The sequence below is a fragment of the Eucalyptus grandis genome, chromosome 2 (genome assembly GCF_016545825.1).
Source record: "Eucalyptus grandis isolate ANBG69807.140 chromosome 2, ASM1654582v1, whole genome shotgun sequence".
Classification (NCBI taxonomy): Eukaryota; Viridiplantae; Streptophyta; class Magnoliopsida; order Myrtales; family Myrtaceae; genus Eucalyptus; species Eucalyptus grandis.
Window position 1 is genome coordinate 48,619,850 of NC_052613.1, and position 52,472 is coordinate 48,672,321.

At 38.4% G+C, this 52,472-nt stretch overlaps 2 protein-coding genes and 2 long non-coding RNA genes across 6 annotated transcripts; all 4 read right to left on the reverse strand.

The window, feature by feature from the left end:
- Window positions 1–10,044: 10,044 nt before the first annotated feature.
- Window positions 10,045–12,458, reverse strand: LOC104433303. Of its 2 annotated transcripts, none has more exons than XR_005548235.1 (3): window positions 11,756–12,458; window positions 11,032–11,096; window positions 10,045–10,527 (listed from the first exon to the last, which is right to left on the reverse strand). It is a non-coding gene; the product is annotated as an uncharacterized LOC104433303 (long non-coding RNA). The 2 variants fall into 2 exon arrangements; XR_723490.3 differs by having other exon boundaries at window positions 10,894–11,096; window positions 11,734–11,795.
- A 9,614-nt stretch (window positions 12,459–22,072) lies between these two features.
- On the reverse strand, window positions 22,073–23,151 carry LOC104435570 (AP2/ERF and B3 domain-containing transcription repressor TEM1-like). Its single transcript, XM_010048295.3, has one exon. The coding sequence runs from the start codon at window positions 23,103–23,105 to the stop codon at window positions 22,098–22,100; it is 1,008 nt and encodes a 335-aa protein (XP_010046597.3). The 5' UTR covers window positions 23,106–23,151; the 3' UTR covers window positions 22,073–22,097.
- Window positions 23,152–34,088: 10,937 nt separating this feature from the next.
- LOC120286170 lies at window positions 34,089–36,423 on the reverse strand. 2 transcript variants are annotated; one of them, XR_723491.3, is made up of 3 exons: window positions 35,799–36,423; window positions 34,936–35,138; window positions 34,089–34,570 (listed from the first exon to the last, which is right to left on the reverse strand). It is a non-coding gene; the product is annotated as an uncharacterized LOC120286170 (long non-coding RNA). The 2 variants fall into 2 exon arrangements; XR_005548155.1 differs by having other exon boundaries at window positions 35,777–36,423.
- Window positions 36,424–44,498: 8,075 nt separating this feature from the next.
- LOC104435571 (AP2/ERF and B3 domain-containing transcription repressor RAV2) lies at window positions 44,499–51,243 on the reverse strand. Its single transcript, XM_039307173.1, is given in 6 exon segments — window positions 44,499–44,758; window positions 44,761–45,089; window positions 47,416–47,428; window positions 50,705–50,888; window positions 50,890–51,071; window positions 51,074–51,243. Coding segments are annotated over 6 exon segments (1,092 nt in total). The 5' UTR covers window positions 51,198–51,243.
- Between the last annotated feature and the right edge of the window lie 1,229 nt (window positions 51,244–52,472).

The following is a 52,472-nucleotide window of genomic DNA, read 5'->3' on the forward strand; positions in this document are numbered from 1 at the left end:
GAAAATTTAGGGGGGCGAGAATGGCGGAGTTTGGAGATTTCTCAATCTGAGTGGTGGGGTGGACCCACGTTATGTCAAGTTGATCGAAGAAACCGAGAACTCGAGCCAGTGGGTTCTTCGCTGGGGGTTCCATGGTTTTATGTTGGTCACGGATTTTCCACGGAAAGCGGGCCCCACACGAGCAGATTCCCGCCTATCTTCATCCACCTCATTTGCACGTCGATAATTAATTGACGGATTAGTGTGGGTATTGATCGTGGACCGTCATTTACGATATTTTATTGAGGGTTTATGCCGATGCCACCGCTGATCCTTTTAATGCGGGGAAAGGAAATTAAAAATTGGCCAGACTCTCGTCGTTCAATATGAACACTGCTATAATTGCATTTGGTTCGCTTTTGAAAATTATCTTTAGAAGTGTTTGATAAAAAAGTACATTAAAAAGCAATTTTTACGTAAATACTATTTGATAAATACTACAATTTGTAAAGGATTTTTATTAATTTTTATTATTATAAAAACCTCAAACTATTTGCTGGTGGAACTTAATTGTCACCGACAAGCCAAATCAACCGCTGAGAACCTCGCCTAAGCCGATCCAACCTTACACCACTTCTCCTAAGGTCAAGCAACCTTAGGCAAGGGTGGCGGTGGCTACACACCGCCCGCTTGTCAATTGCTCATCAATGGCTAAGGTAAAGTTAGGGTTTTGAAAATATTTCCAAAATTATGAAATTGAGTGAGGATAAAGTTGGAAGGGAAAAAAAAGTCTATTTACATTCCAAAAACGTAGCATTTCAAAATATCTCCGAATCTGTCTTGAGCTAAAAATCTTTAGAGAGCTTTGGATATGTAACTATATCTTTCCAAAGTAACTCAAAATTTTTGTCAAATGGTATTTGCGTTTGCCGAATGGGTTTTGGAACCTTAAAAGGTTTTGCAAATGCTGAACGAAATGCATCTTATATCTAATGCTTCATTTCCTAAATATTCTCAAAAAGTTTCCATTCGGTCACGTGGCTCTTCGTGAAAGTCGAGTGCATTATGGCCGTGTCCTTTTCCATTATGAAGGTTTAGCGTGGAAATTGAAACAAATGATAACTTAATTTGAAATATATATTGTCTGATTAGACAATATATGATATCCCTCGCCGAGCAGCCGATTGCAGTCAGCCTGCCGGCTAAGAGCTAAACCGGAATGGCTGAGAGAGTCGTGATTCTTTTTACGTGTCCTATGATACATGAATCAAGTGCATTATCTCTTTCTTTCTTTTCTTTTATCTTTTTTGACCAATCATCATCTCTTTAACATATCCCACCTTCGACCAAACAAGAATCTCTCCATTGCCAATCGAATTCAAATTTGGGTAACTGCATAGTTATTTATTGCACCATGGCGTCTGGCTTCTAGCACGTGCATAAAGCTAAGCGCACTATCGTAATTAAGATATGGGAATTAGACGTGCCCATTTGACGTTACCTACTGTTTAAGCTTGACGTTTGACTAGAGTTGTTCTCGGTCAAGGCGTAAATCGTCGAGCGCATTGCATGGAAATTGCTCATATCAACATATGCTAATCGGATTTTCTCCGTTAGAGGGCACCGAGTGGGACGAAAAAGCACAAGTTGCCAAGGTTCGTGAGTCATTTGATTCAGTTCTTATCCGATGTTGTGCCTAACTCAGTGTCCAGAGATTGATGAATCTGCCATTATCATCGCCTTATCCTGTTGACAGTAATGCTACTATTGCGATCGATCCCCGCGCGATTTGAAAGATGAGAACAGTACTCTCCACGACAATGTTCGCACGGGCTGCCCACTTTCTTACTTCCGAGGGTCGTGTTTTTCGGAGTTGGAGACCACATAGGACGTGACTTAAGATTAGCACGACAGATCATGTCCCCGGGAGAAAGCAACGCCACTCGCGGCCGTTGCCATGTCGACCTCAAAAGGCGTAGAAGAGGGAAGATGGGGCACGTTTCTGTTGCATAATCTTTTGTTTTTTTTTTTTTTTTTTTTTTGCTAGAAAGTTTCTGTTGTATGATCATGCCCAAGGGGAAACTCGAATTTGGATGATCTGGCGGTATTGGCGGTGCGTCCTTTCGTATAATTTTTTTATGTTGTTTATTATTCATTCACGTGCATATTGTTACAAATTTGAGAATGATGCCTCCAAAAAGTACGATGATTAATTTATTTAGAGTGAATCTGATGAAATTTATTTGTGTAGGCCTCCTGTTATGATACCTAAAAATAGCGAGGGATTTCCGATGTACGAGAAGGCACAATGAATAATAACACATTGTTAAAAAAAAAAAAATCATGGCAATAGAGTATTACTATGGAGTCTCCGGGGCACTTGGGACCATACTTGATAAAGAAATATTCTGATTTTTAATATATTAATTACACAAAATACAAGAGAGACAACACATAAAACTTTCCAAACTTGGGTATTTATCAAGTACTTTGGAAACACTTGTGTAACAAAATTTATATCAAACTATGTTGTGGCCAAGTCAAGAACCTGGTTGAGGATGTTGTCGACTTGAAATCCTTTATGTTCATGAGTTTTTGGTTCCATTTTCTACTTCCTGGCCTATTTTCTTAATCGTATCAAGCTTTGTGCTATTCACTTGTAATTTCACATCATGTTAAAAAGTTATTGAGGAGGTATTTGTTCTTGCTATTTGTGTGTTCGAGAGTTTCTACTCGCCTGTGTAAGGAAATTAGTTATTTTTTGGATTTGTGTTAAGAGCCCATTTGGTATATGGTTGAGCTATAGCTATAGTATAACTTGTATGTTTGGTGATATTCGTTTGAAGTGGCAGGGCTTGACAAGTTGGATAAGACAGCTTTTAAATGCTACTATAAGCTGCTGTAGCTTTGTAGATGTTACATTTATGAGTACTTGAAGAACCCATTGTAAAAGCTGCAACATCCTCTTTTTTACAACTCAAGTTATTATGGAAACTTGTAGCAAATAGCGTCTAAATTTGTTTCCACTTCACCTCTATTTCACCTCTATTTGGTCCTATGTTTGAGAATATTGTATTTGGGGTGAACATCTCGAGTTTCATTGCTTATGCATCCTCCTCCTTCACTCACATCATAATTTCACTTTTTTTTAATGTGATTTCGTATCACAACAAGTGCTTTCTCGCCTCATCAGTTTCACACGTTTTTAACGCAACATGTAGTTAGTTGATTTTGGTTTATATTAATAATGTTCATGTATAAACTGTAAAATCATTTAATATGATTAATAAATAATTCGTGCTAGGGTTGAGCTTTTAATCTGAAATTGATCTGTTTAACATTTTTAATCTAAATGGGTTATGTTTACCCGATTAGTAATACGGGCTAAATTAATCTATTTCTATTTATGTTACTTACATTTTTCTATCCTTTACCACTAGTGCTTATCATCATCATAATTTAAGTAGAAAACTTTGCTATTACTTAGAATGAATTTGAATTTTTTTTTTTTTGGTAAATAAACCAGAAAAGAAATGACTTTTTAAACGGTGCTTACACTTAAAAAAAAAAGTGTACTTACACGAGTTTCAAAACCCATTGTGTACATGACAAAACTGTATACCCTAAACTTGACAGCATAGAAATGCCATCGCTACCCCCATAAGCCTAAACTAATTGCATCTACAATGATGCAGAGTTTGGCTAAAAGCAAGTTCAAAATATTCAAAACAAAATGCGAGCAACCAGAATTATGAAGGACAAGTAAAACAATTCATTGATGTTTAAGTCTGGTCCACCAAATTGATCTGCCAAGCTATTATTGGATGTTAAGGATGACCCATGTACTTGAACGTTCATGCACAATCTGCCGATCACTTAGTATGTTGTTTTGTTGCGAGGGCATAACTAGCGTGCAGAGCACAAAAAATGACGCATGTGAAGGTTCCTCGTCTTCATCGAAACATCTCTTAAATCTTCATATTCAACAACACACCCCCTCTTTATTGCTTCGCGTCGCTTTCTTATCCTGCCACTGCTCTCTCTCTCTCCCTCTCTCTCTCCCCCCATTTCGCAGGTGCTAAGAAAAGTCCATAAATCATATGTCACGGCTTACGTTCGCCGACTACTTCATGTCATACGGAGTCCGCAAAAGCGAGGAGTTGTGGTTGTGCTCGATCCACGCACGACGAGTGGACCGAGACTTGGTAATTTTCGGTCAAACCACGCGGGACCTATATGTGCCCGGATAATGTAGAACTTAGCCTGCGTTGTCCCACAATGCAATAATTCTTCCCATCTTCCGTTTATTTTACAAAAAATATTTTCTTCATTTTTTTTTTTACTTAAGTTTTAAAAAAATATTTTTTCTTTAAAATCGAAAATCATTTTCAAAAGTAAGATTGGAAAATGATTAGAACTTAACTTGAGATCCTAGTGCCTATGCTTGAGTCCCCAACATTTGCCGCTGAGTCCATCGAGGCAATGCCCAGGACTCCAATGTCCATGCTCAGGTCCCTACCGCTTACGCCCACATCAATTGAGGTTGGGCTCGAAACCTTGCACCCAAGCCCGAGTTCATGAAGGTCGAACTTATGACCCCAATGCTCGTGTCCAGGTCACTAGCGGCGGCACTAGTCCATGGAGGCTACCTAAGACCATCGGTGCCTAGGATTTGGCCTTTGGTTCTTGTGCATGAGTCCATTGACGCCAGACTCGATACCATAGTGCTCATGCTCGAGTGTTTGGTGCCCACCTAGAGGTCGAGCTCGAGACTCAACACCCACAACCAAGTCCTCAACATTCGAGGCCAAGTATGTCAAGGTTAGGCACAAGTCCCCAATGCCTGAACTCGGGTCCACTGAGGCGAAGACGTTGGTGCCTGTGCCTAGGTTCCCAATGCCTAAGCCCTAGTCCAAAAAGGCCAAGCTTGGGATTCTAGTGCCCCTGCTTGAACCTAGTTGCCGGGGAATCAGGCTCAGCCTCAATGAACACAAGTTTGAGCACTAGGGACCTGCATCTCGATTCAGAGCCTATCTCGATGGACCTAGGCGTAGGCAGCAGGGACCTAGGCACCAACATCAAGATCTTGGGCTTGAGCTCCGAGGACTCTAGCAAGAGCACTGGGGTCCTGCGTGTGGCCTTACCAAATAATAGAAAATATTTTTTTTAATTCAGTTTAGGTCTCAATAGAATATAGGAAAATATTGTCATTTTTTTGAAAAATGAATTTCTAAAAAAAAAAATTACGAAAATGTCAAATTCTTCACGGAAAATAATGGAGCGCAAGTCTTTCAAGTATTTTCTAGAGAGAGAGAATTAAGGTGGAGATCGGCAACCGAAGTGGCCCTAGTTGGGGTTATCTCGGCCGCATGTGGTGGTCGGCAGCTACCTATAGTGATGGACTTGGTGGGCAAAGAGGGGGAGAGAGAGAAGAGAAATAAAATTCGATTAGGTTTAATCGATTTTCTTTTCTTGGGGGGTTGTAATTTTACAATAAATATATGGGCATTTTTGGTAAAATCATTGCGCTTTTGATCTTAATTTAAATATATAGTAATCCAATAATTGACATAGTCAAATTCTGTATGAGTTGAAGAATCCACGCAAACAAAGTCGAGATAAGAATACATTGTTAGTTTCATTGTATAAATTATTAAATTTGATGAAGTCTCATGTGAGATTCAATAAAAATAATATGAAATTTGTTGAAATATTGTTATACATCACTTGACAACGGGTCGATATGCTTTTTATATATACATGTAATCTCCCTCTATCTATAAACTTAAACTTTTGATTGGACTTTTTAATATTGTATTAGAGGCAATGCTATACCTTTCATCATGCATTCACCCCATCAATCAAATTTCACATGCTGTGCTCCTAAACCGGCTTAATGGGTTGGAGAGAAACTACATGTACATAAAGAGTCATATAAGACTATTGTCGAGCAATGCATGATAATATTTCAACCCTCCCTCTCTCAAGTGCAAGTCGGATTCAAATGGAATTCTCTATATGTACGAGGGCATGCGATAGACGGCAGCTATGTATGCAACCCCTTGTAGTTGCTTTCCTCTGACACACAACTCTCCACAATACCACTGCTCCACGGAGCCAGGTGAAAACCACGACACAACCGGCATGCCACTTGAGTAACCTCATTGGCCGGGAGAAGCGTGTGCTTGGCAGGATAAGGTTCGTTCTCAAGCCTCAAGCTCACATCAGAGATTCGTGTGCATTATTTGCATGCGCGGACAGACAACTCTCCATCTCTTATCCTTGGAATCATATCGTTTTGTTCTTGTTCTAGAACTTCAAATATAAAGTTGGGCCCTCACAAGGAGAGAATGCAAAGGGGTCTTGGAACATCTTGGTGGGTTGATGAAGGAGACAGGACACGGAGGCTTGCTTCAAATTTGGTCAAGAAAACCGGAAAGTAGTAGTAATGAAAAGGTTAAGTATGTTGTGGGGGCAAAAGAACACTCTATTAATATTGTCACGTCATTAAAAAAAAAAAAAATTCGTGGCTTCATTTATCATTACTCGATTATATTCGTATGTCAGAAACATCTCGAAGATTGCCGTAGAAATTCTTCTTGGAAGAAGAGTCTTTGCAAAAAATAAAGCATAGACTAAGACAGCAGCTTTACTACAAGTACACGGTTTTTGAATGGCAAAGCAACAAATAAAGACGCCATGCGAAGAATAGCATTCACTTCCCAATCTTTTCCTTTTAATTGACAGGAAACCCATTTGAGTTAGGTGGCTCAACCCCGGATATATGAAATACCCCACCAATCTCAGGAAATAACCGAAATTCATATGAACAATCCAAATATATGAAATTTACACTTAGTGATGAAGGAAAACATGGTCCGCTTTCAAATGATAAATAAAATGAACATAATTTTGTAAGAAGAAACCGCCTTTTCATGGTTATTTATGAGCAGCCAAGGAACCACTACAGCCCATACCATGTAATTGTCGTTGTTTCGTACGAAAGCTGAATATGAATCCTACAATCTGGTCGTCGATCTCGAGTTAAAGATGGTGGGGTATTCTCCATCAGAAAATATAATATCTGTTCATGTATATGTCCACGTTTAAATTTTCCATCTCCATTTTCCAAACCGAGACTTTTCATCTGATAAAGGGGTGTTCACTTTTCTCGACGTGGAAACAAAAGATGAAGCAGACGTCAAGAGTGACTTGGGAGTTTGTGGTGTCGACATGTCACGCAAAGCCACCATGAGAGACGAAAAGTCAAGAGAGTTTGGCCACTTGACTCGGTAACAGTTGTCTGCCAATACACCACTAGGGTTCCATGGCCTCTTATTGTTTTCTGTTCCGGATCGCAAGCTATCTCTCTCGGTTCAATCGTCATCGCCATTGCTGCTTCTTCAAGTTGCCAACTATGCCTATAATATGATATTTCTATATATCAGAACAAATATCTAACATGCACGAATATGTGCATGCATGTGGATGTGCACAAAAGGATGCACAAACGCATAGTAAAAGCCCATCATGGACCATACTTTGTCATCTTTTTTGCAATTATCGAAATTGACAATTCTTCCGAGTCAAACAAAATAGCCCACTTTACGCGTTTTCTTGGAGTACGAGAAATTATTATCTATTAAAAATCTGAGACTTAATAGTCATGTTATCATGTGAAGAAACTATTTCCATCTTTTGAAGATATCGATATCTTATTAGTCAAAAAAACCTACACGATGAGCTTATTATATTTAGTATATAATATCTCATTTCGACCGTTCACACTCAGCATCAAAAGATTTATAGACAGATGGTGTATTCTAAGGTTAACTTTATGTTGAACATGTCATTAACTTGTCAAATTAAATAGATAATAAGCATTATTGCATGTCCATATTATACCTTATATTAAATAATCCATCGACTATGAATTGTCGAACCACGGTTTCTTAAGAGTGTTTAAAAAAAAAAAGAAGATTATAATCGTGTCAATATCTGAACATTTTACTCTTCGCCTGCTGCAAAATTCATACTAAGTCTTCTCTCTTTGCGTTCCATTATTTGACCAGTTCCCTTTTCCATTCAAGTTCTCATTTTGAGTATACTAGCGTTGAAGTCACGCGCTATGCAGATGCCGGTCATGGGCGAATTCGATGCATCTATATAATACATGGCACCACCTTCTTGGTAATTATGAACCCTTTTGTCCCAATCTAGCTTTCGACCTTATTTTAGAGTTCCACTTGCATGTACACACCATCAAGTTGGGCTAATTTTGCACATTGGATGATGATGCGATGAATGAAAACTGTAAGAGCCAGCCACGGATTTGTCCTTTTTTAAGTTTCCACGTGAATCTTGAGCAATGCAAGTTACATACAAAAGAATTACACTCTTTAAAAAGCTCTGGGCCTAACCAAATTTCACTCTTTTTAAATGTCAGGTGGTAATATAATATTAGGAGTAGCTAGGTCGCTACCCTTTCTTCGCTCTTCCACTAGGCAAATGCACGACTTGTTTACCTTCCAAAATAAAGTATGGTTAGCGAGAACGTGGCTGCACCTGGTTCCCACATTTTAGTGATAGTTAAATTGGCAAAATCTCCCCTTCTTTTCTCCTAGCGCGTCCGGACATGGAAAATTCTTTGGTAATTTGTCCGGACACTGGGCTGGAGATATTGAAATGACACCGGCTCTAGGTCTAATCCCTCGACCAAGAACGATTAGAGGAGAAATATCGTTTAGGACGGAGATCATTTTGTTCAGAACAATTTGCCTAACCCAGCGTTCTAAATTTACTTCATTTGGGTCTACAAAAGTTGTGGGGGAAAATTGCAATTGCAGCTGTTGACTAACTCGAAAAAAACCGCTGGGAACACCTTTTTTGTTACTAATTCTATCTTTGATGATCCACCCAACCTGCTAGATTTCAGGTTGATTGAGCAAGGGAGGAATCTTTTAATTCAGCCTAGTCATTCCTCAGGAGGTTAAAGAGGTGTTGGGGTTGATGGATGGGGAAGGATGCTTGGTCGATTGGGGGGTAAAGATTTTACCTCCGCTGTCTTAGATTTCTTTCCAATGTCCAAGTTACTGAGGATGGTAAATGCTTCTGCCATCACCTTAGCTCCTAAGGTCCAGAGTGCTTAAATTGTTGACCTCTTTCTTGTTCCGATGTTAGTTACAAGTGCATAACTTTAAGTGTTGACAGACAGATTGAGGAAATTTCTGGCTGCTTTCACCGGTGACAACCAGTCAGCTTTTGTGGAAGGAAGGAATATCTTAGACAATTAGACCATCAGTTAGTCAAGAACCGTCCTAGGGTTAAATTTTTTCCCAGAGGCATGATTATAGTTGAATTGGTCAGGGCTTTTGACTCAGTTAGTTGGGTCTTTTGTTAAGACTTTGCTCAATCTTTCCTGTTCGTGGAATAGCTCCATCTGCTATATATGGAAGGAGAGAAATGATGCATCGCATAATGATAGTTCTCCTCACGCTGGTAAAGTGCTTAAATGTGTGAAGTTTGCGATTCGGACCCATATCTGAGCTCGGTCCCATGTTAACTAGGCGAACATGAAGTAAGGTTCCTTGAATTGCTCAATTAGCAAGTTTGAGAAAGAGAGAGAGACCAATAAATTGGCTAAATCCACATACTGAACATTGTAAGAACAAAAAGCTTCAGATCCTATACCCACGTGCCATAAAAAACTTCGTTTTACCAAAGAGGGGCAAAGCTAGATACGTGAAACCGATCAACAGAATTGTTATATAGACATTAAAGGGCTCCCCTACATCTTATAGGAAATTGTCATCCAGCCATTTTGAAGCTGAAAGGTTCTTCAGTATATATATGCCAAGAAGGAATAAGTATATGTAGCGCCATATCCACGGGAAGAACCACTTTTGTTCTACATGTCGCGATGTAGACTCCTTTTGCATAAGAGCAAGTCATGGATTGAACTCAACATGAAATTTCTTAAGTACATCAAACTCAGAGACACAAATAGCAGCCACAGAAAAAAAAAAAAAAAATGCCCCATCCAATAAGACCTCATTGTATGGAGTGTAGGTGTCAAAGCTTATCTTCAATCATTTCAGGACCACTTGGAAAATGAAAATACATCATTTGCAACCACTTGATTCATCAGGTATGAGTCATTTCAAATTTTCTCCTATAGTGCCAAAAATCACAGTATGCATGGTACGGTGAACTATGTGGAGTGATCATTGGCGTGAGACTAAGGTGCAGTGCATCTTGTAAGCAATTTGACATTTCATGACTCCATTTACTCGCAAATTGCTCAAAAGTTGAACAGATGCAATTCATCTTCCTAAAACAGCGAAGCCACTTGCATCACTTTTAGGCCTGTTATATAATTGAATCTGGCAGACTCCCTTTTGAGGAGAGGACATGATTAATCTTCATTGCTCCACTTTTCAAGAATTCTGATAGTTGGGACTGAAAGGTGAGGGCAATCATTTGGCATGTTGGCTTTCCATTTCAAGGAGCATCAGCGATTTCTTCCTCGGGTTCTCTTAATGGCAAGCGCTGTAAAAGAAATTTCAGCGAGAATGAAACTACTATCACCAGTGTAAAACTGCACAAAACAGTAATAAAGAGCTCAGTGTGGATTTCGTTTTACAATTGCAGGAATGGTAATTTTCCAATTTTTTGGAGAAAGTAGCTCGTATTAATTCGCTACTGCAGAAAAAAGGCCGACTAAAACCTAGGATATCAAATCCTTCTTGATAATAGTGAACTGTGGCACCAGGTCTCAGCCTGATAGCGAGGCATATCAAACTATTAACCTTTGTAGCTATGTATCCAAAAATGACACCCTTTGTATCCTCTGTGCTTCATTTTTTTCTTTTTCTTTTTTTGTGCAGGTAAGGAGTGTTTAAAGATCATACTCACCCATCAGCTATTGAGTTAAACCAAAGGCATAGATATGTGTCATCTTCTGATGCAGAAAATGAATAGCACCAGTAGCAGCATGCTGAATAACAGCACATGATAGGGCAATGGCAATTTGAGCACCAGAAGATAATTCACCTTACACAAAGAAGAGAACAGGCAAGCAAATATGGTGCTCCATGTAGCACTTTGTTACCAGAGAACTGCAATGAAGAGATTAAAGTGACAGGATTAAGGTCAGAACTAAGGAAATTAATAACAAAAGGATTTAGAAGATGATGAGGATAAGCAACATTCTGATCTTTGTAAACAATGTGATAGCCAAGTATAAGTAATCACTGCTCAGGCTACGTTGCCATGTCCGGAATCAGCGAATGAAGGTAGCACATATATCTACAAGTTAATAAACCATGTCTATCCTATTCTTTATCCCCCGGAAAGATTCCTTGAGAGCAGCTCTGCAAAAGTACATCCATTCACAGCATGCAGCTTAAGCTCTCATCAAGTTTCACGACTATAAATTGTATTTAGTGACTCAAGCTGTAATTTTAGCTTCATGGAAGATGCTGGAATCTGAATACAAAAGCAGGCCAGTGGAAAAAGCCCGAATGTAGAACTTTTCAATGAGAACTTGTCCAAAGAGGCTGCACTAAAGTCTTCTAAAGGTGATGCTAGCTATTCAAATCCAAAACTTGTGCAGCTATGTTCCTTAGCGCACTTGAGGCTTTAAGAGGAATCGAGGTTCATGTTGAATAAATTGCAGATATGTTCCTCATTGCCAAAAACAAACTGTAAGCAGATAGACCATGAAGATCCAAGTGATAAAATCCCATAACTCACTTTCATCTAGGAAGCAGCTTACTTAGAACATGAGGGAAAGTCACGCCTTCAAGACTCCAAAACCAATATGACGGGTCCATTGGAATGGCAATGTAGACTTGGTCAAGATCCGCCATTTTGGAAACCTGCACAATCTTTTCAAGATCACTTTGTTCACACCCCATTTGCCAATCCATGGGCCCCAACCTCAATCTCCCGCATTTGTTCATACATGCACCAAGAAAAGGTTAAAAAGGAAAGGCAAAACTAAAAATGAAAACCAACCAGTTTGGAAGATCAAGAAGAGCAACAGTTCCTTAAGAACACAGCAGATCCAGAGTAAAGTTTTACAGGACACTTAGAGAGAGAGAAAGAGAGAGAGAGAGAGAGAGAGGGATTTAAAGATGGGGTGACTATTAACCAGGTAGTCTTAACCTTTGCACTTTGTGTAACTTCACACACTTGGGGGCATCATCACAAATATTTCAACCAATGTAAAGCATAAAAAATGCATCACAAACAAACAAGTGGAACACAATATTATTGCATAAGCTGAACTACATTAAAAGTTAAAAGAAGGTAGAAGCACATGGAAGATGACTGACGCTCTCACAAAAGCAGACGAGAACACTAGCACAACACTTTCTTTCAATGGTACGATAGCCATTCTTTAAAAAAAAAGAAGTAAAAAAGTAAAAAAAAAAAAATCCAAGACTTCAAAGTGACGATAACCTACTCTATAGATTCTGTATGGACACACCAATTGAATAAAGTCCTCTGGGACCTTTTCTTCTAGTAGGCTAACATTCAATAGATTGGAAAAGACAGAAGAAAATTAGGATTTGACAGGTTAAAAGGAAATGCTCAGACTATCTCTCACACAATAAAAATAAGACAGGTAATAAAATCATATGATATGGAACCACCGGAGACGAAGTACTTCCACAAGTTGCATATTTGAAGAAGCTAGACTGTCTGGTGTAGAGCCAATGAACTGAATGCCTAGTTTATCCCTAAATATAACAATGTTGAAGAGGATAATTTAGAAGAAAAAACCGAGGTGTCCTTAGCAGCAGTACCAGTCAAAAGTATGATTAGAGAAACATCACATGTGAAGGAGAGGAAAACATGTACAGCTTTGGAAATTTTTGGAAATTTGTTGTCATCTAATATGCTCCAACTCCACAAATCTGGCCATAACAAATATCCATCACACTTCAGAGATAATATTAAGCAAAACTCATGCGCCCCCATGTATGCCGTCGCACAAGGGATTGGTTACTTCACACACCAGAAGCTTCTACACGAGTATTCGCTGAGTTCATCAACAAGTCAATGTCGAGAGCACTCCAGTGACATTGCCACGTCACCACACGCATCATACTCAATTGCATATCTATCACATCAGTAGCCACATTGGCCTGTCATCATTTAGTCTGCATACGTTAACTAATTTTCTCTTCAACAGGGCAAACCGTTCTTTCGCACCAATTCTCCAACAAAGTGTGTTAATAACATCGAGCATTAGATGAATTGAAAATGGCTTCTCGTGCATGGTATACAAAATTTAGCTTGATCACACAACGTCTCGGCTTTACATTCAATGTGACAATTGGAATGCTCTGTGTTTAGTAATAATATTTAGGATATAAAGTTAATTGTTATTTAAGTTGAAGGTTTGGATGGCACATATGGTATTTCAGGGGATTCACTTGGCTTGTGACGTGCAAAGAGTTTGAAGGGTGATTTTCCACAACTATAGTCATCCAAAGTGCAATGCATTAAGATTAAATTGATAAATGTTGACATGTACATTGATTGTGTAGAGCGACGGTGATTAACTTACTCCATGGTGTCTGTTGATAGGGACCAATACACTCTGATATACATATTAGATGGTTTTCTAGTTCTAAAAGTTATTAAGTTGAGATTTTGCTAGCATCCATTATATTTCACTAATAATTTTAGTGATTTCAAAATATTTTTTTTCGCTTTACCGATACTTAGAATGGGTACAGATTGCCTTGTTTTCATACTGATATAATAAATATATTGATAACTTATCAAAATATCTACTATGTGATTACACCACTTGTGATCTTTTTAACTTGAACATATCGAGCCTATTCTCCGTCAAGTGTCTTTAAGTCAAAATCATCATTACTTTTAACCTTAGTTAATAAATCTTATCCATAAATAACTCTTATATAGTCTACTACATAAATTCCCTTCTTGACCGAACCAGCCATCACAGGAACTCAAGTTTTGACAAAAAGCTTCAGCTTGTTCTTATAAAGAAAATAGATTTCCCGTCAATTTCCTTTTTTATTTTAACTTTCAAATCTTCTGAGTGAAAATAAGGGTTCCGCTCTTGTGTTGTTTGAACCTTCTAATTTCACATTTCCAAGAGGATATAAGGTGATTAAAGCTTTGAGTTATCTGAGTCTTTATTCAAAGTAAGAGAAACTCTAGGATCAAAGTTAGATTGAACTATTTAGTACTCTTGACTTGGTTGTTTGATAGATTTCAATTTTGGTTTGAATTTTGATGTCCAGTGTGAGAAATTTTTGTTGATAGTGTGTGAATAGTTGTGTTCTTTTGATGTGCTAAATTGTTGTGCTCTTTTGACTTGAACCAGTAAGTCTCTATATGCCAAGATAAAACTAAATTTGAAAGAAATATTTTTTGTAATTCAACATAGTTACCAATGAACAAGTGAAGTGTTGCCGATTAATACATGGTCGATTATTTGAGTTGTCGATATTCACGAGGTCATTAATTTAAATTGTCAATGTTCACATTGTTGATTATTTGAGTTGTCAATGTTATCACAATTTGTGTAAGTGATTATGGAAATAGGGATGGCAATTGCAATGACTTGCATGAGATGATGATGTGTACCAACTGTTGATTTTGAGAATGGCTATACAAGAAATTATAATTGAGTATCGATTTCATTATTGATATGAGGATGATCACAAGATCTAAGTGTTGTTATCTGCCCCACTCCTATCTGGCTATCTATGGAAAACTATATATTTCCATTGCCTACACATTAGTGGGGACAATACCTTCGAGTTGAGATAACTCATTTGTTGGGATGTCACGGGAGTGCACGAGATACTTCGAAATGGATGCCTCGAGAGTGTTTGGAATGCTTCGAAGTGGAATTGCACTGTGTTTCAAGATGCCCCAGACTGTTCAAGATGAAATGAAGTAACGAATATGGCATATATACATGTGCATATATGTCGCGACCTTCCCAAGGATGAATTACTCAAAAAAGGCTAATGGATTACTAAGTCTGAAAACTTGGCACGGACCCTCCCAAGTCCCACCAATCGCGACTTGATACTAAGAAATTAACCCATTTAAACATGCAATTATACTCAATTTGGAGTCGTCATTAACCAATTAGGGTTGATTAGAAACCCAAGTAAAGTATGGGAGAATATTTTACTTTTGCGAATCAGAGATTCAATAGGTCTGAGGACATGATTACGCTAGAAAAATCTATCGTCATTTTGGTACTTTGTCATTTTAATTCCAAAAATATTTTGTAAGCAATCTTGATTAATTTTAACCTAAGCTACTAACATGCAAATGGTGGTTATACGGATGCACAATTAATGAAATAACATTCAATAAACCGAAGTGATAGATTGTAAGAAATTATACAACCTTATTAAGGTCTACTCTCTAAAAATGCATGCCCTAAACATGATTCTAAATGAATGACACCTAATTTTCTTTTTCTTTAAAAATGTTAATTATATGCAATCTTAATTTAAATTTGATATGCATGAATTTTACTTTAATGACATGTGAGATGCAATTCATATGACATAACTTGAACCATCACAATATATGTGCAATCTAATTTTCATAATCCTAAATATGCATATGCTACATGATATGGGATGGATGACATAGTAATTCTATATGCATTTTTTTTTAACGATTTTTTTATTACACATGCAACTTACACTAACAATGATGACATAGTAATTCTATAACCTTTGTGTTTCCTTTTTTTAAAATGACTTAATAATTCTTATTAAGAAAAACAACATAATGATGCAAGACTAATCTTTGGCATTTTATTAAAAAAAACTATACGACGGGAATATTAAAACATTAACTTATGACCCACTAATTAAAGCGCAACATGTGGTGTGCACATTATGAAATCTATATAACCTAAATGACATTTTTTTGTTCTTTTTTGTTTTGGTTTTATTAAAGGAAAATTATCATAATTCTATATGAATCTTAAAAATTAAAATGCGTTGATTTAAACATAAAATGTGTATAGACCTAAATACCTAAATTCTAGATATGACACGTAATGCATGATATGTGATGAGCAAATAGCGAGAACACACCAAAATATATGTCCTATTGAAAATTCATCAATGTAAATCAATGACATATTATCTCAATGATGCAAAGCAATTCATAAATTCGCCATGAAAAGTCGAAATAATCAAAAGTCTAACCCAACGTCTCGTGGCTCAATATTTTTTATTATTATGACTTAATATGACAAGTTTCTTAATCAGATAATGGTAAAAATAAATCAAAACAAATCAAGTTAGAATAAAATAAAATAAAATATGAAACCGAATATCTAAAAGTTTACCTAGTCTAACTCACGGTTGACTTGAGGAATGGCGAGGAAGCAGTGGTGGCCGAGCTGCGATGGTGGTTCGGTGATGGGTCGCCGTTCGGAACAGGGGCTATCCGTCGGAGCTCCGGCGAGGTTCGGGCAGTAACCGGACCTGCAGCAAAACAGGGAGGCAGCAGGTGGCTTCGCGGGTTGCTGGCGTGGCGGCTACCGGCGTGAGAGAACGAGCGCCGGTCGGGGGCGTCGCACGGTGAGGCGGAACAGGGGCGTCGGGGCTTCTGGCTCCGGGCGATGGCCGGATCAGTGGGTTGCAGGGAGCGTCGGCTCGACGTCCGGTGGCTCAAAGCAGTAGCAGAGACAGAGATGGCGTCAGAATCGTTGCGCGGTGAGAACAGAGACAGCGATGGAGCTGGGCCGTTGGCAGCAGCAGAGAAGCGCGGTGGCGTCGGGCTCCGGCGAAAAGGGAAACACGGCGTCGCAGCGAAGCGGGGCAGCAGCGAGTCGTTGCTGATGCAACGGGCGGAGCGGCGATGGTCGGCGGCCGGCCTGCCGGCGTTGGATGGCACCGGCACGGTGGTGCGCAGGGATCGGCCACAGCCGAAGAAGATGAACAACTCCTCTCTCTTTTTTCACCTCAGCTGCACGCTTCCCATGTCTTTTCCCTGCTGTTTTACTGTAGCGGTCACTTCTCTCTGCTCCTCTTTTTTTTACTTTTTCCTTCTGCGTTTTCTTCCTTCGGCCGAACCGAGAGAAGCCCTTCCCTCTCTCCACTTTTTGTTTTGACTTTTCTCTCACAAAAACTCTATTCCCTTCGGTTAGTGTTTCGAAAGCTCTTTCTCCAAAGTTTCCCCCCTCATTTCGAAGCCTCGCACTCTCTATTTATAGAGGGAAGACTCAAGTTTGTTTTTTGCAAGTAAGATATTCACTCAACCACTTAATAAAAAAATAGCTTCAAAATCACACAATAATTATTTTTTTTTAATTTTGAAATGAGAATATATTTTCAACAACAAAGATTTTTATTTATTATTTTCTAAAATATTATGTATCAACAGCTAAATACATATATTCACACATGCTTATTGACAAGCTGATTGTTAGTAGTCGAGCACCATAATATGTTATGTCATTTGCTTACATTTGAATGAATAATCTTATGCAATATTGTTAATGGTTTCCATCAGAATATCATGATTGGAAAGATAGTGCACTTAATTCTATTTTTTGTCCAACATAATTGTTTGGCACATGTCTTGAGCTCACGTTATTTGTTGGTACCAAGTTGAGTTGTAAAGGATCTCCTACCTTAAAATTTAGAAATTTCGTTATTGGATTTTGTTTCATTCCTTTATTTTTTGGATGTGTAGGATATATCCTCCCACCACCACTACTTTTTGGAGTTCCCATGTATTTTGAGTGTGAATACCAAGATATGCTTGTACCTTAATTAGCAACAATATTTACTAAGTGTAGTCTTATTGCATGAGTTGATGGGGGAGTTTGTTGGACCATTTAGGGATTTTGATGGTTCCCCCAGTTTCGACGATGAAGGTTGGTTGATGTGCAATATTGTTGTATGTAGTTTAGCAGGTGACTTTATATAGGCAAGTTTTTGGGCATAAGAATATGGGGTGGTATCGACAAGACCCGTCCCTTTTCCCAAAGTTAACACGTTGTATTATGTTTCTTTCTATGCTTTTATTAATACTTGGAAGAGGAAAAGATAATAGAAAAATGCATATGTATGTTATTCATACTTGTCAAACTTGTGTTTCTTGTGCAATGTTTTTATTACTAATACTAATTACAAGTTACAATCAGAAAGGACATGTGTCGAGGGACATTTCATCTAGTTTCTATAACCATACCCTCTTTGTTCAATGAATGTCTCATGGGTATCTATTTTGTTGCTTTTATATGGGATAACATGATTATTGTTAGCGATGGTTATACTGGCACTACAAAGTTCTAGCAATATCATAGTCAATAGTTTGAAATGGAGGATCTTGGGTGACTCAACTATTTCCTAGGCTTGGAAGTTGCCTTGGATTCCTATGGTTATTAAATTTATTGAGCCAAAAATGCCACTGATTTTTTGTCCGGAGCAAGACTACCTGATAACAAGACTCCTATTGAAACTAATGCCAAATTTGATGCAAGAAATGAGACTCTTCTTTCAAATCCTACATGCCAATCTTGTATATCTCACTATTACTCGTCTTGACATTGCCCACGTTGTTCACATCATCAATCGATTCATGATAGCACCATGTACAACTTACTTCACTATAGTTTTTTTTTTTTTTTTAAATTCTTCATCATGCCAGAGTGCCTTATTTCATAGCCTTCACTTTTCGACTTACTCTACCTTGAAGTTAATAGATTGTTAATATGTTGACCGGTCAAGTGACTCTTTAGATCATCGCTCTACTACTTAAAGTTGCAAGCTTATTATTATGCTGATGGGTCAAATGGCCCTTTTGGTCATCACTCCACTACAAGTTACTGCTTATTTGTAGGTAAGCCTCTTATCTCATGGTGTACCAAGTAACCAAACGTCATTCGATCTAGTATGAAAACAAACTATCTATACTCATGCTAATACTACATTAGTTGCGATGGTTAGTAAAAGACATGAGTCTACCATAATGGTGAGATAGTAATTTCTTGTGAAAACCATAGTGCTATTCAAATAGCACATGGTGATATTTTCCATGAGAATAGCAAGCATATTGAAATAATGTCATTTTCTATGGTATCACATGTTTCATGGTGATGCTCGTCTTGTTCCTTTTCAGATTGCCAATGTCCTCACTAAGGCACATTCACCAAGGTATTTTTCTTTAAATCTTTTCTCAAATTTCAGTTAACTTCTTCCAAATCACCTTGATATTGAGAGAATATTAGAGATTAATTAAGAGATTCTCCATATCTCTTCTAATTGCGCATATCATTGATTAATCATAATTAATTGTAACTTATATTTTAAATCTTGTTTTCTTAGATAGCCATCTTATAGAAGGCAGAAGTCCACCACAAGTGCCATAACTTGATTTCGCCGGGACACTTAAGTGCCATAACTTCAAAACGGTACACTTAAGTGCTACTTTTTTTCGAGTGGGACACTTAAGTGCCATATTCGGCGACCCTTGCCGGAAATCCTACGTGTGATATTTTATTATTATTTTTTGCTTTCATTGTGGCTCATGGAGCTCCAAATCAAAGCATAAAAATTAATAAAAAAATTAAAAATTAAAAATTTTAATTTTAAAAAAAAATATAAAAATTTAATTTTAAAAAATTTTAAAAATTTTTCTAAAAAAAAAAAAGAAAATTTTAAAAATTTTAATTTTTAAAAATTTTAAAAAATAAGAAAATATTAAAAATATTAATTTTAAAAAAATTTAAAAATTTAATAAAAAAAAAGAAAATTTTAAAAATTTTAAAATATTAAAAAATAAGAAAATTTTAAAAATTAAAAAATTAAAAAAATAAGAAAATTTTAAAAATTTTAATTTTAAAAAATTAAAAAAATTTAAAAAAATAAGAAAATTTTAAAAATTTTAATTTTAAAAATTTTAAAAATTTAAAAGAAAAGAAAATTTTAAAAATTTTAATTTTAAAAAATTTTAAAAATTTAAAAGAAAAGAAAATTTTAAAAATTTTAATTTTAAAAATTTAAAAGAAAAGAAAATTTTAAAAATTTTAATTTTAAAAATTAAAAAAATTTAGATAATAAGAAAATTTTAAAAATTTTAATTTTGAAAAATTAAAAAAATTTAGATAATAAGAAAATTTAAAAAAATTTAAAAATTAAAAAAAAAAAGGGGGGAGGCGGCGGCGGTGGAGGTGGCGGCGGTGAGGGAGCCGGTGGCGGCGGCAAGGGAGCCGCCCCGTTCGGCCTCCCCCCCCTTTTTTATAATTTTTTATAATTTTAATTTTTTTAATTTGTCTTAATTTTTAAAAAATTATTAAAATTTTCTTAATTTTTTTAAAAAATTTTAAAATTTTTAAAATTTTTAAAAGTTTCTTAATTTTTAAAATTTTTAAAATTTTCTTAAATTTTATTATTTTTTAAAATTTTCTTATTTTTTAAAATTTTAAAATTTTTCTTAATATTTAAAATTTTTAAAATTTTCTTAATTTTTCTTAATTTTTTTAAATTTTTTAAATTTTTCTTATTTTTTAAATTTTTTGAATATTTTAAATCTAATTTAATTAATTTATATACTATTATTTACACGTAGACGCGAAACGGCGTCGTTTTGCATTTTCTCCGCTACGTCGGCGTGCAAAACGACGCCGTTTTTAGACCGAGCTCGCCGGAAAGTCGCCACATCACCCATTTGGCCGGATTTTCGCCGGAGTGGCACTTAAGTGTCCCATTTTACTCCGATGATGGCACTTAAGTGTACCATTTTAAAGTTATAAAGACTTAAGTCTCGTCTTGCAAGTTATGCAGACTCTGGTGTCCTCCTCTCTCTTATAGAACCTATAATTATCTTACGTATACTTTATTAAGAGACATGCAAAAAAATTTATATAATTCGCTTCCGCATGTTTTTATTTACCTTCTCCCAAGTCTCGCCTCCCCTCTCTTCCATCTTCCGATTCGACCAACAACGTAGAATTAACAAATGAACCCCAAAAAAATCAAAATTACAGACACAAACTGTCATAAGGCTCCAATCATCACTTGCTTCTTGTTGCACCCCGAATGACAACAACTCCAGCTCAATCATTTTCTTTCCCCTTGGAGATAAGTAGGATATTTTTTTAAAATATTTTCCTAAATTAGGCATATATTAGGCATAATTAGGATATTCATGTTTTTTTTTTTTTGTAAAGATTTAGGATATTCATGTTTATGTCTATATCTCTTAAGATTGCGCAAATATCCTCTTTATCTCCCTTTAATAATGCATATCTTGATTGTTACATATCACTTAAAATAGTCATCTCATAAAACTTATAATTAGGCTAATGTAGTCTTCATTATGATATACATTGAAATATATACAAAATTTTATATTCGTCTCTTCCGCATTATTATTATTAACTTGGTATTAGAGCTAGTCATTTTTGAAGTGCACTCGTGCATTTGCACACGGTGCACACCCAAGTGCACATCCAGAGCTAATTGTGTTTCTCGTCTTCTTCTTTTTTCCAGTAAGTCCTAATATCCTCCAATCAATATTGATTTCAACATTGCTCGTCTTGTTCGATAGCCAACATCAAATTGTACGGTTGTCGCATGTCTGCAAAACCCTGTCATACGAGGAAATGCCATTTAGTTACTATTTCATGAACTAAACTAGCCGTCGTTTCCCTCCAATTCTCAGCTTGATCATCACAACGCCAGCCGGATAGACCACGTTTGTCAGTAACTATTTCGCAAGCAAAGCTAGTTGCATCAGCCACTTGTTATTACGACGCTAACCACATCAGCCGCATTCATCCAGTTAGTATTTTAGTCAGTAAAAACACTACTACGAGACTTTCCTCCCTTAGACGAATGTCAATTTCAATAGTAATTTTTCATATGTTAGAAGTCATTAGAATATTTCTATTAGTTTTTTATATCTCTTAAGATTGCACGTATACCGCCCTTTGATTGTGTATATATTGATTAATATATGTTACTAAGACAGTCATCTTGTAAAGCTTATAATAAGTCGATATACTTTCATTATGATATACATTAAAATATGTACAAAATTTCATATTCCTTGCTTCGGCATTTTTATTCTTAACTTCCTTAACCACCACCACCGTAGCCGCCGCTGTCCTCTGCCGACACTTCGAAGATGTCGACGCCAAATAACCTCACCATTTGGACCGGATGGATGGGCCCGGCCTGGCTCAGCCCGCTCCTCCTCATGCACTTGATATGAAGCTGCTTCTCTGGCCCGGCCGACCGGTGGAAGCTGACGATGTCTCCAGTCCTCAAGCTCTTCTCCTTCACGAACCGGGTCCAACCCCGCGTCAGCACGTAGCTACGGCTGCTGTTCCAATACGAGTACCTGAATCTCCACACTTTGCCTCCACTGTCTATGAAATTCAGCAAAACGCCCTTTGAAGTCGTAGGGCTCGTGCGGTTGCGCAGGGGGAAGTGCTTCTCGGCGTGTTGCTTCGGAATCACGAACCGATTTAGCTTCCCTACATCACTCTGCGTGACCTCCTTCTGGAAGAGAAGATGACAGGCCATTGCCGCCCGATCCGGCCCGGATGGATCTCTGATGGCTTCCATCATCATACTTACCCTATTGCCACTGCCATTGGCGTTGAAGTACTTTCTCTTGCTCTGCTCGAGCTCGTTATAGTATGCGTGCTTCCGCAGCATGTCGACGATCTCCTCCTTGGAATGGGAATTCAGGAAAGCAGCTTCGAGATCGCAGTCTTCAGTGTCGGACCTCTGCTTGAAGTTGGTGATGGCGTCTCGGCCGCGGAAGCGCTTGGCGGCAATGTCGTAGGCCAACGCGGCCTCGTCCTCCTTGCTAAAGGTGCCGATCCACACCCTCTGACGACTGTCGTAGATTTGCGCGCCCCAGCGGCCGTTCGGCTGGGGGACGACGCCCTTGTACTTGGACGAGGGCTGCTTCCTTGACTCGGCTTCGATGGCACCTTCACAGTCCAATATCACGCCAGTGCCACTGCCAAGATGGCAGAGGCTCTGCGGCTGCAATGATTTCGACGGCAGTGGAATAAAATTGGAGTCGCTTGTTGAGCTGAGATTGTCTATGCAGATGCTGTTACCATCCATCATTTATTCTTTGTCGAGAGAGAGAGAGAGAGAGAGAGAGAGAGAGAGAGAGAGATTATTAGAAGGCGGCTATGAAAGATTGGAGGGACTACGATAACGGGGACATAAATAGAGGGACTTTCCACCGGTGTTCATTGCGAAGACGTGGACGTCGACTTCTGGGTCAACTCCAAGAAATGGGTTGGGCAAGTAACTAGGAAAGTTCATTTGTAGACGAGATGTGATACTATATATTAAATATTAAGTCGACTCCTTTCATTTTTCAAGTAATTAATATCATTGCTCCTGTTGTTATTATTATAGTATCCAAAGCATCTATGTTTCTATATCTTATCAGGCCTTCCTCGATGGACTGCAATTTAAAGTAAGATTTATACATTGCTACTGAATATAAGTGACTTTCGGATATATGAATATCATGCATCCAAGGTATCTGTATGTATTTATTAGGATCCTCCACATTGAAGCACATTGAGATATTGAAATTCAGCGACTGAAATGTGTCGTGCTTTCCATTTTGTTATTCACTTTTTTTCCGTTTCTCCGTTATTCTCCTTTTTCTTGTTCTTCTCTATTCCCTCTGGTCCGTCATAGATGCTCCATCCTCTGCGTGCCGCAAACCACTGCGATTTGCGCTGCGCTTGACTTGATTGTGCAAGCCATCATCTCTCTCTCTCTCTCTCTCTCTCTCTCTCTCTCAAAGGTCGAAACCTCAGATTGAGTGTCCCTGGAGGTTGTCTGCATGAAGCCTGCGTGAATTCCATGTAACGTAACTGGTTCCATCATGACTTCTACTACAACAATATACAGACAATATAAAAGGTCATAAACGAGAATAGGTTTCCAGATTTCCAAGTTGATGGGGGTAGTAAAGAGTGGGACCTTGATTTTTGCCAAGTTCATCTCCCCCCGGCTGAATCCTGACTCCCCACGTGGCATTTCTTTTTCCCGGTATTTTTTCTTCCAAACAAAAACATCCCATAAAAAATCTTCAAGCATTAATGGACATGTCGAGTGGAGTCCCATTGTGTGATTTGAAACTCTATATGTTTCGTGGAAAATAGTAATTTGTAAAACATATTTCTAAAAATGATGCATGGATACTTGAACTAATTAGTCAATAGAAAAATTCTTATTATCGACAACAATTTATATTGAAATATTTTCGTGAACTATGAAAAAAATCTTTCATTCATTCATTTTCTAATTGATGGAAACGATCATGTTTTGGAAAGTATTTTTAAATCATTCATTTTTCTTTCCAGTGTGGACTTACTATCATTCAGTCCTTTAGCTTCAACTAGGAACCCTCGCAAGCCCTAGACCACAACTTTGATCATTGAGGATTGAGATTAGACACTAACGGAAAATAATATATATGCTCATTTTGTATTGTAATGCAGAGAATTCTATATTTCTAACCAAATTTCTCGATGAACCTGGTGTTGTTGTGATTGTAATGCATAGCCAATAAAATGGATTGAGACAACTATTTCTTCCCTTCTTCATCGCGAAGTCTTATGGGGCGTGAATTGATTTATTCTTCTCAATCTAAGTCCCTTTTGTTCTTATTAGCTAGGTTCACTTTTGTTTTGTGTCAATCTTGGCAAATAAAGTTCTATCCCTTCATAAGATCCGACCAACACTGACTTTTTATTTGGGGCCAACGCTAGGCGGGGGTTTCTCCTCGGTTGTTTCCTTATTTCTAACATTTTTCTCACCCACAATGCAACCTCGACCATCAATTTTGGGGTCGTTGGACTCGCAGTTTGATCCGATCATGTACTTAGTCGAATATTCGAATGGCCTAGCGCAAGAAAAAAGTATCATGCGTCCGTGTCATCCGTCCATGATCGCACACGGTGAATAAAGGAAGACAAAAATTTAGTTTAGAAAAGATGGAAGTACAGGAAGTAGGAACAAGATGCTGAAGGGATCGCTAAAAAGGTGTGCTTTTATTCACTGGCCACTCGGTGATCGAGTCGAGAATCCCATGCTGATCGTGGTGCCGGATTTTGGAGCGATATGCATTACTCGGGTTTATCTCGATGCCACTAGTAAAAAATAAAAAGAGCTCGTATGATAGAACAGGCTTTGTTGTTATCGACTTGATCCGGTTTTTTACGTGATTTTCTTTTATTATGAACCTAAGGGGCAACGTTTTCACACATCACCTCTACTTCTACATCGAATCCAAGTTACTTTTACTAGTTCACTTTCTGGTTAGTGGAGAAAAGAGAGGAGTTGAAGAGGAACTCTGGAAATTTGAGGGGTGACAATGTGGAAAATCTTCTCGATCTGAGCGGGGGACCCTCATTTGTCAGGTTGATAAAAACCGAGAGCTCGAGTCGGCGGGTTCTCTATTGGGTTCAATGGTTTTCTGATGTTCCTGATTTTGATCAAAAGAGGCAACCACACGAGTAGATTTCCCACCTATCCTCATCCTTCTCATTTACATGTCAATCAGTAATGATAATTAATCTTTGTGGGCATCAATTATGGACTGGCAAACAATTCTAGTGAGGAATTTTTGTGGAGGGGCATCGTCCTGGTACTGCACTAGAACGAAATGATGCCATCCTTTCGATGGGGAAAGGCATGAACAGAGTGTTTTCTTCTTCTTTTTCCATTTTTGGGGATGGGCCAAGCAAAGAAAGAAATTAAATTGACAACTCTTATCATCCAATATGGACCCTACTACGTCTCTAGTGATGATGTACATTTCGACCTGATGTCCACCTCCATTTGACATTTTCCGAAGAATAATATTTTCAGAAAGCTTCGATTCAGCAGGAGTAGTCGTTCACTGCGGCCTCATAGGTCTTGTCGAGCCCTCTTGTTTCCGGCATCCTTGTATTTTCGTTCTCCATCGCGGCCATAGTTTTGCTTGCCCGTCAAAATCAGATTACTGTCCTCGTTTGTGACTTTGTCCTTTCGAATTCCCCAAGGAAGAAAAAAATAATTTTCTAGTTAGTGCTCCAATCTGAGCATCTCATCTTCAGAGATGTCCCCACTTGTGGACAACACTCCCAACGCCTTCCATGAACGTTGTTTGTAGTGATACTACTTTTCAATCGCGGGTGTCCTTGACAAGCAAAGTCGCAATCGAGTGTCTAGGCAACTGTAAACACTGGAGTCATGCACATCTTCATCCAGCAACCAAAGTTGAGCGCCATGGGGTGATGCAATTTTATTTGATGCGATTTCACTCGAGTTTCCACATGATTTTATTAAGATTTTGTGAGAAAACAGGTGTCAACCTTCTGGTCATGTGTTTCTTCAGTGCTTATCTAAAATCCGATTCAATGTATCCACATCCCTTATCTAGTGTAAGTCCCAAAGTACACGATACTTAGGTCGCAAATTTTAAGAGAAAATTTCACTTGTCCTATGCAAGGTAGAGGCTCCAAGTTGAGGAGAGAATCCAAAGTACGTCAATGAATATAAGTCAATAGCTACGGCGGTCATAAATAAAATAGTTTTATTAGTATTTCTCATGCTTTATAAATGGAGCCATCTTTTGTAATATTTTATTAGGTATTAAGTAAAGAAATTGTGATGCACGTGTGAGTTATATCAGCCCCCAATCGCGCCACATAAGATAATCGACGTTCTAGGTTAGCGATTTCAAATTAAATTGATACTAATATGAAAAGATTTAAAACTAAATTGATCCAATTAAAAAGTTTAAGACTGAATTGATAACAATATGATATGTTTATAACTTTTTTTTTAGTACTTTTCCCAGTGTTTATTTGTTATTACTGTTTATGGTGAAAAATTCTCAAAACCCTAGTAATGAGTTCGAAAATTGATAGTGAGAAAGGCTTTTTGTGCTCCTGGGTGACTTATTTACAAAATTACATGAAAATACTTATATTATTTTTCATCAAAGGGTTATTTAATTCTATGATGGCAACCCATCTTAGGTAGGTGCATTTCGGCCTCAGGATGATGTGTCTTGTAAGATCGAAAAAACAAAGAGATATGCCACTTTAAGGAATCAGGTAATGTGCGACCCAAAACATAGATGTGTGGCCTCAACATGGGATTAATGTCTGTACTTAGGCGGTTCAAGATATTAAACCTAGGTTGTGCATCTTTTTCACACGTACATTTCCATTCATTATGGAACGTCACAAACATCAGGAAGATTCCCAGAAGGAACTGACTTGGAAGAAGTATTTGGGAGGGGCTGCTGAACTATAAGCACACGTTTTTTAAAGGACAAAACAATAAATGAAGATGCCAGGCGAAGCAATTTAGTTTGGTACGTAAGTTCCGCGCTCGTTTCCATTTCCAATTCTCGAAACGAGACTTTTCCATCTCCCGTAAAAGGGGGTCCATCCACTTTTCCACATGCACAAACAAGAGATGAAGCAGACATCAAAAACGACTTGGGAGTTCTTTGGTGTCAACATGGCTGCTTCCGTAGCCACCATGGGAGACGAGCAGTCAATATAATTTGGCTACTATGGAGTCTTTTCCGATGTCTGCCAATATCCCATTTGAGATCGGTCGTTTTTTGTTGTCTTCTGCTCCGGAATGCAACCTATCTTTCTCGGTCAAATGTAGGGGGAGGTGAGGGGTTCAAATCCCCATATTCTCGAGGGGATGGGGTGGGGATGCGTAAGTTTCAAGAGTGGGTTTCGACTTCCACGCCCTGCAAGAGGCAATGCAAAAATCTGAAAGTGAGTGTAGAATAGGAATAGAGTAGGACTGACAAAAAAAAAAAAAAAAGTTAGCGCCGTTGTTGCCAACTACGAGTATATTATGAAATTCCTATGTATTAGAAAACACTGTGTACCTGCAGGTATATGTGCATTCATGTGGACTTGTATGTATTTATGCACAAATCGTGTAGTTAGGAATCAGAATAGACCGTACTTTGAGATCTTTTACACATGCGTCGATCAACAAATTTCCCAAGTCGGCAAATTCTCGATGTTATGCGTTTTGTTGGGGCATGGAAAATTATTTTCTAACACAAGTCTACGACTCCATAGTCGTATTATCATGTGAAAAAATTATTTTGGTGCCCCCAAAGTACGGGTCTCTAACTAGTCAAGAAAATTATACAATGAGCTTATCATGTTTTACATATGATATCTCTTTTCCCTAGTTCATAACCACCATAAAATGATTTATAGATGGCTGCTATTTTCTAGTGATGACTTCATGATGAACATGTCATTAATTTGTCCAATAAAATAGATAATAAGCATCATCGCATTAGAATATACCAGTGTTGAGGTAGACATCACATGCGCGCAGGTCATGGCTAGGTTAGGTATGAATAGAAAGGGATGGAATTTTAAAAAACTTGAGTGATCATTTGAGTTGACTTCTCCCTTGTTAAAGACGTGTTAATTGAGTAGTTGCCGACGAGGAGTTTCAATTCTTAATGCAATGGTAATTTTAAATGATAAAAAGCGAGACAAAGGACTATTTAAATATATAGTAATCCAATAATTGACATAGTCAAATTCTGTATGAGTTGAAGAATCCACGCAAACAAAGTCGAGATAAGAATACATTGTTAGTTTCATTGTATAAATTATTAAATTTGATGAAGTCTCATGTGAGATTCAATAAAAATAATATGAAATTTGTTGAAATATTGTTATACATCACTTGACAACGGGTCTGATATGCTTTTTATATATACATGTAATCTCCCTCTATCTATAAACTTAAACTTTTGATTGGACTTTTTAATATTGTATTAGAGGCAATGCTATACCTTTCATCATGCATTCACCCCATCAATCAAATTTCACATGCTGTGCTCCTAAACCGGCTTAATGGGTTGGAGAGAAACTACATGTACATAAAGAGTCATATAAGACTATTGTCGAGCAATGCATGATAATATTTCAACCCTCCCTCTCTCAAGTGCAAGTCGGATTCAAATGGAATTCTCTATATGTACGAGGGCATGCGATAGACGGCAGCTATGTATGCAACCCCTTGTAGTTGCTTTCCTCTGACACACAACTCTCCACAATACCACTGCTCCACGGAGCCAGGTGAAAACCACGACACAACCTGCATGCCACTTGAGTAACCTCATTGGCCGGGAGAAGCGTGTGCTTGGCAGGATAAGGTTCGTTCTCAAGCCTCAAGCTCACATCAGAGATTCGTGTGCATTATTTGCATGCGCGGACAGACAACTCTCCATCTCTTATCCTTGGAATCATATCGTTTTGTTCTTGTTCTAGAACTTCAAATATAAAGTTGGGCCCTCACAAGGAGAGAATGCAAAGGGGTCTTGGAACATCTTGGTGGGTTGATGAAGGAGACAGGACACGGAGGCTTGCTTCAAATTTGGTCAAGAAAACCGGAAAGTAGTAGTAATGAAAAGGTTAAGTATGTTGTGGGGGCAAAAGAACACTCTATTAATATTGTCACGTCATTTCAAAAAAAAAAAAAAAAAAAAATCGTGGGTTCATTTATCATTACCCGATTATATTCGTATGTCAGAAACATCTCGAAGATTGCCGTAGAAATTCTTCTTGGAAGAAGAGTCTTTGCAAAAAAATAAAGCATAGACTAAGACAGCAGCTTTACTACAAGTACACGGTTTTGAATGGCAAAGCAACAAATAAAGACGCCATGCGAAGAATAGCATTCACTTCCCAATCTTTTCCTTTTAATTGACAGGAAACCCATTTGAGTTAGGTGGCTCAACCCGGATATATGAAATACCCCACCAATCTCAGGAAATAACCGAAATTCATATGAACAATCCAAATATATGAAATTTACACTTAGTGATGAAGGAAAACATGGTCCACTTTCAAATGATAAATAAAATGAACATAATTTTGTAAGAGCAAACCGCCTTTTCATGGTTATTTATGAGCAGCCAAGGAACCACTACAGCCCATACCATGTAATTGTCATTGTTTCGTACGAAAGCTGAATATGAATCCTACAATCTGGTCGTCGATCTCGAGTTAAAGATGGTGGGGTATTCTCCATCAGAAAATATAATATCTGTTCATGTATATGTCCACGTTTAAATTTTCCATCTCCATTTTCCAAACCGAGACTTTTCATCTGATAAAGGGGTGTTCACTTTTCTCGACGTGGAAACAAAAGATGAAGCAGACGTCAAGAGTGACTTGGGAGTTTGTGGTGTCGACATGTCACGCAAAGCCACCATGAGAGACGAAAAGTCAAGAGAGTTTGGCCACTTGACTCGGTAACAGTTGTCTGCCAATACACCACTAGGGTTCCATGGCCTCTTATTGTTTTCTGTTCCGGATCGCAAGCTATCTCTCTCGGTTCAATCGTCATCGCCATTGCTGCTTCTTCAAGTTGCCAACTATGCCTATAATATGATATTTCTATATATCAGAACAAATATCTAACATGCACGAATATGTGCATGCATGTGGATGTGCACAAAAGGATGCACAAACGCATAGTAAAAGCCCATCATGGACCATACTTTGTCATCTTTTTTGCAATTATCGAAATTGACAATTCTTCCGAGTCAAACAAAATAGCCCACTTTACGCGTTTTCTTGAGTACGAGAAATTATTATCTATTAAAAATCTGAAACTTAATAGTCATGTTATCATGTGAAGAAACTATTTCCATCTTTTGAAGATATCGATATCTTATTAGTCAAAAAAACCTACACGATGAGCTTATTATATTTAGTATATAATATCTCATTTCGACCGTTCACACTCAGCATCAAAAGATTTATAGACAGATGGTGTATTCTAAGGTTAACTTTATGTTGAACATGTCATTAACTTGTCAAATTAAATAGATAATAAGCATTATTGCATGTCCATATTATACCTTATATTAAATAATCCATCGACTATGAATTGTCGAACCACGGTTTCTTAAGAGTGTTTAAAAAAGAAGAAGATTATAATCGTGTCAATATCTGAACATTTTACTCTTCGCCTGCTGCAAAATTCATACTAAGTCTTCTCTTTTGCGTTCCATTATTTGACCAGTTCCCTTTTCCATTCAAGTTCTCATTTTGAGTATACTAGCGTTGAAGTCACGCGCTATGCAGATGCCGGTCATGGGCGAATTCGATGCATCTATATAATACATGGCACCACCTTCTTGGTAATTATGAACCCTTTTTGTCCCAATCTAGCTTTCGACCTTATTTTAGAGTTCCACTTGCATGTACACACCATCAAGTTGGGCTAATTTTGCACATTGGATGATGATGCGATGAATGAAAACTGTAAGAGCCAGCCACGGATTTGTCCTTTTTTAAGTTTCCACGTGAATCTTGAGCAATGCAAGTTACATACAAAAGAATTACACTCTTTAAAAAAGCTCTGGGCCTAACCAAATTTCACTCTTTTTAAATGTCAGGTGGTAATATAATATTAGGAGTAGCTAGGTCGCTACCCTTTCTTCGCTCTTCCACTAGGCAAATGCACGACTTGTTTACCTTCCAAAATAAAGTATGGTTAGCGAGAACGTGGCTGCACCTGGTTCCCACATTTTAGTGATAGTTAAATTGGCAAAATCTCCCCTTCTTTTCTCCTAGCGCGTCCGGACATGGAAAATTCTTTGGTAATTTGTCCGGACACTGGGCTGGAGATATTGAAATGACACCGGCTCTAGGTCTAATCCCTCGACCAAGAACGATTAGAGGAGAAATATCGTTTAGGACGGAGATCATTTTGTTCAGAACAATTTGCCTAACCCAGCGTTCTAAATTTACTTCATTTGGGTCTACAAAAGTTGTGGGGGAAAATTGCAATTGCAGCTGTTGACTAACTCGAAAAAAACCGCTGGGAACACCTTTTTGTTACTAATTCTATCTTTGATGATCCACCCAACCTGCTAGATTTCAGGTTGATTGAGCAAGGGAGGAATCTTTTAATTCAGCCTAGTCATTCCTCAGGAGGTTAAAGGCTGCGTTTGGTTCAGCATTTGCAATGGGCTTTGAGTCCAATGCAAATGCTGAAAGCCCAAAGTTACTTGGGAAAAATGCGATAGTGTTTGGTAAAAAATTTTTGCAAATGACCTTTGTGTTGAATGTGTGTTTGGTAAGAAGAACATTTGCAATGAGCTTTTGATGAGTATAATGTGTATATATATATTTTCTTTTCTTTTCTTTTCTTTTTTTTTTGAAAAATCAGCTAAACCCTTCGCCGGCCGGCGAAGGGCTGCAGCCGCCGACGAGCCGGATCTCGCGCCGGGCCGTCGGCCGAGGTCGCCCGAGGGTCGCGCGACCCGGCCAGGGCCGCCGGAGGTCGCCCGACCTCGGGCGACCCTCGGCGAGGGTCGCGCGACCAGTAGGGTCGCCCGAGGTCGCCCGACCTCGCGCGACCCGGCCCGAGGGTCGCCCGACCTCGCGCGACCCGGGCGGCGGTCGCTGGGTCGCGCGGCCCCGGGTCGAGCGACCCTCGCCGAGGGTCGCCCGAGGTCGGGCGACCTCCGGCGGCCCTCTCGGCTGGTCGCGCGACCCTCGCCGAGGGTTGCCCGAGGTCGAGCGACCTCCGGCGGCCCTCGGGCTGGGTCGCGCGACCCTCGCCGGAGGTTGCCCGAGGTCGGGCGACCTCACCAGACGGCCGCCGGCGCAGATCTAGCTCGCCAATGGCCGTTGCCGTCGCCCTTCGCCGGACCGGTGAAGGCTGCTCCTTTTCATTTAAAAAAAAAAATATAAATACAGGGACAATAATGGAAATATGGAAAATCAATGAAGGTAGTTTAGGAAAGAAAAAACTATTTTCAGATTTGGTAGAATCTTTGAAAGCTGGCTGGTCCCTACCAGCTACCAGCCTTGGGCTTTCAGTATTTCAAGTACTCTGCTTTCATTTGAAAGCTCCTTGGAGGGGTTGCCAAACACCCTCTCTTTGGCTGAAGAAGCTTTGGGGGCTAGATGGGCTTTCTAAATGCCCATCCAAACGCACCCAAAGAGGTGTTGGGGTTGATGGATGGGGAAGGATGCTTGGTCGATTGGGGGGTAAAGATTTTACCTCCGCTGTCTTAGATTTCTTTCCAATGTCCAAGTTACTGAGGATGGTAAATGCTTCTGCCATCACCTTAGCTCCTAAGGTCCAGAGTGCTTAAATTGTTGACCTCTTTCTTGTTCCGATGTTAGTTACAAGTGCATAACTTTAAGTGTTGACAGACAGATTGAGGAAATTTCTGGCTGCTTTCACCGGTGACAACCAGTCAGCTTTTGTGGAAGGAAGGAATATCTTAGACAATTAGACCATCAGTTAGTCAAGAACCGTCCTAGGGTTAAATTTTTTCCCAGAGGCATGATTATAGTTGAATTGGTCAGGGCTTTTGACTCAGTTAGTTGGGTCTTTTGTTAAGACTTTGCTCAATCTTTCCTGTTCGTGGAATAGCTCCATCTGCTATATATGGAAGGAGAGAAATGATGCATCGCATAATGATAGTTCTCCTCACGCTGGTAAAGTGCTTAAATGTGTGAAGTTTGCGATTCGGACCCATATCTGAGCTCGGTCCCATGTTAACTAGGCGAACATGAAGTAAGGTTCCTTGAATTGCTCAATTAGCAAGTTTGAGAAAGAGAGAGAGACCAATAAATTGGCTAAATCCACATACTGAACATTGTAAGAACAAAAAGCTTCAGATCCTATACCCACGTGCCATAAAAACTTCGTTTTACCAAAGAGGGGCAAAGCTAGATACGTGAAACCGATCAACAGAATTGTTATATAGACATTAAAGGGCTCCCCTACATCTTATAGGAAATTGTCATCCAGCCATTTTGAAGCTGAAAGGTTCTTCAGTATATATATGCCAAGAAGGAATAAGTATATGTAGCGCCATATCCACGGGAAGAACCACTTTTGTTCTACATGTCGCGATGTAGACTCCTTTTTGCATAAGAGCAAGTCATGGATTGAACTCAACATGAAATTTCTTAAGTACATCAAACTCAGAGACACAAATAGCAGCCACAGAAAAAAAAAAAAAAAAATGCCCCATCCAATAAGACCACATTGTATGGAGTGTAGGTGTCAAAGCTTATCTTCAATCATTTCAGGACCACTTGGAAAATGAAAATACATCATTTGCAACCACTTGATTCATCAGGTATGAGTCATTTCAAATTTTCTCCTATAGTGCCAAAAATCACAGTATGCATGGTACGGTGAACTATGTGGAGTGATCATTGGCGTGAGACTAAGGTGCAGTGCATCTTGTAAGCAATTTGACATTTCATGACTCCATTTACTCGCAAATTGCTCAAAAGTTGAACAGCTGCAATTCATCTTCCTAAAACAGCGAAGCCACTTGCATCACTTTTAGGCCTGTTATATAATTGAATCTGGCAGACTCCCTTTTGAGGAGAGGACATGATTAATCTTCATTGCTCCACTTTTCAAGAATTCTGATAGTTAGGACTGAAAGGTGAGGGCAATCATTTGGCATGTTGGCTTTCCATTTCAAGGAGCATCAGCGATTTCTTCCTCGGTTCTCTTAATGGCAAGCGCTGTAAAAGAAATTTCAGCGAGAATGAAACTACTATCACCAGTGTAAAACTGCACAAAACAGTAATAAAGAGCTCAGTGTGGATTTCGTTTTACAATTGCAGGAATGGTAATTTTCCAATTTTTTGGAGAAAGTAGCTCGTATTAATTCGCTACTGCAGAAAAAGGCCGACTAAAACCTAGGATATCAAATCCTTCTTGATAATAGTGAACTGTGGCACCAGGTCTCAGCCTGATAGCGAGGCATATCAAACTATTAACCTTTGTAGCTATGTATCCAAAAATGACACCCTTTGTATCCTCTGTGCTTCATTTTTTTCTTTTTCTTTTTTTGTGCAGGTAAGGAGTGTTTAAAGATCATACTCACCCATCAGCTCTTGAGTTAAACCAAAGGCATAGATATGTGTCATCTTCTGATGCAGAAAATGAATAGCACCAGTAGCAGCATGCTGAATAACAGCACATGATAGGGCAATGGCAATTTGAGCACCAGAAGATAATTCACCTTACACAAAGAAGAGAACAGGCAAGCAAATATGGTGCTCCATGTAGCACTTTGTTACCAGAGAACTGCAATGAAGAGAGATTAAAGTGACAGGATTAAGGTCAGAACTAAGGAAATTAATAACAAAAGGATTTAGAAGATGATGAGGATAAGCAACATTCTGATCTTTGTAAACAATGTGATAGCCAAGTATAAGTAATCACTGCTCAGGCTACGTTGCCATGTCCGGAATCAGCGAATGAAGGTAGCACATATATCTACAAGTTAATAAACCATGTCTATCCTATTCTTTATCCCCGGAAAGATTCCTTGAGAGCAGCTCTGCAAAAGTACATCCATTCACAGCATGCAGCTTAAGCTCTCATCAAGTTTCACGACTATAAATTGTATTTAGTGACTCAAGCTGTAATTTTAGCTTCATGGAAGATGCTGGAATCTGAATACAAAAGCAGGCCAGTGGAAAAAGCCCGAATGTAGAACTTTTCAATGAGAACTTGTCCAAAGAGGCTGCACTAAAGTCTTCTAAAGGTGATGCTAGCTATTCAAATCCAAAACTTGTGCAGCTATGTTCCTTAGCGCACTTGAGGCTTTAAGAGGAATCGAGGTTCATGTTGAATAAATTGCAGATATGTTCCTCATTGCCAAAAACAAACTGTAAGCAGATAGACCATGAAGATCCAAGTGATAAAATCCCATAACTCACTTTCATCTAGGAAGCAGCTTACTTAGAACATGAGGGAAAGTCACGCCTTCAAGACTCCAAAAACCAATATGACGGGTCCATTGGAATGGCAATGTAGACTTGGTCAAGATCCGCCATTTTGGAAACCTGCACAATCTTTTCAAGATCACTTTGTTCACACCCCATTTGCCAATCCATGGGCCCCAACCTCAATCTCCCGCATTTGTTCATACATGCACCAAGAAAAGGTTAAAAAGGAAAGGCAAAACTAAAAATGAAAACCAACCAGTTTGGAAGATCAAGAAGAGCAACAGTTCCTTAAGAACACAGCAGATCCAGAGTAAAGTTTTACAGGACACTTAGAGAGAGAGAGAGAGAGAGAGAGAGAGATTTAAAGATGGGGTGACTATTAACCAGGTAGTCTTAACCTTTGCACTTTGTGTAACTTCACACACTTGGGGGCATCATCACAAATATTTCAACCAATGTAAAGCATAAAAAATGCATCACAAACAAACAAGTGGAACACAATATTATTGCATAAGCTGAACTACATTAAAAGTTAAAAGAAGGTAGAAGCACATGGGAAGATGACTGACGCTCTCACAAAAGCAGACGAGAACACTAGCACAACACTTTCTTTCAATGGTACGATAGCCATTCTTTAAAAAAAAAAAGAGGTAAAAAGTAAAAAAAAAAAAATCCAAGACTTCAAAGTGACGATAACCTACTCTATAGATTCTGTATGGACACACCAATTGAATAAAGTCCCTCTGGGACCTTTTCTTCTAGTAGGCTAACATTCAATAGATTGGAAAAGACAGAAGAAAATTAGGATTTGAAAGGTTAAAAGGAAATGCTCAGACTATCTCTCACACAATAAAAATAAGACAGGTAATAAAATCATATGATATGGAACCACCGGAGACAAAGTACTTCCACAAGTTGCATATTTGAAGAAGCTAGACTGTCTGGTGTAGAGCCAATGAACTGAATGCCTAGTTTATCCCTAAATATAACAATGTTGAAGAGGATAATTTAGAAGAAAAAACCGAGGTGTCCTTAGCAGCAGTACCAGTCAAAAGTATGATTAGAGAAACATCACATGTGAAGGAGAGGAAAACATGTACAGCTTTGGAAATTTGTTGTCATCTAATATGCTCCAACTCCACAAATCTGGCCATAACAAATATCCATCACACTTCAGAGATAATATTAAGCAAAACTCATGCGCCCCCATGTATGCCGTCGCACAAGGGATTGGTTACTTCACACACCAGAAGCTTCTACACGAGTATTCGCTGAGTTCATCAACAAGTCAATGTCGAGAGCACTCCAGTGACATTGCCACGTCACCACACGCATCATACTCAATTGCATATCTATCACATCAGTAGCCACATTGGCCTGTCATCATTTAGTCTGCATACGCTAACTAATTTTCTCTTCAACAGGGCAAACCGTTCTTTCGCACCAATTCTCCAACAAAGTGTGTTAATAACATCGAGCATTAGATGAACTGAAAATGGCTTCTCGTGCATGGTATACAAAATTTAGCTTGATCACACAACGTCTCGGCTTTACATTCAATGTGACAATTAGAATGCTCTGTGTTTAGTAATAATATTTAGGATATAAAGTTAATTGTTATTTAAGTTGAAGGTTTGGATGGCACATATGGTATTTCAGGGGATTCACTTGGCTTGTGACGTGCAAAGAGTTTGAAGGGTGATTTTCCACAACTATAGTCATCCAAAGTGCAATGCATTAAGATTAAATTGATAAATGTTGACATGTACATTGATTGTGTAGAGCGACGGTGATTAACTTACTCATGGTGTCTATTGATAGGGACCAATACGCTCTGATATACATATTAGATGGTTTTCTAGTTCTAAAAGTTATTAAGTTTGAGATTTTGCTAGCATCCATTATATTTCACTAATAATTTTAGTGATTTCAAAATATTTTTTTTCGCTTTACTGATACTTAGAATGGGTACAGATTGCCTTGTTTTCATACTGATATAATAAATATATTGATAACTTATCAAAATATCTACTATGTGATTACACCACTTGTGATCTTTTTAACTTGAACATATCGAGCCTATTCTCCGTCAAGTGTCTTTAAGTCAAAATCATCATTACTTTTAACCTTAGTTAATAAATCTTATCCATAAATAACTCTTATATAGTCTACTACATAAATTCCCTTCTTGACCGAACCAGCCATCACAAGAACTCAAGTTTTGACAAAAAGCTTCAACTTGTTCTTATAAAGAAAATAGATTTCCCGTCAATTTCCTTTTTTATTTTAACTTTCAAATCTTCTGAGTGAAAATAAGGGTTCCGCTCTTGTGTTGTTTGAACCTTCTAATTTCACATTTCCAAGAGGATATAAGGTGATTAAAGCTTTGAGTTATCTGAGTCTTTATTCAAAGTAAGAGAAACTCTAGGATCAAAGTTAGATTGAACTATTTAGTACTCTTGACTTGGTTGTTTGATAGATTTCAATTTTGGTTTGAATTTTGATGTCCAAAGGTGAGAAATTTTTGTTGATAGTGTGTGAATAGTTGTGTTCTTTTGATGTGCTAAATTGTTGTGCTCTTTTGACTTGAACCAGTAAGTCTCTATATGCCAAGATAAAACTAAATTTGAAAGCAATATTTTTTGTAATTCAACATAGTTACCAATGAACCAGTGAAGTGTTGCCGATTAATACATGGTCGATTATTTGAGTTGTCGATATTCACGAGGTCATTAATTTGAATTGCCAATGTTCACATTGTTGATTATTTGAGTTGTCAATGTTATCACAATTTGTGTAAGTGATTATGGAAATAGGGATGGCAATTGCAATGACTTGCATGAGATGATGATGTGTACCAACTATTGATTTTGAGAATGGCTATACAAGAAATTATAATTGAGTATCGATTTCATTATTGATATGAGGATGATCACAAGATCTAAGTGTTGTTATCTGCCCCACTCCTATCTGGCTATCTATGGAAAACTATATATTTCCATTGCCTACACATTAGTGGGGACAATACCTTCGAGTTGAGATAACTCATTTGTTGGGATGTCACGGGAGTGCACGAGATACTTCAAATGGATGCCTCGAGAGTGTTTGGAATGCTTCGAAGTGGAATTGCACTGTGTTTCAAGATGCCCCAGACTGTTCAAGATGAAATGAAGTAACGAATATGGCATATATACATGTGCATATATGTCGCGACCTTCCCAAGGATGAATTACTCAAAGAAGGCTAATGGATTACTAAGTCTGAAAACTTGACACGGACCCTCCCAAGTCCCACCAATCGCGACTTGATACTAAGAAATTAACCCATTTAAACATGCAATTATACTCAATTTGGAGTCGTCATTAACCAATTAGAGTTGATTAGAAACCCAAGTAAAGTATGGGAGAATACTTTACTTTTGCGAATCAGAGATTCAATAGGTCCAAGGACATGATTACGCTAGAAAAATCTATCGTTATTTTGGTACTTTGTCATTTTAATTCCAAAAATATTTTGTAAGCAATCTTGATTAATTTTAACCTAAGCTACTAACATGCAAATGGTGGTTATACGGGTGCACAATTAATGAAATAACATTCAATAAACCGAAGTGATAGATTGTAAAAAATTATACAACCTTATTAAGGTCTACTCTCTAAAAATGCATGCCCTAAACATGATTCTAAATGAATGACACCTAATTTTCTTTTTCTTTAAAAATGTTAATTATATGCAATCTTAGTTTAAATTTGATATGCATGAACTTTACTTTAATGACATGTGAGATGCAATTCATATGACATAACTTGAACCATCACAATATATGTGCAATCTAATTTTCATAATCCTAAATATGCATATGCTACATGATATGGGATGGATGACATAGTAATTCTATATGTATTTTTTTAACGATTTTTTTATTACACATGCAACTTACACTAACAATGATGACATAGTAATTCTATAACCTTTGTGTTTTCTTTTTTTTTAAAATGACTTAATAATTCTTATTAAGAAAAACAACATAATGATGCAAGACTAATCTTTGGCATTTTATTAAAAAAACTATACGACGGGAATATTAAAACATTAACTTATGACCCACTAATTAAAGCGCAACATGTGGTGTGCACATTATGAAATCTATATAACCTAAATAACATTTTTTTGTTCTTTTTTGTTTTGGTTTTATTAAAGGAAAATTATCATAATTCTATATGAATCTTAAAAATTAAAATGCGTTGATTTAAACATGAAATGTGTATAGACCTAAATACCTAAATTCTAGATATGACACGTAATGCATGATATGTGATGAGCAAATAACGAGAACACACCAAAATATATGTTCTATTGAAAATTCATCAATGTAAATCAATGACATATTATCTCAATCATGCAAAGCAATTCATAAATTCGCCATGAAAAGTCGAAATAATCAAAAGTCTAACCCAACGTCTCGTGGCTCAATATTTTTTATTATTATGACTTAATATGACAAGTTTCCTAATCAGATAATGGTAAAAATAAATCAAAACAAATCAAGTTAGAATAAAATAAAATAAAATATGAAACCGAATATCTAAAAGTTTACCTAGTCTAACTCACGGTTGACTTGAGGAATGGCGAGGAAGCAGTGGTGGCCGAGCTGCGATGGTGGTTCGGTGATGGGTCGCCGTTCGGAACAGGGGCTATCCGTCGGAGCTCCGGCGAGGTTCGGGCAGTAACCGGACCTGCAGCAAAACAGGGGAGGCAGCAGGTGGCTTCGCGGGTTGCTGGCGTGGCGGCTACCGGCGTGAGAGAACGAGCGCCGGTCGGGGGCGTCGCACGGTGAGGCGGAACAGGGGCGTCGGGGCTTCTGGCTCCGGGCGATGGCCGGATCAGTGGGTTGCAGGGAGCGTCGGCTCGACGTCCGGTGGCTCAAAGCAGTAGCAGAGACAGAGATGGCGTCAGAATCGTTGCGCGGTGAGAACAGAGACAGCGATGGAGCTGGGCCGTTGGCAGCAGCAGAGAAGCGCGGTGGCGTCGGGCTCCGGCGAAAAGGGAAACACGGCGTCGCAGCGAAGCGGGGCAGCAGCGAGTCGTTGCTGATGCAACGGGCGGAGCGGCGATGGTCGGCGGCCGGCCTGCCGGCGTTGGATGGCACCGGCACGGTGGTGCGCAGGGGATCGGCCACAGCCGAAGAAGATGAACAACTCCTCTCTCTTTTTTCACCTCAGCTGCACGCTTCCCATGTCTTTTCCCTGCTGTTTTACTGTAGCGGTCACTTCTCTCTGCTCCTCTTTTTTTACTTTTTCCTTCTGCGTTTTCTTCCTTCGGCCGAACCGAGAGAAGCCCTTCCCTCTCTGCACTTTTTGTTTTGACTTTTCTCTCACAAAAACTCTATTCCTTCGGTTAGTGTTTCCAAAGCTCTTTCTCCAAAGTTTCCCCCTCATTTCGAAGCCTCGCACTCTCTATTTATAGAGGGAAGACTCAAGTTTGTTTTTTGCAAGTAAGATATTCACTCAACCACTTAATAAAAAATAGCTTCAAAATCACACAATAATTATTATTTTTTTTAAATTTTGAAATGAGAATATATTTTCAACAACAAAGATTTTGAAAACCAAATGTTTTATTTTATTTATTATTTTCTAAAATATTAGGTATCAACGGCTAAATGCATATGTTCACACATACTTATTAACAAGTTAATTGTTAGTAGTCAAGCACGATAATATGTTATGTCATTTGCTTACATTTGAATGAATAATCTTATGCAATATTGTTTCCATCATAATATCGTGATTGGAAAGATAGTGCACTTAATTCTATTTTTTATGTTTGGTACATGTCTTGAGCTCACGTTGCTTGTTGGTACCAAGTTGAGTTGTAAAGGATCTCCTACCTTAAAATTTAGAAATTTCGTTATTGGGTTTTGTTTCTTTCCTTTATTTTTTGGATGTGTAGGATATATCCTCCCACCACCACTACTTTTTGGAGTTCCCATGTATTTGGAGTGTGAATACCAAGATATGCTTGTACCTTAATTAGCAACATTATTTACTAAGTGTAGTCTTGTTTGCATGAATTGATAAGGGAGTTTGTTGGACCATTTAGGGATTTTGATGGTTCCCCCGGTTTCGACGACGAAGGTTGGTTGATGTGCAATATTGTTGTCTGTAGTTTAGCAGGTGACTATATAGGCAAGTTTTTGGGCATAAGAATATGGGGTGGTATCGACAAGACCCGACCCTTTTCCCAAAGTTAACACGTTGTATTATGTTTCTTTCTATGCTTTTATTAATACTTGGAAGAGGAAAAGATAATAGAAAAATGCATATGTATGTTATTCATCAAACTTGTGTTTCTTGTGCGATGTTTTTATTACTAATAGTAATTACAAGTTACAATCAGAAAGGACATGTGTCGAGGGGCGTTTCATTTAGTTTCTATAACCATACCCTCTTTGTTCAATGAACATCTCATGGGTATCTATTTTGTTGCTTTTATATGTGGACGATATGATTATTGTTAGCGATGGTTATACTAGCACTACAAAGTTCTAGCAATATCATAGTCAATAGTTTGAAATGGAGGATCTTGGGTGACTCAACTATTTCCTAGGCTTGGAAGTTGCCTTGGATTCCTATGGTTATTAAATTTATTGAGCCAAAAATGCCACTAATTTTTTGTCTGGAGCAAGACTACCTGATAACAAGATTCCTATTGAAACTAATGCCAAATTTGATGCAAGAAATGAGACTCTTCTTTCAAATCCTACATGCCAATCTTGTATATCTCACTATTACTCATCTTGACATCGCCCATGTTGTTCACATCATCAATCGATTCATGATAGCACCATGTACAACTTACTTCACTATAGTTTTTTTTTTTTTTTTTTTTTAAATTCTTCATCATGCTAGAGTGCCTTATTTCATAGCCTTCACTTTTCGACTTACTCTACCTTGAAGTTAATAGATTGTTAATATGTTGACCGATCAAGTGACTCTTTAGATCATCGCTCTACTACTTAAAGTTTCAAGCGTATTCTTATGCTGATGGGTCAAATGACCCTTTTGGTCATCACTCCACTACAAGTTATTGCTTATTTGTAGGTAAGCCTCTTATCTCATGGTGTACCAAGTAACCAAACGTCATTCGATCTAGTATGAAAACAAACTATCTATACTCATGCTAATACTACATCAGTTGCGATTGTTAGTAAAAGACATAAGTCTACCATAATGGTGAGATAGTAATTTATTGTGAAAACCATAGTGCTATTCAAATAGCACATGGTGATATTTTCCATGAGAATAGCAAGCATATTGAAATAATGTCATTTTCTATGGTATCACATGTTTTATGGTGATGCTCGTCTTGTTCCTTTTCAGATTGCCAATGTCCTCACTAAGGCACATTCGCCAAGGTATTTTTCTTTAAATCTTTTCTCAAATTTCAGTTAACTTCTTCCAAATCACCTTGATATTGAGAGAATATTAGAGATTAATTAAGAGATTCTCCATATCTCTTCTAATTGCGCATATCATTGATTAATCATAATTAATTGTAACTTATATTTTAAATCTTGTTTTCTTAGATAGCCATCTTATAGAACCTATAATTATCTTACGTATACTTTATTAAGAGACATGCAAAAAAAATTATATAATTCGCTTCCGCATGTTTTTATTTACCTTCTCCCAAGTCTCGCCTCCCCTCTCTTCCATCTTCCGATTCGACCAACAAAGTAGAATTAACAAATGAACCCCAAAAAAATCAAAATTACAGACACAAACTGTCATAAGGCTCCAATCATCACTTGCTTCTTGTTGCACCCCCAATGACAACAACTCCAGCTCAATCATTTTCTTTCCCCTTAGAGATAAGTAGGATAATTTTTAAAATAGTTTCCTAAATTAGGCATATATTAGGCATAATTAGGATATTCATGTTTATCTCTATATCTCTTAAGATTGCGCAAATATCCTCCTTATCTCCCTTTGATAGTGCATATCTTGATTGTTACATATCACTTAAGATAGTCATCTCATAAAACTTATAATTAGGCTAATGTAGTCTTCATTATGATATACATTGAAATATATACAAAATTTTATATTCATCTCTTCCGCATTATTATTATTAACTTGGTATTAGAGCTAGTCATTTTTGAAGTGCACTGGTGCATTTGCACACGGTGCACACCACATCCAGAGCTAATTGTGTTTCTCGTCTTCTTCTTTTTTCCAATAAGTCCTAATATCCTCCAATCAATATTGATTTCAACATTGCTCATCTTGTTCGATAGCCAACATCAAATTGTACGGTTGTCGCATGTCTGCAAAACCCTGTCATACGAGGAAATGCCATTTAGTTACTATTTCATGAACTAAACTAGCCGTCGTTTCCCTCCAATTCTCAGCTTGATCATCACAACGCCAGCCGGATAGACCACGTTTGTCAGTAACTATTTCGCAAGCAAGGCTAGTTGCATCAGCCACTTGTTATTACGACGCTAACCACATCAGCCGCATTCATCCAGTTAGTATTTTAGTCAAGAAAAACACTACTACGAGACTTTCCTCCCTTAGACGAATGTCAATTTCAATAGTAATTTTTCATATGTTAGAAGTCATTAGAATATTTCTATTAGTTTTTTATATCTCTTAAGATTACACGTATACCGCCCTTTGATTGTGTATATATTGATTAATATATGTTACTAAGATGTCATCTTGTAAAGCTTATAATAAGTCCATATACTTTCATTATGATATACATTAAAATATGTACAAAATTTCATATTCCTTGCTTCGGCCTTTTTATTCTTAACTTCCTTAACCACCACCACCGTAGCCGCCGCCGTCCTCCGCCGACACTTCAAGATGTCGACGCCAAATAACCTCACCATTTGGACCGGATGGATGGGCCCGGCCCGGCTCAGCCCGCTCCTCCTCATGCACTTGATATGAAGCCGCTTCTCGGCCCGGCCGACCGGTGGAAGCCGACGATGTCTCCAGTCCTCAAGCTCTTCTCCTTCACGAACCGGGTCCAACCCCGCGTCGGCACGTAGCTACGGCTGCTGTTCCAATACGAGTACCGAATCTCCACACTTTGCCTCCACTTGTCTATGAAATTCAGCAAAACGCCCTTTGAAGTCGTAGGGCTCGTGCGGTTGCGCAGGGGGAAGTGCTTCTCGGCGTGTTGCTTCGGAATCACGAACCGATTTAGCTTCCCTACATCACTCTGCGTGACCTCCTTCTGGAAGAGAAGATGACAGGCCATTGCCGCCCGATCCGGCCCGGATGGATCTCTGATGGCTTCCATCATCATACTTGTTAAGGACAAAAGACAGGAAGAAGCTGACTGTATAAATGGTGTCAAGAAATGTACAAAAAGAAGAAGATCTACTGTTAAGAATAAAGAAAGGAAAGAAGAAGGATGATATACGGATCGAGAGATTGCAGGAAAAGATGCTGCAAAGTCGACTAAACCGCTACTCGCTCATCTACTCGTTTTTCCTTTTACTCGTATCTTACCTTTACTCTATACCTTAGCCGTAGTGACCGGTATTCGGTTAGTCTTCTCAGCTTAGGAAGTTGACCATTTCTTCAACAGCTCTCGTGTAAAACAGATTCTCGTTAAGAGAGAACCGAGGAGATATAAGAAGGAAATCTCACATACTGAAATGTAACTTTTCAATGAAATCAAATAGAAGAAGAAATTCATTCATCAAAATCTCTCTCTCTCTTTTTCTCTCCCAATTTCTTCCATTTCCTGTTCTGTTCACGAAGTTCTTCATGGTATCGAGCCTTCATCCTGAAGAAATCATCTCAATACCGCATAAAAATAGCTGAATCTACAAAGCAGATTGGAATCAGAATCGAAGTCTCATTGATCTCGTGAGTTGATACTCTTCATGTTTCTTCAAATCTCTATCATCGAAATCGATTTGCTGCATCATATTGCAGAAATCAGTAGAGGTTGTATTCGAATCAAGTAGTGCTCAAAGATCTGAAAAGTAGAATGACAAAGAAGAAGCTTGAGATATCCATTTCCCATTCATGTTAACATCTCGAACTTTGTTACAATCAGTTAGCTGAGGATAACTTCCTTCTATGGCAAGCTCGGTTTTCATAGGTTTTTAAGAAGCCAAGATCTGTTTGGGTTTGTGAATGGAGAAATTACACCACCCGCTAGAACTCTACAGTAGACGAAGGAGATCAAACAGTTGATATCTCTAATCCCGACTATAATGATTGGATTAAGACAGATCAACTTGTTTCCTCGTGGATTAGTGGTGCTGTTTCCGAAGACATACTTAGCCTAATAATCGGCTTAAACACAGCTTATGAACTTTGGCAGGCCTTGCTTAATCGGTTCACCCAAAAATCTGTGGCAAAGGAGTTTGAACTAAGAGGAAAATTGCAGGCTTGTCAGAAACGTGATAGAGCTTTATCAACATATCTCAGAGAGTATAAAACAATATGTGATCAATTAAATGCAATAGGTAAACGAGTGGATGAAATAACAAAACTGTTTGGTATTTTGGAAGGTTTGGGGTCCGAGTATGAGAGCTTTAGAACAACAATCTATTGTTTAAAGCCACAATCGGAATATGATGAAGTGATCTCTCATCTAGAGAGGTTTGAATCAAGGCTGCAAAACTATTCCTCAAGCCGCCTAGTCCAAATCGGCCTATTATGGTCAAAGAAAGACGAAGCTATACACAAAGAGGAGTTTGATAGAAATATTGTACAGCAAAATAACAGTCTTGGAAGTTCAAGGGGATATAGTCGTGGAGGAAGAAATATTGGAAGAGGAAGGTCATTTGGTAACAGATACATAAATTTTGGAAACACGGGAAGAAATATGAACTACGTACTAATAACTCGAGCTATGAACAGGGGGAGTCAACACCTTAACCAGGTTAATAACCCCTCTACTCTGAGTTCTGGTCAGGGGTTCAGACCATATAATGGTTCAGCACAGAGGTATACAGAAGCCAAGATATATCCATCTCCAAATCTAACTCTCCATAAAGATGTGCAGATGGAGAAAACAACAACAAACACTCGACTGGAATGTCAGATCTGCAGAAAACCAGGTCATGATGCATTACACTGTTGGTATAGGTTTGATAATTCTTACCAAGCTGAGGAGATACCGACAGCTTTATCAGCTCTTCATATTGAGGAAACCAATGAAAATGAATGGTATCCTGATACTGGAGCAACAGCTCACATTACAGCAAATGCTGGTATTCTTCAAAACTTTTCTAAGAACGCTGGTAATGATACAGTAATGATTGGCAACGGTTCATGTTTACCTGTGAAATATGTTGGTAATACAATGCTAACTACTGCTACTACTACCTTGCCTCTAAAAGATGTGTTAATTGTTCCAGCAATTAAGAAAAATCTTCTTTCAGTCTCTAAACTAACCGATGATTATCCCTGTTCTTTTGTCTTTGACAAAATTGGGGTGTACATAAAGGACAGCATCACCAACATAACCAAGATGCTAGGGAAGAAGGAAAAAGGACTATACAGAGTTGATCCTTGTGCTGCAGAGGTATTCTTCACTCAAAGACAGAAGATTACAGGAGAAAACGTGTGGCATCAACGGCTAGCTCATACAAACCAGAATGTCCTGAAACATTTGAAGAATCAAAAGTTAATCCGGTGTTATACAGAACCACAATCTGTATGCAGAAGTTGTCAGCTTGCTAAGAATACTGCTCTACCTTTTCCTATGTCAAGTTCTGTAGCTAATAAACCTCTAGAACAAGTCCATTGCGATATCTGGGGACCTTCTCCAGTCAACTCTTATCAGAACTTCAAATATTATGTGATCTTTGTTGATAACTTTTCTCGGTTCAGCTGGATGTACCCATTGAAACTAAAATCAAACTTCTATGACATCTTTCTTATGTTTCAGAAGTTAGTAGAGAACCAGCACAACTGTAAAATCAAGAAATTTCAGTGTGATGGTGGGGGAGAGTTTGTCAGTCACAAGTTTAAAGCTCACCTACAGAATTGTGGCATCCAACAGCTTATCTCTTGTCCATATACACCCGAACAGAATGGAATACCTGAAAGGAAACATCGCCATATAGTTGAGCTTGGTCTGGCTATGCTATATCATGCAAAAGTCCCATTAAAATTTTGGGTTGATGCATTTATGACAGCAAACTATATTGTCAATATACTTCCTACTCCAAAATTAGAGATGCAATCTCCCTTTACTAAGCTACATCAGCATAAGCCAAGATATGATCATCTCAGAGTGTTCGGGTGTGCCTGCTATCCCTGTCTTCGACCTTATGCTCAACACAAGATGGATCCACGATCTCTTACCTGTGTCTTTCTCGGATACAGCACTCATCATAAAGGATATCGATGCTTGGTGCCTACCACTGGTCATGTGTACATCAGTCGACATGTAACCTTTGATGAGACATTCTTTCCTTTCTCTAAGAAGCTGGCAACACATTCCTCAACATATACACGACTATATAAACTATGGACGAAGAAGAGAGATTCTTACAAACTTCAAATACCGAGCTTATCAACACTTCATCATCTCATCAAACAAAGTATGTTCGAGAACCTTCCGCTTGAGCAAGCTTTTTACTGAACATATAGAACCTATCTCTACAACTGTGTCACCTAATGATCAAGTTCCATCTACTACTCAAAGTATGTCTCAACAAGTAAATATATCTGGAACCACAACAGTGACAGCATCAGAACCAGCTATCGATCAAAGTGTTTCTAACACACAAACACAGACTATCCATCCTGCAAGGTACACAACCTACTCATCACATGCAAACCAGATCTAAATCTGGTATAGTCAAAGTGAATCCTCGATATGCATGTCTTGCTCAATACCAAGTTCCTCCAACCAAAATCGGTAAAATCTGCTCTAGCAGATCCAGGATGGTATCAGGCAATGCAAGAAGAAATGAATGCCTTACATCATAATCAAACTTGGTTATTGGTTCCTCGTACTAATAACATGAATGTTATTGGCTGCAAATGGGTGTTTAAGACTAAACTTACCTCTACTGGAAGTCTAGATCGATTGAAGGCTCGTCTAGTAGCCAAGGGATTTCATCAGGAACAAGGAATTGACTTCACAGAAACCTTTAGCCCTATGATAAAACATTCAACTGTTAGACTTATCCTCTCTGTAGCAATGGTAAAACACTGGTCTATGCATCAACTTGATGTCAAGAACGCCTTCTTACATGGCACCCTAAATGAAACTGTGTACATGGAGCAACCTCCTGGTTTTGTTCATCCACAGTATGATCAATATGTATGTCTACTTCAAAAATCCTCTATGGATTGCGTCAAGCTCCGCGTGCACAGTATGATAAATTCAGCAATTTCTTGCTTGAAGTTGGTTTTTTCTGTAGCTCAACTGACCCCTCTCTGTTCATACTTCATCAAGGACAAGAGACCATACTTTTACTTCTATATGTTGACGACATAATTCTAACTGGTAGCTCAGAACAACTGCTTCAAACTTTTATTCACTCACTCAGTGTTAAATTCCATATGAAAGATCTTGGCCAGCTTCATTATTTTCTTGGAATTGAAGCCACACGAACCTCTACTGAGTTGTTCTTATGTCAAACCAAGTATGCCCTTGACTTACTGTCTCGTGCAAATATGACCGACTGTAAACCTATTGCTACACCTCTCTCTCTTAAACCAGTCATACTTACAAGAGATGCTGTTCTTCTTCCAAATCCCATGAACTACCGAAGTCTTGTAGGTGGCTTACAATATCTCACTATCACCAGGCCTGATCTTGCCTTTGCAACAAATATCCTATGTCGAAACTACAAAGAACCTACTATTGGAGACTTTCTTCAACTGAAACGAGTTCTTCGATATGTAAAAGGAACAATTCACCTCGGTATTTCACTTCATTCTCAAAGTTCTCTCAAATTATATGGCTTCTCTGATGCAGATTGGGCTGGCTGTCTTCAAACTAGACGTTCTACCACAGGCTTGTACTTATCTCGGTTCTAATCTCATCTCATGGACAGCTAAGAAACAATCAACTGTTTCACGTTCCTCCACTGAAGCTGAATATAGAGCCCTCGCCTCGAACAGCCGATCTTACTTGGATTACTTTTGTACTCGAGATATTGGAGTTTCTCTTCACTCACCAACCATATTATTCTCGTGACAATCAATCTGCCATATCTCTCACAAACAAATCCTATACTTCATGCTCGAACAAAACATATTGAGGTTGATTTCCACTTTGTTCGAGAAAAAGTTGCGTTGGATCCTTATGTGTTAGATATGTTCCCAGCCATAACCAAGTTGCTGATATTTTTACCAAACCACTATCTAAACTAACACATTCCTCTCTTCGTCTCAAATTGGGCATTGGTTCTTTACCCTGCCCAATTTGCGAGGGATGTTAAGGACAAAAGACAGGAAGAAGCCGACTATATAAATGGTGTCAAGAAATGTACAGAAAGAAGAAGATCTACTGTTAAGAATAAAGAAAGGAAAGAAGAAGGATGATATACGGATCGAGAGATTGCAGGAAAAGATGCTGCAAAGTCGACTAAACCGCTACTCGCTCATCTACTCTGTTTTTCCTTTACTCGTATCTTACCTTTACTCTGTACCTTAGGCGTAGTGACCGATATTCGGTTAGTCTTCTGCAGTTAGGAAGTTGGCCATTTCTTCAACAGCTCTCGTGTAAAACAGATTCTGTTAAGAGAGAACCAGAGGAGATATAAGAAGGAAATCTCACATACTGAAATGTAACTTTTCAATGAAATCAAATAGAAGAAGAAATTCATTCATCAAAATCTCTCTCTCTTTTTCTCTCCCAATTTCTTCCATTTCCTGTTCTGTTCACGAAGTTCTTCAATACTTACCCTATTGCCACTGCCATTGGCGTTGAAGTACTTTCTCTTGCTCTGCTCGAGCTCGTTATAGTATGCGTGCTTCCGCAGCATGTCGACGATCTCCTCCTTGGACTGGGAATTCAGGAAAGCAGCTTCGAGATCGCAGTCTTCAGTGTCGGACCTCTGCTTGAAGTTGGTGATGGCGTCTCGGCCGCGGAAGCGCTTAGGCGGCAATGTCGTAGGCCAACGCGGCCTCGTCCTCCTTGCTAAAGGTGCCGATCCACACCCTCTGACGACTGTCGTAGATTTGCGCGCCCCAGCGGCCGTTCGGCTGGGGGACGACGCCCTTGTACTTGGACGAGGGCTGCTTCCTTGACTCGGCTTCGATGGCACCTTCACAGTCAATATCACGCCAGTGCCACTGCCAAGATGGCAGAGGCTCTGCGGCTGCAATGATTTCGACGGCAGTGGAATAAAATTGGAGTCGCTTGTTGAGCTGAGATTGTCTATGCAGATGCTGTTACCATCCATCATTTATTCTTTGTCGAGAGAGAGAGAGAGAGAGAGAGAGAGAGAGAGAGAGAGATTATTAGAAGGCGGCTATGAAAGATTGGAGGGACTACGATAACGGGGACATAAATAGAGGGACTTTCCACCGGTGTTCATTGCGAAGACGTGGACGTCGACTTCTGGGTCAACTCCAAGAAATGGGTTGGGCAAGTAACTAGGAAAGTTCATTTGTAGACGAGATGTGATATTATATATTAAATATTAAGTCGACTCCTTTCATTTTTCAAGTAATTAATATCATTGCTCCTGTTGTTATTATTATAGTATCCAAAGCATCTATGTTTCTATATCTTATCAGGCCTTCCTCGATGGACTGCAATTTAAAGTAAGATTTATACATTGCTACTGAATATAAGTGACTTTCGGATATATGAATATCATGCATCCAAGGTATCTGTATGTATTTATTAGGATCCTCCACATTGAAGCACATTGAGATATTGAAATTCAGCGACTGAAATGTGTCGTGCTTTCCATTTTGTTATTCACTTTTTTTCCGTTTCTCCGTTATTCTCCTTTTTCTTGTTCTTCTCTATTCCCTCTGGTCCGTCATAGATGCTCCATCCTCTGCGTGCCGCAAACCACTGCGATTTGCGCTGCGCTTGACTTGATTGTGCAAGCCATCATCTCTCTCTCTCTCTCTCTCTCTCTCTCTCTCTCTCTCTCTCTCAAAGGTCGAAACCTCAGATTGAGTGTCCCTGGAGGTTGTCTGCATGAAGCCTGCGTGAATTCCATGTAACGTAACTGGTTCCATCATGACTTCTACTACAACAATATACAGACAATATAAAAGGTCATAAACGAGAATAGGTTTCCAGATTTCCAAGTTGATGGGGGTAGTAAAGAGTGGGACCTTGATTTTTGCCAAGTTCATCTCCCCGGCTGAATCCTGACTCCCCACGTGGCATTTCTTTTTCCGGTATTTTTTCTTCCAAACAAAAACATCCCATAAAAATCTTCAAGCATTAATGGACATGTCGAGTGGAGTCCCATTGTGTGATTTGAAACTCTATATGTTTCGTGGAAAATAGTAATTTGTAAAACATATTTCTAAAAATGATGCATGGATACTTGAACTAATTAGTCAATAGAAAAATTCTTATTATCGACAACAATTTATATTGAAATATTTTCGTGAACTATGAAAAAATCTTTCATTCATTCATTTTCTAATTGATGGAAACGATCATATTTTGGAAAGTATTTTTTAAATCATTCATTTTTCTTTCCAGTGTGGAC

What these genes read in the sequence shown, in the direction of transcription:
- LOC104435570 (XM_010048295.3), bottom strand. Translation starts at nt 23,105, where the DNA reads ATGATGGATGGTAACAGCATCTGCATAGACAATCTCAGCTCAACAAGC.